The 71,705-nt window shown below is 46.7% G+C and overlaps 2 protein-coding genes across 2 annotated transcripts in view; one reads left to right on the plus strand and one right to left on the minus strand.

Moving 5' to 3' along the window:
* Window positions 1-13,594: 13,594 nt before the first annotated feature.
* NDUFA4L2 (NDUFA4 mitochondrial complex associated like 2) lies at window positions 13,595-47,175 on the plus strand. The gene is made up of 4 exons (XM_055003663.1): window positions 13,595-13,743; window positions 30,436-30,524; window positions 45,144-45,204; window positions 45,975-47,175. The coding sequence occupies exons 1-4, from the start codon at window positions 13,654-13,656 to the stop codon at window positions 46,029-46,031; spliced, it is 297 nt and encodes a 98-aa protein (XP_054859638.1). The 5' UTR covers window positions 13,595-13,653; the 3' UTR covers window positions 46,032-47,175.
* Window positions 47,176-65,030: 17,855 nt separating this feature from the next.
* SHMT2 (serine hydroxymethyltransferase 2) overlaps window positions 65,031-71,705 on the minus strand; it is a 19,063-nt gene continuing 12,388 nt past the window's right edge. The window contains exons 8-12 of the mRNA XM_055003715.1: window positions 71,071-71,236; window positions 70,069-70,168; window positions 69,370-69,525; window positions 67,920-68,027; window positions 65,031-65,683 (exon numbers count right to left, since the gene is read on the minus strand). Of these exons, the coding sequence (XP_054859690.1) occupies window positions 65,556-65,683; window positions 67,920-68,027; window positions 69,370-69,525; window positions 70,069-70,168; window positions 71,071-71,236 (658 nt within the window). The 3' untranslated portion in view covers window positions 65,031-65,555. The remainder of the gene's footprint in view (window positions 65,684-67,919; window positions 68,028-69,369; window positions 69,526-70,068; window positions 70,169-71,070; window positions 71,237-71,705) is intronic.

Genomic DNA, 71,705 nt, shown 5'->3' on the forward strand with positions numbered 1-71,705 from the left:
GTCCAATTTTGGAAACACTGGCACAGTCATATACAGAGCTGTTGAGTTTTTGACTTTTCCCCCCAATTTTATTTAACTTCATTTATACCCCACCTTTACTTCATTTATACCCTCAATGGAGACCCAAGGGGTCTCACATCATTCTCCTCTCCTCCACAATTTATCCCACAACAACCCTGTGAGGTAGGTTAGGCTGAGGGCCAAGCTACAAGTGATGAATGACACAGGTTGGACCACTTGTCAGCTTCCCTCAAGTTTTGATAGGAAATGTAGTTGTCCCAGTCTTGCAGCTTGGCTCTCCGACTGCTGCCCAATGGACTTTTCAACTGTCACTTGTCCAACATTCCGCCAAGCTGCCTACATTTCCCGCCAAAACTTGAGGGAAGCTGACAAGTGTCCAACCTGTGACATTCGTCACTTGTAGTTTGGCCCTGAGAGTGTGTGATTGGCCCAAGGTCACCCAGCAAGCTTCCATGGCAGAGTGAGGATCCTAGTCCAACCTTCTAACCACTATACACACTGGCTCTCTAGAACATAGGACATGTGTTGGCTACATTCCCAGAGCATATTCCAGAGCTCCTGGAGCAAGAGCATTATACTATGTAGCCAAGAGCACTAGGAATAAGCCAGTCCTACCTCAAGGAAAGGTGAGGTGATTACCTCAGGGGGTAGATTTGAGGTTCCAAAGGATACACACAGATCTGATCCATGAGATATTTGATAAATAAATGATTATGTGGGCCCCATAAACCTAATTAAAGGATTCCATGTTTGGGCCATTAGCAGAGTCTATCATTAGGTACAGGAAGCATGATTATAGGTTGTTGTGAGCTTGTTCTGCTGGCTAGTGTGTGTGCAAGAGAGAAAATAATAAATCATACACTTGGTTTATATTTTGAAAAGAAATAAGAGTTCTTTATTGCAGGAACTCTATACTCTGCTAGGAAAGGAGGAGAGACAGATCCTAACTACCTATGTAGTCTAAGGATGGGCATGGATGGCAGGGCAAGGCCTGCATCCATGCTGCCAAGATGGTGGGGGGAGCGGAGAAGGAGAGAGGCGTTGCCTGGAACAAAGCCAGAAAGAGAAGGGGAGAGAGGGAGGAAATCAGGAAGAGGAAATCCTGAGAATAGCAATCTGCATATCAAAGGGACAGTCAGAGCAGTAAACAATAGTAAAGAGTAAACAGAATGCCCTGACCTCTCTATCTTTCTAACTCTTTGGTTTGTCCCCCTCTGAGACCTAAGGCGAGAGACAGTGCTGGATCCTCCTCTTCCAACAATATTATCAACTGGTCAAAGATGCTTGAAAGGAACAGAAGCTGCATGTGAACATGGGAGAGACGCAAGAGCATGGCAAGGAAGGTGCCTAGCAAAGGCTGAGACATTTTGTCCTAGAATAACCTGTGGCCCAAACAGGAAAGCATCCATGCTGATGAACCGACGACAGTCCTTAGGGGGCGATGCTAAGAAAACTTGATTGGAGATTCCGGGTTGTAATCCCCGAGCAACAGTGCCCTTTCCTTCTTGGAGTCTCATGCAACTCTATAGTAAAGAGTCCAGCAGCACCTTTAAGACTAACCAACTTTAATGTAGCATAAGCTTTCGAGAGCCACAGCTCTCTTCATCAGATGCAAGTTGCTTCTGATGAAGAGAGCTGTGGTTCTCGAAAGCTTATGCTACAATAAAGTTGGTTAGTCTTAAAGGAGCTGCTGGACTCTACTATTTTGCAGCTACAGACTAACACGGTAAACTCCTCTGGATCTATGCAACTCTATGTTTTCAATGCAAATACGCCCAAAGCGCAAAGCATCAGAGCCAATTGCTCTTGTGCTGCTTCACCCCAACTTGAAGAAAGCAAAAACCAAATATCATCCCTCTCCTGAGCTCAGAAATCCAACTCCTTCCATGGCTGAGTTCATGGCCAAAGGATATCACAGCGGCTCCAAATATAGATGGCTTTGCCAGGGGATTAGATAGAGTCATGCCATGAGGACTGGAGAGAACCTCCACATCCAGAGGCAGTATATCTTTGAATAGAACTGCAAAGAGGCAACATCAAAGCAAGTCCTTGGCCTCTACACCCTGTTTGTTGGCCTTCCAGAGCAACTGGTTGCCCAGTATGTGAGACAGGATGCTGGACTAGATGGACCACTGGTCTGATCCAGCAAGGCTCATCGTACACTCTTATGAGTAAATGCGTCCCTTTCCACACATCCTTAAAGGAACAGTCCATGCACCAAACACTGCCGGCTTTTCCCCTTGACTCCAGATGTCTCCGTTTTCAAAACAGTAGCAGGCTGTTTGGCTTCCATTTTTTCAGCGTCTTTTCTGAGAATGCACTTTCCCGCGGTCTCAGAAAAGGTGCCCAAAAAACCAGAAGCCCAACAACCTGCTACCGTTTTGAAAACGGAGACATCTGGAATCAAGGGGGAAAGCCGGCAGCATTCGGTGAGTGGGCCGTCCCTTTAAGGACATGTGGAAAGGGCCCGCATCACAGAGGTAATGCAACGCCACGCACTTCATTTTGCACATGCTAGAAGTGTTGCTGTTTGTTTGGGTCAAATATATCACATGCACACACATTCAAACGAGGAGGATATTAATGTTTCCCACCCCCTCCTTCTAATCTCACCCCCCCCCCCATGTATATATTTTCACCCAGTCAATTAAGGACAAGCTCTGCGGCGCTTGAGAAAGTTATACAAGCCCCTGCAATCGCCAACTGCACCTGCCAGAGCTAAGATATATGCGCCTCATCCCCCCCCCCTCCCCGATATTGCCCATCATGTTTTTTCAAGTAAAAGGAAAGATTGCTCTGCACTCCGATGATTGCTAAACCCCAGTCTCCGCAGCGCGAGAGCCGCGCCGGGGGAAGAAAGGATGCAATTTGTCTTGGGGAGTGGCACTTGATCAATTCTATTTCAAAACTCTAATTATATCAACAAAGGGCTCTACACGGCGCCGCTGGCTGGGATTCAAGTTTTTGTTTATTTATTTCCATGCACATCCAAGAAGTTCTCCCCTTTGTCCTTTTTAGACTTGCTGGAAGAAATGAGGTCAGGTTTGAGGCGCATCAACACAGAGACGCATGGGGGAGAAAAGCAGAGGGAGAGATGAAGGGTTGGGATTGTAAATACAGAGGGGTGAAGCATGGGCAGGGCTGGAACAATGCAGGGGGAAAGCAGGCTGAGATTCAGAGGAAGAAGGGCTGGTGTGTGTGCGGGAGACAAGAAGGCTGGTCCGCTTGTGCACATTCAGTGCCCGATCAGCGCCAAGCAATTATTTGAACATAGGAATGTTCGACGTCACTGATCTATCTCTGCAGACTTTTGTGTGCGCTGTGCAGCAGGGTCAGTTCACATACTCAGCCGGGTCTGTTGTTCAGGATGGAATCAAGTGCAGACAAACCAAATTGTTTGCATGTGTGGAGAAATGCACTTCACTTGGGGCTAGATCACACTATGGGGAGTTTGGGGGCACGAAACCCCCACATCCGTTCCAAGAAGTTTCTCTGTCGGTACAAGGACGAGCTTTCAAACACCCCCATCCCACTGATGGCTCTCACAAGGACCCAAGACTTAAGGCTTGGTTATGCAAATGTTTCTGGCCAGCAGAGAACCAATCGAAGGGCCGTTTCATGCATTGGCAGGAATGGAGATAACAGAGACTTGGGGATACCACATGCTAGATTCTATCTCTTCCAGGAAAGGACAAAAAGAGAAGGATTGACCCAAGAGGAAGTGGGCAAACAGAGGAGTTAAATTCCCTGGTCATGATGGGAACAGGGTCCATTCGGGGTGATTTCATCTGAAGATAACTTGCCAGAAGGAATTCTCACATCTGGGTTCCATCTTGATGGCTGCCAATAGACAGAGGCTTAAGGTAATGGTTGACAGACTGAATGCCATAACTTTAGGAGTAAAGGCCCTGCTCTAGAATTATAGTAGCCACGGGTATGCTCAGCCCAGTTCTTGCTCTTCGACTGCAGACCAGCATGGATGAACTATAAGGATTGTGTCTCTGAAATCACACTGCTCATTCAGGAGGAGCCCTAAACTCAGCTGGAAAAGGAAGGAAAATATAGTTATTGAGAAGAGTGGGAAGCTAAGAAGAGAAGCCCATGCCAAGGGGATGGGTAGCAGCAAGCAGCAAGCTCAGATTTTAAGCAGGCTATGGATGACCTTGCCTGGCACGGTGCCTGGTATTATTCTCAGCTGCCCCTTGTCCACCTGTGACGGGCACATCACAGACGATCCTCAGGGCACCCCAGTGATAAAAACAGGCACCACACAGCTACTGGTTACCGCTGCGCTCTCCCCGTGCCTCCCACCCACCCCTCCCTCATCTCATTGTAAATACCCATTAGGAGATATTATCCGACCGCTACACAGAATATTAAAAAAACTAATTAGAGCGAAGTTTAAAGCCAAGCCGGGCCTCTGTTCCTTGCTCATATAATAGTTTAACAGCCCTCCTTTCAGGCACACATTCTGTCAATCTACAAATCTTTTGTTAAGAGTAAATGGATACAAATAGCTGTTTTCCATATGCACAGCAACATCTGTTACTGCCAGGAAAATTTGCATGGCTAAATGTAATTTGCGTATTATGTCATTTATCAAAAAAAAAACATGGTGGGGGAGGGAGAGGGAGACGGGTAGGGGAGAAGAAAAAGATACCAAGTGCTGATGAGGTTCGCTGAAAGGAGAAGAGGGCATCCTGAGCAAGAAGTCGGACTTAGCTCTTTTTCTCTCCCTCCCCACGCCAATAAAATACAGTAATAAAGGTGTCTACAGTGCAATCCTATGCAGAGTTACTCCAGTCTAAGCCCATTGAAATCAACGGGTTTAGATTGGAGTAACTCTGCTTAGGATTGCACTGAGAGCCAAACTAAACGTGATGAGTTACTAGAGTTCTACAAGTGTCTGCTTAGCTCAAGGTTTGATGGGAAGTGTAGGTCCCTGTAGCTTTTAGTTTAAGGTTTATAGATCGACAGGGAGGGAAGTGCAGGTGTGGGGCTCTTGACAGGTGTGCCCCTTCCCCTCCTCTGGGTGTGTGTGTGTGGGGGGGGGGGGTTCCAGGGCCCCTCTCTCCCCCCTTCCCCACACAGCAGACAGGGTGCCTGGCAGCTGCTAGCTGCTAGTGGGGCTTCGGGCGGGACTGGGCAAAGAGGTCAGAAGCCAGGGCGCCCTGAGCATCGCTGCATCTTCCCCCTCCCTCGCTTGCATGGCCCCCGCCTGAAACTGCATGGCCCAGAGCTGCATAGCCTGGTGTCCCTCTGTGGGGGCTGGGTGAGCAGGGGGTGGGGGAGATGCAGCGACACTCCGGGCACCCTGTCTGCTGACCTCTTCTCCCGGTCCCGCCCAAAGCCCCGCTAGCAGTGGCCAGGCACCCTGCCTGCTGTACGGAGTAACAGGGGGAAGAGAGGGGCCCTGAACCCCCCCACGCACCCAGCGGAGGGGAAGGGGAGCACCCTTCAGGAGTCCCACACCTGAGAAAGGGGAGAGATATGGGGTGAGTTCACACATGCACAATCAACACATAAGGTTAGCCATCCCAGGTTAAGCAGGATTAATCCACGTCTCTCTTCATCGGACTGGCATCTCCACAGATATTATTTCATTTAATCTAATGCGTGTTTTTTTCATTCCAGTCATCCTATAACAAGCTCAGATTGGTACACCTGGTTCTGACTTCTCCATTTTATCTTCACAACAACCCTATGAGGTAGGATACATGGAGAGAGCAACTGGCCTGAGGTCAGCCAGTGAGCTTCATGGAAGAATGGAACTTTGAACCTAGATTTTGAAAAATTCTTGTCCACTGCTCTGACTCTTGCGCAACACTGCCTTAACAAAGGCCAATCAATGATGTGGCTAGGTGGGTATTGAAAGGATAGGAGCTTCCCAGGGAGTACGTATAATGCAACCACTTGGCAATTGAAATGACCAAGGATAATTTTGCTATACCATTTATCAAAGCTCAGCACACACATGTCTTACTGTGTGGTCCAGTCCTATGTGGCTGTAGGTAAAGATAAAGGTAGTCCCCTGTGCAAGCACTGAGGGCCAAGCTACAAGTGACAAATGACACTTGAACAGCAAGTGGATTGAGTGGAGGGCAAGTGAACAGGGAGAAATACATTTGCCGTTCAAGTGTCATTCGTCACTTGTAGCTTGGCCCTCAGTCATTACTGACCCATAGGGGGAACATCGCATTACGATGTTTACTTGGCAGACTTGTTACAGGGTGGTTTGCCATTGCCTTCCTCAGGGCCAAGCTACAAGTGATGAACGACACTTGAACGGCAAGTGGATTGAATGGAGGGCAAGTGAACAGGGAGAAATACACTTGCTGTTCAAGTGTCATTCGTCACTTGTAGTTTGGCCCCTAGTCATCTACACTTCACCCCCAGGAAACTGGGTACTCATTTTACCGACCTCAGAAGGATAGAAGGCTGAGGGCCAAGCTACTTGAACAGCAAGTGTATTTCTCCCTGTTCACTTGCCCTCCACTCAATCCACTTGCTGTTCAAGTGTCATTCGTCACTTGTAGCTTGGCCCTAAGTCAACCTTGAGCCAGGTACCTGAACCCGGCTTCCGCCGGGATTGAACTCAGGTCGTGAGCAGAGCTTGGGCTGCAGTACTGCAGCTTACCACTCTGCGCCACGGGCTGTAGCACATGTGAAAAGACCACAGCCACATGGTTGAGTTCAGCCTTGGGAATAGAAGCAACTTTCCCAACAAATTCCATTCTGGATGGAGTAGGAAAGCTCTAGCCCAGGTAGTTGAAGGGAAGTCGCATCGCCTGCCCTACTGCAACAACTGCTGACTCTGTGCTCTTTTACACTTTACTCTCATCCTAAAGCTTGACAACAGAACCCAAAAAAATCCAGAGATTGCCCCAGGCAGTATGGTCTCTGCTCGAGGCAGAAAATTCATACGGTATTCTGCATCCGGAGGTGAAAATGTAGTACTAAACTAAATCGTTGACACTTTGCTGTCTTTTTTATGGAGCCCCCAAATTTACTACTTCACTTTGTCCAAGGAAAAGAGTCGGATCTGCAAGAGTATCTGCCCAAATTAGAATCTACCCTGTCTTCTGTCATCTATTAGAATGGTGATTCCCCAGTGTGGTGACAGTGGGCGTCAGGGCACCTGGCAACACTTTTTTGGCACCCACTTGCTTCTTTCCCAAAGCAAAGAGCTAATTCTGGCTTTCCTCCGCCTTGCTGGAGCTGGGGGCACTTTAGCAAAGCGCAGGAGGCATTGATGTTGTTTCTTACAAGGAGCACCCACTGAGAAACGGCTGTTTGTATCATAGGGGGATATTGAGAGTGGAACCAATATTTTACTATTGGCCCCAGAACCTCATGGCAGCCGTTTTGTGATTGGCTCAACCCCCAACAGCAACCGTTTTGTGGCGATCCTCGTTTTCATTTTTCAAAATTCGAAAAGTGTCCATAGCCTCCACAAGACTGGGGGACCCTCGACAGCCCTTTATTTCCAGAACTGGGAACACATCCCTAGCTATGTTCAAGCTCTATGTCCTTCTTCAGCAGGTAAGAGAATCCTGACTTCTCTTGGCATATTCCTTCTCTCCTTCTACCAAACCCAACCCTCCACGAGGACATTAACACCATTTTAAAGTTGTTTTAAAATGGCCACAAGGGCCCAACCAGCCAGTCTTGCCCAGCACGTGCCTTTTCAAGCTCTAAAACAGCCACCAGGGGGGTTATTTCATACTTTATACAGTGCGAGAGCCCTGACCTGGATAGCCCAGGTGAGCCTGATCTCGTCATATCTTAGGGCCAAGCTACACATGACGAATTACACTTGAACGACAAGTGGATTGAATGGAGGGCAAGTGAACAGGGAGAAATACACTTGCCGTTCAAGTGTCATTCGTCACGTGTAGCTTGGCCCTTAGAAGCTAAGCAGGGTCGGCTTTGGTTAGTAATTGGATGGGAGACCTCCAACAAAGACCAGGGTTGCAGAGGCAGGCAATGGCAAACCACCTCTGTTAATTTCTTGCCATGAAAACCCCAGCAGGGGTCGCCATAAGTCAACTATGGCTTGAGGGCGCTCACCACCAAATAGCACGAGAAGGGGAAAACAAGAGCACCTCAGCAGCATCCATGTGGCAATGATTTCTGGCAGCAACGGAGCACCCACATAGTAATTCGCACCATTTTCCTTGTCCTAGCCCCTCACAACCACCGTGTCCCCCACCCCAAACTCTGGAGAATTTTCTCAGCTTTTTTTTAAAAAAAAATGTATTTAACATATCGCTGCAGTGATAAGGCAATTGCCCGATTATAAATATAATTGACATCTCAGGGCCAAGCTACACATGACGAATGACACTTGAACGGCAAGTGTATTTCTCCCTGTTCACTTGCCCTCCACTCAATCCACTTGCCGTTCAAGTGTCATTCGTCATGTGTAGCTTGGCCCTTAGAGTTTGAAATCAGAAATTGACATAACACTGTAGCTTGGCCCTAGGACTTTGTAGGGAGGGTGAGAATGGTGGCTGCAGAGGACTTAGCCAAGCTACAAGTGACGAATGACACTTGCCTGGCAAGTTAACAGACTCACGTGTGTTCCTCTCTGTTCACGTGTATTCCTCTCTGTATTCCTCTCTGTGGGCCAAGCTACACATGACGAATGACACTTGAACAGCAAGTGTATTTCTCCCTGTTCACTTGCCCTCCACTCAATCCACTTGCCGTTCAAGTGTCATTCGTCATGTGTAGCTTGGCCCTTAGAGTTTGAAATCAGAAATTGACATAACACTGTAGCTTGGCCCTAGGACTTTGTAGGGAGGGTGAGAATGGTGGCTGCAGAGGACTTAGCCAAGCTACAAGTGACGAATGACACTTGCCTGGCAAGTTAACAGACTCACGTGTGTTCCTCTCTGTTCACGTGTATTCCTCTCTGTATTCCTCTCTGTGGGCCAAGCTACACATGACGAATGACACTTGAACAGCAAGTGTATTTCTCCCTGTTCACTTGCCCTCCACTCAATCCACTTGCCGTTCAAGTGTCATTCGTCATGTGTAGCTTGGCCCTTAGAGTTTGAAATCAGAAATTGACATAACACTGTAGCTTGGCCCTAGGACTTTGTAGGGAGGGTGAGAATGGTGGCTGCAGAGGACTTAGCCAAGCTACAAGTGACGAATGACACTTGCCTGGCAAGTTAACAGACTCACGTGTGTTCCTCTCTGTTCACGTGTATTCCTCTCTGTATTCCTCTCTGTGGGCCAAGCTACACATGACGAATGACACTTGAACAGCAAGTGTATTTCTCCCTGTTCACTTGCCCTCCACTCAATCCACTTGCCGTTCAAGTGTCATTCGTCATGTGTAGCTTGGCCCTTAGAGTTTGAAATCAGAAATTGACATAACACTGTAGCTTGGCCCTAGGACTTTGTAGGGAGGGTGAGAATGGTGGCTGCAGAGGACTTAGCCAAGCTACAAGTGACGAATGACACTTGCCTGGCAAGTTAACAGACTCACGTGTGTTCCTCTCTGTTCACGTGTATTCCTCTCTGTATTCCTCTCTGTGGGCCAAGCTACACATGACGAATGACACTTGAACAGCAAGTGTATTTCTCCCTGTTCACTTGCCCTCCACTCAATCCACTTGCCGTTCAAGTGTCATTCGTCATGTGTAGCTTGGCCCTGTGTGTTCCTCTCTGTTCACGTGTATTCCTCCCTGTTCACTTGCCATTCACTTGCGCTCCACTTGATCAAGTAGAGAGCAAGTGAATGGCAAGTGAACAGGGAGGAATTCACGGGAGTCTGTTCACTTGCCAGGCAAGTGTCATTCGTCACTGTAGCTTGGCCCTTAGGTAAGGAAAATGGCCCTGAAATGGAAAGGTCTTGCATAAATGTCTCTTTCCCAGCCACTCAGCATGCAAAGGTGCTTCAACTGATATCTTTCCCAAAAAATCATACCAAACCAGGACCGTTTCCAGACGGCTTACCTGCCTCTGGAACGTCGCGCCATCTTGCGGGGAAAACGTGAAATATCGTGTTTTCTCGCGCGAGTTTTGTGCGACGTCGTGCGACGTCGCGCAAAACTCGCATGAGAAAACGCAATATTTCGTGTTTTCCCCGCAAGATGGCGCGACATTCCGGAGGCAGGTAAGCCGTCTGGAAACGGCCCTGGAACAGCAGAGAAGGGTGTGGTACAAATGCTTCAAGAAACCCGCTCCAGTTTAGCCATGTAATCAGAGCAAAACCTTGCTGTGGAAGCTGCTAGTCCCTGTGACCACTAGGGAAAAGAATCCTGATTTTTCAGCCCACTGGTCTCACCTCTTGCCCCCAGTGCCCTCCCAGATTATGGAGTAGGAGCTTCACTGGGCTTGGCTTACCCACAGCTAAACCCCTTAGATTCTGCCATCTCTCTTTGCAGCGACAAGCCTGCCATTCATCAAGGAAGGGGTTTGTTTCCATCTACGCAGGAAAAGGGGGAGGAAATTCTATATAAGCAACACAGGCTGATGGCCCCATCAGTTATAAATGTCACCCCTGCCTGGTGTGAAATGTGGGGGCCCAGCAGCAAACATACCTGCGTTTTGTTTGTATGAAAAATAAATTGATTGCAGGCTGGCATATGGCGGAGACGTGCATTTTGTCGGCCTTGGCAAATATCCCCAGCTCAGCCCGGCAAGGGAGAAGGAAGGAGAAGGCAGTCACAGGAAAAGCATATGTAATGGAAGGCCATCCTGATAAAGTATCCTCATACTAGCATAATAGACGCAGGCAGGGCTTTTTGGGGTGGAAAGAGGCGGTGGAACTCAGTGGGTTGCCAGCACAGGGGGTAACGATGGTTGTTGTGGGTTTTCCGGGCTGTATTGCCGTGGTCTTGGCATTGTAGTTCCTGACGTTTCGCCAGCAGCTGTGGCTGGCATCTTCAGAGGTGTAGCACCAAAAGACAGAGATCTCTCAGTGTCTTTTGGTGCTACACCTCTGAAGATGCCAGCCACAGCTGCTGGCAAAACGTCAGGAACTACAATGCCAAGACCACGGCAATACAGCCCGGAAAACCCACAACAACCATCGTTCTCTGGCCGTGAAAGCCTTCGACAATACAGGGGGTAACTCTTGGCGGGAGGTGATGCCTCTGGTACCACATGCACGCACACAAAGTGTGCTCCCAGGACCAATGACATCACTTTGGGTCAGCTGGAACAAAGGGGGAGTTTTTAAAAGTTTAAATGGCCCTCGGCAAAAATGGTCACGTGGCTGGTGGCCCCGCCCCCTGATCTCCAGACAGAGGAGAGTTTAGATCGCCCTCTGAGATCTCCAGTGGCGCACAGAGCAATCTCAGCTCCCCTCTGTCTGGAGATCAGGGGGCCGAGCCACCAGCCATGTGACCATTTTCAAGAGGTTCCAGAACTCAGGGCCAAGCTACACATGACGAATGACACTTGAACGGCAAGTGGATTGAGTGGAGGGCAAGTGAACAGGGAGAAATACACTTGCCGCTCAAGTGTCATTCGTCATGTGTAGCTTGGCCCTCAGTTCCACCACGTTCCAGCTGAAAAAAAGCCCTGGAGACAGGACAAAGGAGCCAGCCAAGCTACACACGTTACACTATTCATGTAGCAAAGAACCCAGATCACAGAATGAACTCAGGGCGAAGCTACAAGTGACGAATGACACTTGAATGGCAATTGTATTTCTCCCTGTTCACTTGCACTCCACTCAATCCACTTGCCGTTCAAGTGTCATTCGTCACTTGTAGCTTGGCCCTCAGCTCGCCTTCCAAGAAAGTGCTCCTTCCCCTGTAGGAAAAACAAACAATACATGTTGAGAACTCTGCCAACAACTTGGAAAGGATTTTACAGGCTGGGTTTCCTAGTGATGCTCTCTTGCAGATGCATGGATCTGCTCAATGGAGGAGGTAACAATTGCTCCATGGTAAAGCACGCACTTTGCTTTTTTTTGTTTTATTTATATTTTATTAGTCGCTTTCCCCTCCAGTGAGGACTCAAAGCAGCTTCTAACTTAAAGCATCTCAGCTGGCACAGGTGCTACCAAATGCGCATCTTTTTCTGCCTAAGAGCTAAGTGCCAGTTTGATAGCCGGCTTCGATACAGGCTGTAGGAAGTGGTAAGGCTCCATGGCTCCAAACAAGCTTCATTGGCTGATTGCTGTAAATCCCAGAGCTGTTAAGTGGCACAGGTGCAACTAGAGACTGGCTTTCCTGGTCAATTGGCAGCCCCAACACTTTGTAAGGTGTTAGAGGCAGGACAGACCCAGGTAGGTTAAGAGGTATCCAGCAAGCTGCAAAGGAGGAGATTTGGCCTGTCTTGAATTTTACACACACACCATGTTTTCCACTGTGATTTTTTTCCTTTTTGGAATCCACACAACTTGAGTTCAAATGGCAAGAGTGGGACGTAAAAATCCCCAGCCCTAAGATCTCCTAAAAACCAAGTCGATCCCTCGAAATCTCTTTTCTGCCTCTCAGCTATCCCTCTGGCATCAAATAGTAGTTTGTTTATTTTCTGTCACACTGAGTAAGAACTTCGATCTGATCTTGACTCTTGTTGTAGCATAGTGCTTAAGTGGTTGGGCTGCGAATCAGCACTCGACTGGTTCGCATCCCAGTCTCTAGTTGCACTCCGCAAACCAGCACTCTGCTGGTTCGCATCCCACTCTTGCCATGAACTCAGCAAGTGGCCTTGGGTAAGCCACTCCTTTCTGCCCCAGCTCTCTAGCTGTATTGTGGGAATAATATTAACACAAGACCTTGTCCACCACTCTGAGCGGGGCGCTAATCTGTCTAGAAGAACCATATATAAGCACACTGTGTATTATTGTTGTTATTATTAATACCACCTCCTGACGAATGACACTTGAACGGCAAGTGGATTGAGTGGGACAGGGAGAAATACACTTGCTGTTCAAGTGTCATTCGTCACTTGTAGCTTGGCCCTGAGAAGAACCCCCAACTTGGGTCTGTTGCTCAGGGCCAAGCTACACATGACGAATGACACTTGAACGGCAAGTGGATTGAGTGGAGGGCAAGTGAACAGGGACAAATACACTTGCTGTTCAAGTGTCATTCGTCATGTGTAGCTTGGCCCTCAGAATAAGGACCCCCGCAATCAACTCGTGTGTTCCATCACGCGTGGCCCTGCGTCACCCACGTCTGCCTTTCAAAAGACAGTCCTTTGTTATAACTCTTTCATGGAACAAAATCCTTCCCGAATACACCAACCCCAAAGGAATATTCCAACCTCCAGGTGGTGGCTGGAGAGCTCCCGGAATGACAGCGGATCTCCAGGCCACAGAAATCAGTTCCCCGGGAGAAAATAGCCAATTTGAACGGTGGGGTGCATGGCATTATACATCGCTGAGATCCCCCCTCCCAACTCTGCCATCCCTCCCAAATTTCCAGGAATTTCCCACTCTGGAGCTGGCAACCCGCGCCCATCACTCCCCTAGTCAACAAACCAAACTTCTTGTCCTGGCTCTGAACCCCCTTCTCGACTTCTCCCGGGGGAGAAGAGAAGGTTTCCCCGCCTTCCCCGGGTCTGGAGGCGGGCGCAGCCGCTGCTGGGACTAACGGAGCGGGTCAGGCAACTTCGGGGCAGCCTGTTGCTCTAACGGGAGCCGAGCCGAGCAGCGAGAGCATGGGAGTCAACGCAGCCCAGCAGAGACCCGAGGCGAGGGGCGCATCGCTGCCGGTCCTGCTCTCCCAGATGGTCAAGAAGCGTCCCGGAGTGAGTCATCTTCTCCCTCCCCCCAAACTTCTGGGACCCCCCTCCCTGGCCACTTCTTAGTCCCTCCGACCCTCTTTTCCTTTCCAATATGGAGGGGATCTTCTCCCTACCTGCTACCTCCTCTCCCCTGTTTGGGCTTCTGCCTTTTAACAGCTGCAGGCAGCAAACCAACAGGTGCACACACCCCAGCAAAAAGGGGAGCTGCGACTTTCCCCTATACCTTTATGCTGAAAGGGGGAGGGGGGCTTCATCTGTTGATATCTATTGTGTGAGGTGCAGCTATTGAAGGCACCGGAGTTTGTGTCAGGGGGGAAGTGACAAGCGTTCCCCTCTCTACCCAACTTTCCCCACCCACCCCCAGTAGAATAATAGGGGGTGCACACCTAAGGGGAGGAGAATGGATCTTACAAGTTCTTCCCCTGCCTGGTCCTTATCTCATACTTCCCCCATTCTTTAGTGACCCTAAAGCCTCAAGTGGTTCCCATCCCTTATATTCCACAGGAGTAAGTCTGTAATCTATAAACTTTGCTATAGATAAATCTGTAAATCTATAAACCATCTGTAATCTATAAACTTTACTATAGATCCAGAGGAGTTAGCCATGTTAGTCTGTTGCTGCAAAATACTAAAGAGTCTAGTAGCACCTTTAAGACTAACCAACTTTATTGTAGCATAAGCTTTCAAGAAACACAGCTCTCTTCGTCAGATGCATCTGATGAAGACAGCTGTGGTTCTCGAAGGCTTATTATACAATAAAGTTGGTTAGGCTTAAAGGTGCTACTGGACTCTTTACTATTAAACTTTGCTAGCATGAGGGCCAAGCTACAAGTGATGAATGACACTTGAACGGCAAGTGGATTGAGTGGAGCGCAAGTGAACAGGGAGACATACACTTGCCGTTCAAGTGACATTCGTCACTTGTAGCTTCGCCCTCAGAGACAGTTCATTCCCTTATCTTCAGTTGTCCAGCATCTATTACATAGACCCGGTAGAGACATTGGAGGACATGTACAGCCCTACAATTTAACTATGAGAGGAAAGTGGTGTGTGTATGTATGTGGGGGGGGGGGCGGATCTGTTGCCTTTGATCCTTTGCTTGGAGGCTTTTGGGCAACATCTACATCTTAGGGTGAAGCTACAAGTGACGAATGACACTTGAACGGCAAGTGTATTTCTCCCTGTTCACTTGCCCTCCACTCAATCCACTTGCCGTTCAAGTGTCATTCGTCACTTGTAGCTTGGCCCTCAGTTGGCTGCTGTGAGAAAGAGGATGTTGGACTTAGGTGGACCTTTGGTCTGATCTTCTTATATTCTTACAGCCTAGACTTGTTTTCGCTGAAGTGATGAATTAGGAGGTAAACTCTACAGGGAGAGGGGGAGCAATTTGGGTTCTTTATTCCTAAGGAGGATCTGGAACTGATTCACACACGATGGTGAAAGTGTTTTAAGGCTATTTGTTTGCATGTGCAAATGCAGATAAAATAAAAGCAAAACTTGATGTATGAAAGGGGTGCAAGGGAGAAGATTCAATATCAAGTTGTCTCACTGCTGATCTGATCCAAACATTAGCCGTGTGTGCGTGCAAAGTTTTTATCTAAGGGCCAAGCTACAAGTGACGAATGACACTTGAACGGCAAGTGTATTTCTCCCTGTTCACTTGGGGCCAAGCTACACGTGACGAACGACACTTGAACGGCAAGTGGATTGAGTGGAGTGCAAGTGAACAGGGAGAAATACACTTGCCATTCAAGTGTCATTCGTCATATGTAGCTTGGCCCTTGCACTCCACTCAATCCACTTGCCGTTCAAGTGTCATTCGTCACTTGTAGCTTGGCCCTAAGTCTGCCCAAGTTCAAAGTCTAACAATGAGAGGAGCTGGGTGCCAAACCCAACATGGAACCTGGGTGACAGCGTCTATGTGCCCAGGGATGTGGGAACTCGTAGAGGCAAAGGAAAGGCACTCTGCGTATACTCAGAAGTTATTACACTTTTGTTGTGCCATGGCCGAACCCTGGAACCAAAAACAGTTCTGGACCAAAGAAATCACACCTGCATTATAAACTGCAGGAAGGCTAAAATGCCATCACAAATCAGCTTTCTGTCTCTGTCTTTCTGATTCTGCGTTGCAGACATACACACAATCCTATGTTAACGTGGTGCTTATTCAGATATAAGTATGAACTGCTTTTCATGGGTGTGCGCAGAGGGACACGATCTGAAATATGACTTGTGCATGCAAAGTCAGCCTTGGGACCAACTATATTCTGACATTTTCCTGAAAAGTCACTGCCGTTTGTCTCCCCCCCCCCCCCCCCGCCAAAGTCAGGGTAAACACACACACACACACACACAATGTACTTTAAGAACTTTTTCTGCCATGGACACTTAAAAACGCTGTAATAACTATAACTACAGAGATCATCAGTGTTCAAGAGAGGGATTTGTGAGCTTGGCATGCATGGCAATTATGCAATCCCATTAAATGTACAGCATCGATCACTTGGGCCAGTTACCCTCGACAGCATCGATCACTTGGGCCAGTTACCCTCGACAGCATCGATCACTTGGGCCAGTTACCCTCGACAAAACCTACCTCGCAGGGTTGTTGTGAGGATAAACTGGAGAAGGGAGAATGATGCTGGCATTGGGTTCCCATGCGGGGAGGAGGGTGTATAAATAAACAAATGTAGGCCTTTATCTACACTTCTTTTTACTTTTACCTTTAAGTTTTATGCTTTCTGAGAATGTGTCTTCTCTATCCTTGAGTCTTTCTACACAAGACGTCTTACACGTGGATGCTCAAGCGAATGACACTTGAACGGCAAGTGGATTGAGTGGAGGGCAAGTGAACAGGGAGAAATACACTTGCCGTTCAAGTGTCATTCGTCATGTGTAGCTTGGCCCATACTTTCTGTGTAGTCTTATATTCAAGTGTACTCTGTCTCCCTAGCAGTGCATGTGTATCCACAATGGGAAAACAAGTGTAAGATCTTTCACTTGAGCATACCCGTGTAAGATATTTTGTGTAGACAGACTGACAGTCTAGGTAAACATCCCATCCCAAAAAAACTCCATGCATCTCACAGCAAACTGGACACCCTTTGAGAGCTGAACTGTAGAGCACTCCTTCATTCTACGACCTCTCCTCTCTCGTTCTCACCCTGGCTGCATCCACATGGTAATGATGAGTCTGTTTTGTAGATCATTGCCACTGCAAATGCAGAAGCAAGCGTTCCTGGAAGCCATGGAGTACAGGGCAGAGTTGCCAATTGCCTGGAGAACAAATGCCCTGTCCCTTCAATAGAGGCTTAATGGGATGTCATCGACTTTTTTGTCATGAAAAACCTAAGCTGTCTATTTCCACTCATGAACTCTCTATTAAAGGGACAGAATCTTTTTCTCTATAATAGCAATAACAACAACAACATTTAATTTATATTCCGCCCTTCAAGACAACTTAATGCCCACTAATAACTGCTGTTATTATACAAAAGTATAACAACAACAACAACAACAACAACATTTGATTTATACACCACCCTTCAGGACAACTAAATGCCCTCTCAGAGTGGCTTACAAAGTATGCCATTATTATCCCCACAACAAAACACTCTGTGAGGGGGGTGGGGCTGAGAGAGCTCCGAGAGAGCTGTGAGTGACCAAAGGTCACCCAGCTGGCTTCAAGAGGAGGAGTGGGGAATCAAACTTGGCTCTCCAGATTAGAGTCCCGTGCTCTTAATCACTACACCAAACTGGCTTGCTGGGTGAACCTACCTCATGGAAGTTTGCTCCACACTTTCCTTCCTCATCCCCTTTCTAACACCATTTTTCTCTGCCCCTTGCACCACCAGAGGGCCACTTAAAAAATCAGTAGTTGTTAAATTGCTATAGGGTTATAACCTTATAGAGGGGTAGCCCACCCACTAGGCAAATGCCTAGGGCACCAGTGGTGGAGGAGCACCAGCCAAGCAGGCCTGCCCCCATCCCGCTTAGCTGGCTGCTTGCTTCAGGGACAAGAAAGGTGAATAGTGACTTTTTGCCTCCCTGTAGCTTAGCAGGGGATGAGGATGGCAAGCACCAATGCACCTTGCCTCACCTGTTCACTGGAGGAAACAGGAGAGCAAGCACTGCCTCCCTGGAGTGGGTGGTGGCAGTTTGGGAGCCCCAGCCTAAGGCACACAAACTGCTTCAACCAGCCTTGTAGAGCTATAGCAACTACAGGTTTTTCAAAAATCTGGCAAAAAACAGGGACGGTGACACCAGTAAAATGGCACCATTATGGGTGGGAGGTTCAAAGCAGGCCTTTCACCTCACTTGTTATCCGGCCCTTCTAAGGTGAGATGTCAGGAATCGAACCTGGGACCTTCTGCATGCAAAGCAGGTGCACCACAGCTCCTTCCAAACCCCTACCTTTTCCCACAAGGAACCTGTTTTCCATCCAAGGAACGTTGTTCATCCCGCTCCTTAATTGTACCTTGGTGGGATACGAAGTCTGCTGCGCTTTTGTTTTTTAGGCGTATGCTTTTAAGTGCTTTGTTTATTTTTTTGATGGCCAAAACTTTAACACTTCTCCTCCCCACATGTATAATTAATGCTCAGCAGTTTGTTCCCTAACCCTAGATGTCCACAGCCGGTGCTGCACACAATTGGCAAGAGAAGAGATTTGATGTGTGTTATTTACCTTGTTATATCTGATGCCTCTGAGGGGTTTTTCCCCGACAATCTAGGAATAAATCAACACACAGCAGGTTTTTCAACCCTCCCCTCCCGTCCTCTCTTCTCCAAATCTGAAAGCCAGCTGAAGTTTTTCCCTTTTTTGTGATCTGACTGGTCTCCACCCTGCAACTTAAAAAATCCCAGTGACAGAATGGAAAACTTACACACACCCATCCCATCTCCAAAAGTCATTGTCTCGCTTTCCATCAAAAATTCATGACTGGGATTTTGTTTACAAATATGAATAAACCCTGATAAATTATATATGCCTGTGAGACCTTGATATAAATACAAGCTCCCCTCTCACAGGTTAAGGAAGGAGAGAGGGAGACAGCCTTATTTGAGAGGGGTTCTCACACACTCACACTGACATGACACTGATTTAATTCCCCACGGAGAGTCCTGTTTAAACACTTAAAACCAGACTCTCTTCAAAGAAGAATGCTGGTTTTTACCTGCCCTAGATCTACATATTGTCTCAGTTGACATTATCGATGAACTTTTTAAAAAATCCACACAACAGTCATGCTCTTTTCCCTACAAATCTCGGGCACTTATTTAGATATTTACAATCTGCTTTTCTCCCCAAATTCAGACACAAAGCCACTTAGAATATCAATCCCCCCCTCCTCCATTTTAACATCACAACTAGAGATGGGCATGAAGCGAAATACGAACCAAAATTAAGCACGAACCAGGCTGGTTTGTGGTTCGCGAACCACGGTTCATCAGATTCCATTTCCGACGAACTGCCACGAACTTTTAGGCTGGTTCATTTGGTTTGTTTTTTGGTTTGTCACTGCAGGCAGCCTGGTGCCAATCAATCAGTTTCCTAGGCAACAGGAGATGGACTTCCTGCAGACCTTCTGCTGACCCAGAAGTGATGATTCTCTGACCTGGATGTGACGTTTTCACGAACCAAATGAACTGATTCATGAACCAGGGGCAGGTTCGTGAAATTTGATGAACCACGAACCACATGGTTCGGTTTTTTCCCAGTTCGTGCCCATCTCTAATCACAACACCACCCCTGTGAGGTAGGTTAGGCTGAGAGTGACAGGGAATGGCCTAAGGTCATCCAGTGAGCTTCCATGGATTAGCCTACCAACAATCCAACTGCTTCTGTCCTTATAGCCATGGCTGGATGTGTTTTGCAATGACACATCGTTGTGCATATGTATCAGGTGCAGAATTCAATATCCTCTTTTTCTATTCAGCTGAATGAAGCAATAAACTGTACTGAAATCCCCTCCCATTATATTAAAAAGCAAGTTGGGAACATAATGCATCGGGGGGGGGGGAGTTAAATGGCAACATATCAAAGAAGCTATCAAAACAGCAGTGGGTGTGTGCACACACATACATCTGCACATTTCCCAGAGGCAGAGCCCTGACTGCCCTCCAGAGCGCTTTGCTCCCCTAATTAACAGAAACAAAATAAATTGTGCAAAAGATGAAATATATGCATTATTTTGCATATTTTATACCACTTCCAGAATTCATGTTCCCTGAATGTAGAATTTCTACTGGACCGAAAAAGAGAGTGCACGATAAACACAGTTTAAGATGGGTAACCGCATTAGTCTGTAATAGAAGGACATTTGAGCCCAGTAACACCTTAAAGACCAACACATTTTTCTAGGGTTTAAGCTTTCATGAGTCAAAGCTCAGGTATCCCACAAAAGCTTATAGTGGTGGGGGAAAGTGCAATCAAGTCACAGCTGGCTTACGGTAACCGTGCTGGGGTTTTCATGGCAAGAGACTAACAGAGGTGGCTTGCCATTCCTTGCCTCTGTATAGCAACCATGGCCATCTTTGAAGGTCTCCCACCCAATTACTAACCAAGAATGACGATGCTTAGCTTCTGAGGGCCAAGCTACACATGACGAATGACACTTGAACAGCAAATGGATTGAGTGGAGGGCAAGTGAACAGGGAGAAATACACTTGCTGTTCAAGTGTCATTCGTAATGTGTAGCTTGGCCCTGAGATCTGATACCTTAGGGGAAAAAATGGCTGCTAAGATGCTGCTAGGCTCAAATTTTGTTCCATGGTAAACATGGCATATTCAGATACAACTTCTGATGATGATAGATAGATAGATAGATAGATAGATAGATAGATAGATAGATAGATAGATAGATAGATAGATAGATAGATAGATAGATAGATAGATAGATAGATAAAGCAAATCCACACACCCTTGGAGCGTCCCGGAGTTGCGCTAAATGTTCGCTAAACACTCAGAAGTATAGCGTCCTTCTAGCGCAATTTCTGAAATCGCACTAGAAAGACGCTATACTTCTGGGTGTTTAGCGAACATTTAGTGCAACGCCGGGACGCGCCAAGGGCATGTAGATTTGCCCATAGATAGATAGATAGATAGATAGATAGATAGATAGATAGATAGATAGATAGATAGATAGATAGATAGATAGATAGATAGATAGATAGATAGATAGATAGATAGATAGATAGATAGATAGATTATTGTATATGGCCATAGGCCTTCACAATCCAAAACCTTTCATTAAAAAGACAAAAAAATCCTGAATACAAATATAATTACATGCCTATAAATAAAATTACAATAAATGCATTTTACCTGAAATGTAAAAATAAACAACATTAAAACCAAACGGTTTCTAGCAGCTTACAAGACAACAATCTGTACCAGGTGTTTACTCTCCTAGTTGCCACATTTGCCCTTATTTTCCTAGCGGCCAGGGCGTAGAGTGCCATCCTATTCGAAATAAAAGGGTCTGTGTCTGAAAGTATAAAATTTAGTTTATCGAAGTCAGACAGAAGATGGAGACCAGATAAAATATTCGCCAGAAATTTTCCCCTTGGTTCCTGGTATAAAGGACAGTTTAAAACATAGTGTGGTAAGTCCTCAGTTGAGGTTCCACACATACATATACGCTGATTGATGGGGGTTTTTTGGAATCGCCTGAGTAGCATCTCTGGGCCAAGCTACAAGTGACGAATGACACTTGAACAGCAAGTGTATTTCTCCCTGTTCACTTGCCCTCCACTCAATCCACTTGCCGTTCAAGTGTCATTCGTCACTTGTAGCTTGGCCCTCAGTTGGCATAGACTGGAAGCGTCTTAGCATCACCACAGCAATCTGCCATCCCTCTGGCATCTTCGGTTTAGACTTTTCTTCCACAGACAGAAGCACCATGCCCCATGCTCCTGACGTTTCAGACACATGCCCTCCCACATTTTGCAGCTGAAAACTGGGAATGTTCTTGTATCCATGTCCAAGCTCAATGCTCACGAACGAAGGATCCCTGCTTGAGCATGCACACATATAATCACATATATCGACTGATGCTCATTGCCAAAGGTGCTTCTCTACCTGCCCTATGGAGATTCATTTATTCTGCAATAGTCTCTCCTACATTGGTTTGTGTAAAAGTTGTGTTAGTAAACTGACCATAATAGGTTGCAATTTTTTAAAAAAAAAACATAAGAATGCTTGCTACAATCTAAATAGCTGCTGCTGAATCAGTCGTATTCAGGAATACTCCCTTGGCCGATTCCAGACGGCCCCCCGCCTCGCGAAACGTCACGCGTCATCGCGCGTCGTCGCGCAGAAAACGCGAAATATCGCGTTTTCTCGCGCGAGTTTTGCGCGATGCCGTCGATGCCGACTAGTTGGACAAGTAGCTCTGGGGAGCTCAGAAGGGAAGTGTGTGCAATCTGATACACATGCGCACATGCTAACAGAATTTGCAAAAGTCTCTCCCCCCCCCCGCAATGCCAAACAGGAACCTTTCTTTACCATGGACAGGTGCCAAAGAAAATAGACCAACTCCACATCTAATGCATCTGACGAAGAAAGCTGTGGTTCTCGAAAGAGTGACGATGCATCTGTCGAAGAGAGCTGTGGCTCTCGAAAGCTTATGCTACAATAAAGTTGGTTCGTCTTAAAGGTGCTACTGGCCTCTTTGCTATTTTGCTACTGCAGACTAATACGGCTAACTCCTCTGGAAAAAAAAATAGAGACGGCTCTTGAAAAACCGGGATTGCATGGAAATGGTTAACGGTGAAAGTCAAACCAGGCTTGCCTCAGAGTTACGTTCAAATGGGGGTGGCATTGGCTGCCGAAGGTATTCCTGACACACCATCCATTATCCACGATCAGCTGATGTTCGAGCTGGCCATGAAGATCAGCGTTTTCACCTCACAACAGCTTCTCCTGCTGCTGTTCGGTTGCGCTTCCCAGGGTGCCCAACTGCCTCGGCCTGTGATTAACGCCAACTCCACATCTAATGCCAGCTGAGCAAAAAAAAAATGCTTGCAACTCCAGGACTCTGCTGGTAGGACAAAAATGGGGCAGAAACAGGCAGTTCTGGCAGAGTAGGGTCGCCATCCTCCAGGTAGTGGCTGGAGATCTCCCAGAATTACAACTGGACTGCAGGCCACAGAGATCAGTTCACCTGGAGAAAATAGCTACTTTGGGAGGTGGACTGTATGGAGTTATGCCATGCCAAGGTCCTTTCCCTCCCCAAACCCCACTTTCTCCAGGTTTCACCATCCAGATCTCCAGGAATTTCCAAAGTTGGAGCTGGCAACCCTATGGCAGAGAGAGGTTAGCAAGGAGCAGGCAGAAGTGGGTCCTGGTGGCTGAGAAGCATCCTCGTTCTCAGAACAGCAAAGGCAAAAGGCATTCCCACCACCGAATTTGGCCTGGGAGCTGTAACATGTATAGAAAAATGTCTCTCTGGCCAGAGAAAGCTCTCGCTCCTATAGCAGTCATATGTCTCATCAGCATCTGTCATTATTCAGACGTTTTCATAAGTAGCCCATCCTCTTCCGTCTAAAATAATTAACTTAATGGTTATTCGCACATCTTCCTTCTCGCTGCTCTTCCTTTTCTCCCAAACCACTTCTCCTTCATTTTTTTTTTAAAAGCAACATTCAATTGTGTGTAAATAACATTTTCATGGATCTACGTCTACAACCATTAAGCCCTGTTTTTTCATTTGTTTGTTTTAAGGATCTAGAAAGTCAATGTTTTGACTTAATTTACTTAGTAGAGGTTTACAGGATGGATCAAATAAAAGAAATAAAAAGGTTAAAAAAAAAGAAATGGGAAAGAGAGCAGACAGGTGAGATTGTAGAGTTTCTTCAGCACCATGAAGCAAAAACTTGACCCTCCAAAAATAAAGTGAGAGCTATAAAGAGAGAGCTGTGATCACGCTCAGCTGAGGGCCAAGCTACAAGTGACAAATGACACTTGAACAGCAAGTGGATTGAGTGGGGGGCAAGTGAACAGGGAGAAATACACTTGCCGTTCAAGTGTCATTCGTCACTTGTAGCTTGGCCCACAGTCTACATGATTTGGGGGGGAAAGACTTTCCAAAAAGCTCTAATCTGGAGAACCGGGTTTGATTCCCCATTTGTCCGCTTGAAGCCAGCTGAGTGACCTTGGGTCAGTCACAGCTCTCTCAGAGCTCTCTCAGCCCCACCCACCTCACAGGGTGATTGTTGTTGTGGGGATAATAATGGCATACTTTGGGCCAAGCTACACATGACGAATGACACTTGAACGGCAAGTGGATTGAGTGGAGGGCAAGTGAACAGGGAGAAATACACTTGCTGTTCAAGTGTCATTCGTCATGTGTAGCTTGGCCCTTTGTAAACTGCTCTGAGTGGGTGTTAAGTTGTCCTGAAGAGCAGTATATAAATCAAATATTATGATGTTATTATTTGGCAACTCTAGAAATGTTCTCTGCATTCTGGAAATCATAATTCTGGGAGATTTCCAACCTCCCCTGGAGGTTGGCAACCCTAAAGGATCCTATCAGTCACCCTAAGCTCCTTAGAAGAAGGGTGAGATAAACATGTGACAGAGAAAAGTACTCTATCCCTCAGATACCCTCTGTGGCAGGCTCCCTGAAGAGAGGCCTAACCTTCGCTGCAAAGAAAATGGAACCATTTTTCTATGGCCCCACTGCTTTTCCCAGTCAGCTACAGGTTGGACTCCCTGTGGCTAGCACTAGACAGCAGTACTCACATATATTATACTGTTTCCCTTAATAATCCTATTTACCAGGTCAACCTACCAAGAGGACATGGGACACTCTGTGGTACCTAAAAAACGCTAGTTATGAGGCACCTTAGAGAGCTTCCGTGGTGACAAAAGCCGCCAATACAGAGAGAGGTAAAACGCAACAGCCCTCAGTTTTGCTTATACAACAGTTTGAGGTACTTTCAGCAACTTCAAAAGATTAATGGAGGGAGAGAGAGAGCACGTTCACTTGACTACTGGCGAAGAAGAAAGAGGTTTGGGAGCCCTGCCAGTTCCCTCTTCCTCTATATTCTGTCTGGTTCACCTCCCCGCTATAAAGCCATCGCAACTTCCTTCCAGGTAGCAGCCAAATTTGTATGTTTATCCCCAGTGACTAGCCCATCCTCAGATGTTTCCCCGGTATTAATAACCCAAAAGGTACCAGCAGCAGATGGTGAAAGACGTCTGTAATCCCCAACTCTCCACAGAGGTGCCAGAAGTCCCTAGGACTGTGGCGTCATTCTTTATTACCCGGTGCATTTTCGGCAAGCAGCCACTGCCAGGTCTACCTGGCACGAGGCCGGCGCGCAGTGCAAAAAAGAAAATCATTATTTTCCAACAACTCTAACCTCTTGAATCACACCCAGCATCTGCTGAACGTTGCAGAAGCCAGCCGAGAAGAAGTGAGGGAAGACAGCGCCTGAAACTGAGCATGCTGAGATGTCGAGAGAGGGGCGGAGGAGAGGGGATGTTGTATGATTGGGGGGGGCAATGAGGGGCAAATGATGCCAGATTCCTGACTTTTCTCTCCTGATAATTGGGAAGAAATCAAACCTGTGTAATAGGGGCCAGGGGCAGGGGTTTACCCACCAAGGTAAGCAAATTGCGAGCCTACCCCTGGACATTTCAAGTCAGGAAAATGTGAGGGGCGGAACCCCTTCTCTACATGCACCGGACACAAAGCAACTAAGGTTGCCAAACTTCAAGTAGAGGCTCCAAGAATTGCAATTGATCTCCGGATGACAGAGGTCTGTTCTCCTGGAAAAAATGGCTGCTTTGAAGGTCAGGTTCTATGGTGTTATACCCTGATGAAAAATAATAAAGAGTCCAGTAGCACCTTTAAGACTAAACCAACTTTATTGTCACATCTCTGGCCAGTTTCTTCATACCCTCCATGCATCTGACGAAGAGAGCTGTGGTTCTCGAAAGCTTATGCTACAATAAAGCTGGTTAGTCTTAAAGGTGCAACTGGACTCTTTGCTATTTTGCGACCACAAACTAACACGGCTAACTGGATCTATACCCTGATGAGATACTTCCACCACCACCCTCCCCCCCATGCCCTCCCCCCAAATCTACAGGAATCTCCCAGTCCGGGGTAGGCAACCTAGCAGCAACTGAGGGCCAAGCTACACATGACGAATGACACTTGAATGGCAAGTGGATTGAGTGGAGGGCAAGTGAACAGGGAGAAATACACTTGCTGTTCAAGTGTCATTCGTCACTTGTAGCTTGGCCCTCAGACTCACGTGTATTCCTCCCTGTTCACTTGCCATTCACTTGCGCTCCACTTGATCAAGTGGAGAGCAAGTGAATGGCAAGTGAACAGGGAGGAATACACGCGAGTCTGTTCACTTGCCAGGCAAGTGTCATTCCTCACTTGTAGCTTGGCTCTCAGCCTTCCATCCTTCCGAGGTCGGTAAAATGAGTACCCAGTTTCCTGGGGGTAAAGTGTAGATGACTGGGGAAGGCAATGGCAAACCAACCCGTAAAAAGTTTGCCAAGAAACTGTTATGATGTGACGTCCCCCCCGTGGGTCAGTAATGACTCGGTGCTTGCACAGGGGACTACCTTTACCTTTTACAGGGCCATGGGGGCAGAGTGAAAACCTTTCTCTCAAGCCACCCTCAAATGGCTCTTCAGTTTTTAATTTGCCCTACAGGAGAAACCCACAGGCATCATATGGGTTGTAGGCTTCCTCCCACAGAGCAAAAGGAAGCTCCAGGAAGCATAAGTGAGATCTGTAAAATGGCATATGGAGGAAAACATTAACCCCACACCTGTCCAAAATCCCTGATATATGTACATCCAGTAGCTGCTATTTACTCTTGAAATACCACATCAGAGACCTGATCAGAGATCTCCCCTTGCCCTCTCTATTCTGATGCTCACCTATTAATACGATATCCATTAAGAACATCACAGGCACCAGCCAATCAGCCCTGTGCGCAGACCACTTCTTCCGCCAACTTGTTTTGTCCAAGCTCAGCCTCTAGCAAGGAAAATGGTACCCTTGATATGAACATAGTGAGGGTGCTTCTAAACCAACCTTACTGTTCTAAAAATGCTTCATCGGTTTTCACCCCTTGGCTCCGGAGGAGCTCAGCTAATTTGTCTCCCATAGCGAGGCAGTCCCATTTCTCTCTCTCTCCACGGAACCCGAGAGAGCTTTCAGTACGTAGGCCCCTCGCTCTGTCAAGGACCAGAGAGCAACATACACAAGCACCTAATCTTTTTCCCCATCACTAAACCCACATTTGTGTGAGTGATCAGTTATCCCACCCCCAGTTTCACTCTGTGTTTTGCTTCACTTTTATGGCAATCATTGAGATTATACAACACCTGGCTGTTTAGTTTCCTGGAGGGCAGGAGGTGGACAGAGAGGTTCATTATGCTCCAAATATCTAGGTGGGTACAGGAGGCCAGCGCAATTTGGGAAAGGTCAAACGGCTGTTGTATCCTTTCGGATTGAGGCTTTGCGCCTCCAACCTCCTGGGGATTCACATAGCGGGCTGGGAAGGAAATTACCTTGGAATTGGATACAAAAGCTGTTGGCGTTCAGGGCAGCTTTGTTAAATAGGGATGGTAGCTGTGGCCCAGAAGCCAAGCAAACACAAGCAGTCTGGTGTGCGCGTGTGTTGCAAGGAGCTGGGAGGGGAGCAAAGAAAACAGCCTCAGAACTCATTTGGTAGGCTGTATACTCAGTGCGGTACATCATGTTATTCATTACAAGGTGGGACATAAGTGATCGTCTTTAAGACTTCGTCACCCTTGCTGTACACACTTGTTTCTTTAGCCCCCTCCCCTGCTTCTGGTCAAACTGGTTTTGTGTGTTTTTAAAACAGCAAAAATGATCTGAAAAATCTGTTTATCAAAGAGTGTAGAGGGGTAAATAAGTGCGGTATAGAGGCTGGAGCATTAGATTAGGCTCAGAGAGACCCCACTCTGCCATGAAACCTACTGGGTGACTTTGCATCAAGCACTCCCATTCTCTCAACCTAATCCACCTTGCAGGGTTGTTGTACAGAGAAAACTTGTGGGCTTCTTGGAGAGCCAGTTTGGTGTAGCGGTTAAGAGTGGCAGGACTCTAATCTGGAGAGCCAGGTTTGATTCCCCGCTCCTCCGCTTGAAGCCAGCTGGGTGACCTTGGGTCAGTCACAGCTCTCTCAGAGCTCTCTCAGAGCTCTCTCAGCCTCACCCACCTCACGGGGTTGTTGTGGGGATAATAATAACACACTTTGTAAACCGCTCTGAGTGGGCATTAAGTTGTCCTGAAGGGTGATATATAAGCACAAGGTTATATCATCATCATCATTATCATCATCATCATCTTGCCAGCCAGTACTGGAAACAGAATGCTGAAGTAGATGGATTAAAGTTGTAGAACTCACCATGCAGGTAACAGAAAGCCACATTTGCAATTACCATCAATCAAAAGAGTCACATTTACTTCTTTCTTTAGCATAAGGCCTTCACTTCAGGGTGGTTCTGAGCGTTTTCATTCCTCTGGCAGAGTAGCTGTCTCAGGATGGGAAGCAAATGCCAACCACGCAATCCCCATTTGTCAAGGGAACTGGCCGCTTTCATGAAACATAGGGTGTCACGTTAGGGAATGGTGCTTAGAAGAGCCATAGATGTCTTGTCGAAGAGCGGAACTACAAGTGACAAAAGGCACAGGTTGGACACTTGTCAGCTTCCCTCAAGTTTTGGCGGGAAATGTAGGCAGCTTGGCGGAATGTTGGACAAGTGACAGTTGAAAAGTCCGTTGGGCAGCAGTCGGAGAGCCAAGCTGCGAGACCAGGACGCCTACATTTCCCATCAAAACTTGAGGGAAGCTGACAAGTGTCCAACCTGTGCCTTTTGTCACTTGTAGTTCCGCTCAAAGAGTCCAGTTGGCAGGCACCTGAGCCGCTGAGTATCACTGGTCTGTTCCAGCTGAGTTCTTATTGTTCCAAGAAAATTAGACAGCAGCGGTAGGTATGAAGACGCAGAGTGGTTGCAGTGGCTGGGACAGGATCCAGGCAGGTTTGCATGAATTCTGCACATTAAAAAAAAAAAAATCAAAATTCCACAATCTATATAAATTATGCAAATTAAAGGGTTTCACATAAAAAGAGCCCTGTGGCGCAGAGCGGTAAGCTGCAGCACTGCAGCCTAAGCTCTGCTCATGACCTGAGTTTGATTCCGGCAGAAGCCGGGTTCAAATATCCAGCTCAAGGTTGACTCAGCCTTCCATCCTTCTGAGGTCAGTAAAATGAGTACTCAGTTTCCTGGGGGTAAAATGTAGATAACTAGGGAAGGCAATGGTAAATCACCCCGTAACAAAAGTCTGCCAAGAAAACATCGTGATGCGACATCTCCCCATGGGTCAGTAATGACTCAGTGCTTGCACCTTTACCTTTTACGTACTTGATTCTGCTGTTGCAACTCATGGGAAAGAAGGGCAAGGAAATCTGCAGAATTCTTGAGCCCCGTTTCCTTACTTCATGTTCTATCTTCTGAGCTGGATATAAGGGCTGGTGGATCTTCATTCACATTTCTATCTGAGCTTTGACTCACAAAAATGTACACCCTGGAAAATTTTGTTGGCCTTTAAGATGCTACTTGGACTCAAATTTGGTTTTTAGCCTTCATATTAGCTTCTATGACTTCCACATGCATTGGCCTAAGGTCGATGCCTTCTTTTAAAAAATGAAAGCTGAAGTTCTCAGAAAGGTGATTCCCCCCCCCCTTCCAGCACTCAGTTCTGTACTTGTGCAGATCTGCAGGATATACACAGCTCTAAACAAGACACCTCAAACACAAAGCCACCTTCTCGTTTCCCGGCTTAATTAACTTTTCATTCGAGCTGGATCAAAGTCGCGAACACAGTTTAGAATCTCTGCTGCCCGCATTAGCATGCGTCAAATCCACCCATGTACCACAACGCTTGCTGATGACAAGTACAGCAGGTGGGCTAAAGGATGGTAAAGAAGAATCGTCACTTTGAGTTAAACGATATTCCGATATTCGGTGTGCACACCTTAAGAGGAAGAGAGGTGGGAGGGGAAGTGTGAAGTTTGGCTTAAAAGGGGGGAACAAAGGACAATGCAATATGAATAGAGGAGGCAAGGGTGAGTAAGTGGATGGATACAAAAAAATCAATCAAGCGGGGAATGCAGAGAGGAGCATGGAAGGGTAGTGAGTTGCAAGAAATAATGGCTTTGATTAAGTAAACAAAAATGCTCAAGTCCTCGTCTCCCAAGTCTAGAGCTAATGGAAACCTCTCCATCAGATATTTCTCTGTTGACAAAAATCCCCATAGGGTCCCACAGGTGGAAGGAGAAAAAATGTGTTCCCTTTCGACTGCCCCTGGATACCCCTCTCCTCGTGTCCCGGTTCCAACGTGCAACATCAAAAGGGTCTCCCTTCCCCACCTCTATTCTGTAAAGCGGGGAGTGGCGAACGATTTCTCATCCCCAGATCCAATTCCTCCCCGAGACACGGTCATTTTTCTCCCCCTCTTTTAATTCAGTCACTCAAACTGACAGAAACACTGTGTATGGGAGCTGGGCCACACAATTCCTGTGCCATGTTTTCTCTGTAAATCTCCCGATGTGTCAGGGCTTCCTTTCGCTCTCCAGTCCTCCTGATAAATATTCATTTCATTGAAGGGTTTTTCATCTCTCTCTTTGCAGCTTATCCCCCTCATTGGTTTAATCGGGCTTGGGCTGAGTAGCGCTGCCTTCTATGTTTTGAGACTGGCCCTCTGCAGTCCGGACGTGAGGTACGTACCTTGAGGATGGTTACGGGCTGCTAAACGAAAGCGAAGGTGCGCCTTTGAGAATTTGAGTTCCACCCTTTATATCATCACAGACCTTTGGGACACTTATCACAATAAGATAAATATGGCAGGCGCATTGATAAAAGATGCTGCTGCTGGGGAAGATTTGCCCAACTGAGGTGCACAGGAAGGACACAGGATCTGTCAAAACAACAGTAAAGCGAGCAAAATGATGAAGGGATTGCTAAAAACATTAAGACAAACAATAAGCATTTCTTCAAATATGTCAGGAGCAGAAAACCGGCTAGGGAGGCAGTTGGGCCGTTGGATAACACAAAGGAATTAAAGGATTGCTCAAGGAAGATGTAGAGGGGAGTAGCAGGGAAACTGAATGAATCCTTTGTGTCCATTTTCACTGTGGGAAATGTGGGGCACGTACCCTTGGTGGAACCCTAATTTGGGGAAAGTGTGCCTGAAGAATTGGGTCAAATTGAGGTAATGAACGATAAAAATTCTAGGTCTCATACATAAAATAAATAATAAATGCAAACTAATAAATATCCAGGGGCAGATAGTCCTGAGGGCTTTTAAGGAACTCAAATATGAAATTGTTGATCTACTAACCCATATATGTAATTTGTCACTAAAATCAGTCCATATCAGAGTATGGACTGAAACCCGGTACTAGGAGGTAACATCAGGGCCGATTCCCGACGGCCCTCCCCATCCCGAAACATCGTGCATAAGCTTTTGAGAACCACAGCTCTCTTCGTCAGATGCATCTGACGAAGAGAGCTGTGGTTCTCGAAAGCTTATGCTCTCTTCGTCAGATGCATCTGACGAAGAGAGCTGTGGTTCTCGAAAGCTTATGCTACAATAAAGTGGGTTAGTCTTAAAGGTGCTACTGGACTCTTTCCTGGTCACAGCATCAGGTGACCACCAGCTTGTGCGAATGGGCCACTACAGAGTCATTCCCACTGGCAGAACTTTTAAATCATCTTACATCGCTTCAAATGCAGTGGTTTTTCAGCAGAATCGATCCGTACATTCAGCTGCTAGCCATCAGGGATACAGAAATCAAAGTTTCAGTGACGCATCTCCCAGTGCCACCTTTCCAGCACAACAGGAGAGGGGGGTACTGTCTTATGGTGGGACAGAAGAGTCTGCCCACACTGACATCGTTGCACAACGTCACAGAACACATCAAATGCATCACACCGCCACCTGCTCCAATCTGCTGTTTGGCTTCTGTGATTCAGTTGCATGCTGGCGCATAGCCAGTGTGGGACCAGCCTATGGATTTTCAGCTTGTACACATACAAAAATGCCCAGAGAGAGGATGGAGTGAGAAATACAGTCGGGTAGATGGTTATTTCTTCCTTTCTCTCCCGTTATCCCTACCTGCCTTCCAATCACCAGGCCACTGTGCCTCTGGCAAAGACCGCATGAGTCACTCTTTGAAGATGCCTAATGCTTTTATAATATCTATTTGCTCCTGCTAAAGCGATCATTGATTCAATTTGACACCAGCTGCCCAGGGCATTTAGCACAACAATTATCAGCTCTAGAGCCCCTTTTCCTTGGAGTGAGCCACACGCAGAGCCAGAACAGACCATCTGGTGGTGTTCTTCGGTCCTCTTAACTGGAATTGGCAAAACTGGTTTTCATAGGCCCACAAGTGAAAGGTTCTCCATACCCCCCCCTCCCCGGTTCTGTTTTGCCCTTTGACAGATAAAGCCTAGAGAAATTAAAAATAAACGCTTTCCCTTACCATGGCTTTCCCAAGGAACCCGTGGCGCAGAGTGATAAGCTGCAGTACTGCAGCCCGAGCTCTGCTCACGACCTGAGTTCGATCCTGGCGGAAGCCGGGTTCAGGCAGCTGGCTCAAGGTTGACTCAGGGCCAAGCTACACATGACGAATGACACTTGAACGGCAAGTGGATTGAGTGGAGGGCAAGTGAACAGGGAGAAATACACTTGCCGTTCAAGTGTCATTCGTCATGTGTAGCTTGGCCCTCAGCCTTCCATCCTTCTGAGGTTGGTAAAATGAGTCCCCAGTTTCCTGGGGGTAAAGTGTAGATGACTGGGGAAGGCAATGGCAAACCACCCTGGAACAAAAAAAAAAGTCTGCCAAGAAAATGTCGTGATGTGACATCCCCCCATGGGTCAGTAATGACTCGGTGCTTGCACAGGGGACTACCTTTACCTTTACCTACCAGGGCATCACCATGGACAACCTAAAAACACTATAAATTTGGAGACAGGAGTTTCCAAGGCAAAGGCTATCCTTGCCAGGCAGTACCCCTCAGGGCCAAGCTACACATGACGAATGACACTTGAACGGCAAGTGGATTGAGTGGAGGGCAAGTGAACAGGGAGAAATACACTTGCTGTTCAAGTGTCATTCGTCATGTGTAGCTTGGCCCTCATTTAATATATTTAATATAATAAAATACACCCTAGGTGTGTACATTAGCAGGGAAGATGGGGCAGAGGTCCTCGAATCCCAGGCCCAGACACTGCCCATTGCTGGCACTGGCTATGACAGGAACCGAAACTAAAGGCGATGTGGGGATGAGGACATCCAGATTTTGCCTCCACCACAGCTAGCATCTCCATTTACCAGAGCCCAATTCCCACATGGACTGTTTTGCCTCCCGCTTCCTGTCAAGGGCCAAAGTGTTAGAGGAGCAGGAAGGAGCGAAGGAACGCGTGTGAGAGAGTTTCTCATGGGAACTTTTCCAGCCTTGATCTGCAGTACAATTTTCCTGGCTTAACTTCCCTCCCATCCTCATCACAGGCTGTTCTTCTTCTGGCTATCTACCCCCCCCCCCAAAAAAAAGTTAGAGATGCTCAACATTTCCAGAACAGACCCACAGAGAAGATGTCCTGTATCCCTTGAAAACGTAGTGCCACAGTCTGATGTGGTTTAGTGCCACGGTCTGGCTTAGTGCCGTAGTGTGAAGACTATGCCCGCAACGTGACTGCAGTTCAGGCACATACCCTTTCCAATCTTTTATCTGCTATATTTGTGGCACGAGGCCAAGTTACTTCACTGTCACCACATTTATTAATGTGACAGGATATTTTTCTTCAGTCCCATTGCCAGCCCTGTTTGTTCCCTATGATCTAAAGCTACAGACATGTTTTGTGCATTTTTAGCTAGCACGGAACCAGCGGTTAGAGTACTAGACCAGGATCTGGAAAACCCGGGTTCGAATCCTCACTTCGTCATGGAAGATGGCTTTGGGACCTTGTGCCAGTATACACTCTCTGGGCCAAGCTACAAGTGACGAATGACACTTGAATGGCAAGTGGATTGAGTGGAGGGCAAGTGAACAGGGATAAATACACTTGCCGTTCAAGTGTCATTCATCATGTGTAGCTTGGCCCTCAGTCTGTTAAGAGCATTTGTGCCAGAGACAGAGGGCCAAGCTACACATGATGAATGACACTTGAACGGCAAGTGGATTGAGTGGAGGGCAAGTGAACAGGGAGAAATACACTTGCCGTTCAAGTGTCATTCATCACCTGTAGCTTGGCCCTCAGTCTAACCCACCTCACAGGGTTGCTGTAAGAATAAAATGGAGAAGGGAGGAGTGTTCTAAGCTAACTTTGGGTCCCCACTGGGGACAAAAGGGAGAGAGGGAAGAGATTTTCTTTGGGACCCACAACCCTAGCTGTGAAACTTCTCATTTTCGGCAGCAGTGCATGAAGACAATGCAATTTCTCAATCAATTAAAATGTATCCAGCCTCTGACCCAATTCCTGTGGCCTTGCCCAGGAGGAAGAAGAGGGGTCACAGCTCTAGGGAAATGCAGTAGGCTGCAGAGCCTGGGGCCAACCCCCATCGCTGACACACACTCTGTGGCATAATGCCGATTATAATGGCATAATGTTTCCAATCTTTAACAGACAGGTAACCAGGAAGCAATGATTATGCTCTCACGCCCCCCACTGCAATGAGAGAAGAAACTTACCTGGCCCATCCAGGCACACACCTGGGGCAGAAATGGCAAAATAAGACCCCATAGTTAGGAATTTTGGTTTGATGCATCGGCACAGGATAAGGGACTGTCACTAACTGGTTTTTCCTTTGGTGTCACTGCTTCATGGACGGTTTTGGTAAGCCAGGAAGCTGCAGGTTAGCATTTGACAACTCAGCCCTCTATGAAAATGGAAGAATAATGAGAACTCTTCATTTGAGCCAATTTGGTGTAGTGGTTAAGAGCGCACGACTCTAATCCGGAGACCAGGGTTCGATTCCCCGTTCCTCCACTTGAAGCCAGTTGGATGACCTTGAGTCAGTCACAGCTTCTCAGAGCTTTCTCAGCCCCACCCACCTCACAGGGTGATTGTTGTGGGGATAATAACATACTTTGTAAACTGCTCTGACTGGGCATTAAGTTGTCCTGAAGGTTGGAATATAAATCGAATGTTGTTATTTTGTTGTGAGGATGGTGAACTGTAAGACAAATTGCTGAGGGACCCAGGCTTAGATTCCCTTGCTAGGAGTTTGCTAGGTGACTTTGGGGGCAGTCATACTCTCTCTCAACCTAACCTGTCTCAGGGCCAAGCTACAAGTGACGAATGACACTTGAACGGCAAGTGTATTTCTCCCTGTTCACTTGCCCTCCACTCAATCCACTTGCCGTTCAAGTGTCATGCGTCACTTGTAGCTTGGCCCTGAGTTTTCCGCAAGCCTCTGAAACGCACAACAGAGGCTTGTGGAAAACTCAACAGCTCTGCTCCTTTCTTTCTTTGATGCTCAAAGCAAGTGTCTTGATCCAACACCTCCTTAAACAACAGATATCCTGGGACCATACCTGTCATTTCTCTCCCCACACATCCTGGTTTTACTGGTGGAGGACAACAGTAACAGGATCAATGGAGGAGCCAGCATGGTGGTAAATGGATGCTGCATAATACAAATAAACAGTGCACTAAATGTGGACTAAAAAATTAGAGAAAGCACTAGAAAACTGTATAATAACATACCAGAAATCACAGAGCTGGAGAACAAGGCAGTGAAACCAGGTGTTACATAGTCAGGTTGGGTGACATTTAACGGGGACCAAAACAGAAGGGAACTTCTGTCCTGTATCTTTTAAAAGTTGTGTAGAAGATGCACGTTTGAAGGTGTGACTTGTAATCTCGGAGAGAGGAGGAAAATGGCGCCTCCTGAAACATCTTCTGCTACACAACTCTTAGAGGAACAACGGCCTCTCCTTCTCTGTATCTGGTCACAGCAGGAGAAAATACCTGAATGAGGGCCAAGCTACACATGACGAATGACACTTGAACGGCAAGTGGATTGAGTGGAGCGCAAGCGAACAGGGAGAAACACACTTGCTGTTCAAGTGTCATTCGTCACTTGTAGCTTCGCCCTGAGAGAACCAACGTGGAGGGAAACAGGAGAGGGACAGAACACACTGAATTATATGATCCTGGTCACGAGAATAACAGGGCCTGGTAGCCTGTGAAGCCATACCTCAAGTAATGAAGGAGCACAGGCTACGATCCTACAGAGGGGCAAAGTAAACTTTAGGACATGGTTGAGTTGTTTAAAGTCTGGAAACTTCTAGGCTAAAAGGCTTTTCTCCATTCTCCATTCTCTTTTTTCATATGAAAATGAAAAACTTTTTTAAAAGGGCTGATAGACTAAAGTAGGGTGGTCAGATTTTACTTATACATTGATGGTGACAGGCAAATTAGATAGATACATGTGAAAACAGACACTGAGGGCCAAGCTACACATGACGAATGACACTTGAACGGCAAGTGTATTTCTCCCTGTTCACTTGCCCTCCACTCAATCCACTTGCCGTTCAAGTGTCATTCGTCATGTGTAGCTTGGCCCTCAGATCACCAAGAGAGAGGCACGAGCACCTGTGGTGAGGGGCAAATGTGACATCTCCAAGGGACCCACGTGCAGAGTTCATTTCCTGCTCCTGGATCCTCTGCTACAAGCAGCTGGAGTCCTAATATGGCTGTAGGCCTGGCGGTCTCCCCGGCAGCCAGTTGTCATAGCTACAGGAGTTCACAGAAGTCTCACAGGTTGGTGTTTTTTTTTTTAAGTGTTAATTTTGAAGGCTTAATTCCATCTCTTTGGTTTCGCACATGGAGCTTGTTCTTACTATGCAGCAACACAAGTATTGCAGCCGTAGCCAGACTTCAAGTAAGAAAGCAGGATTTGAGGTTAGGAAAACTATTCGGAGAGCTGAAACCAATTTGTTCCAAAACAAAAAGTCTCCTCCTCTGAGAATTTTTATGCAAAATAAGTCACTTGGAGATTCAGCGATTCTTCCAGTACTTGCTGGATGTTCAGGGAGTATTTGATAGATGTAGCTGTTTATATCTGCTTTCAGTGTTTGGCATTTCACAGGCAATATTTTGGGTAATATTTGTTAGCTGATGTGCAATGGTATTTCCTATTTGACGAGGTCCAATAATGTTTGATTACGGCTGACATACAGTAGTTTCTGCTAGGTGATATCTTTTTTTAGTTTTTTGATGTGATCTGATGGTGATATGCAATCATATCTGACGGTTCACAGCTGATGAAAATTCCCGTTTGACACCTGCCAAAATCGTCTCCAGCCCCCAAATTCTGAAATGCAATTTTACATTCAAAATATGGATTTCAGGCTAGAAATGTCAGTTGCAAATGTAAGTAGCTCTAATCCTTAAATCAAGCTTTGCTCCTCCAGAGGAATACAAGGCAGTGAAAAGCGTGTTTCATGTAAGTATCCCGAAGTCTGGTCTTCCCAGATTGATTTAGTCACTAGGAGATTCTCCTCTTTCCCCCACTCTTATGTTGCTGCTGACTAGAGATGGGCACGAACCGAAAAAACCCCAAACCATGTGGTCTGTGGTTCGTCAAATTTCACGAACCACGAACTTTCACAAACCTACCCCTGGTTTGCGAACTGGTTCGTTAGGTTCGTGAAAACGTCACATCTAGGTCAGAAAATGATCACTTCCGGGTCAGCAGAAGTTCACTTCCAGGTCAGCAGAAGGTCTGCAGGAAGTCCATCCCCTGTTGCCTAGGAAACTGATTGATTGGCACCCGGCTCTCTGCAGTGACGAACCAAAAAACGAACCAAATGAACCAAACAAACCAGCCTAAAAGTTCATGGCAGTTTGTCAGAAATGGGATCTGATGAACTGCGGTTTGCGAACCACGAACCGGCCTGGTTCATGCTTAATTTTGGTTCGTATTTTGGTTCGTGCCTATCTCTACTGCTGACCTGACTTCCCTTCCCTGCCCATTCCCATACATTAATCCTCTATTAAAGAGATAGGACATTTTCCCCAGGCTGTTGCCAACCTTGAGCCAACAGGGACAACAGCCTTCAAACAGGTAGAAAGTGTAGCTCTCCACACCTCTCTACAGCCAGCATGCATTCTTCCTACCACAGCCTTGCATTAAACCTAAGATTAAACCTAAGGGAGAATGAGAAGGCTTAGTGCATAGCCTCTATAGAGCAGTCCTACATGTCTCTCCGTTTGCATTGTAGAATGATATTCAAGGGACAGCCTTCTCCAAAATGAACATACCCGGACACAGATGTCATCTGGTGAGCCTCTGCTTTGTTGTGTGACATGACGGGGACTTAATGTGGCACCACTAAGACTATGGAGTGCCCTCTTTCATGAATCTCAGTTGACCCTTTTCTGGTGACTTTTGAAAAGGCTGTTTAAACACATTTACTTTGCCAAACTTGCTGTGTGTTTGAAGGTTGCTCTCCGGTTGTAGGGGTGGGGTGGGGGGAATCCTGTCCGTTTAACAGAGGCATGATGTACAGAAATGGGCAGCAAAATCAAAAAGAGTCCAGTAGCACCTTTAAGACTAACCAATTTTACTGTAGCATAAGCTTTTGAGAATCAAGTTCTCTTCATCAGATGCATGGTACAGAAACTGGTCAAATACCAGGCTAACACGGCTAACTTCTCTGCAGAAATGGGCAGGTGAAGCTTTTCATGGCAAGGAGGTAAGTTCCAGCACCCAGTAAATAACATCCCATTGAGCCTCTACAAAAGGGACAGGGCATTTTTCCTCCAGGCTGTTGGCAACCTTGTGTAGGCACCATGAGTTTTAATTCTGATCTCAAGTCACTGCTTTCAGTCTGCTGTTTTTATCCTCTTTTGCATTAATGTGTTATATATTGTACGCTGCAGGGGCCCAGGTGGGGTTTACTAGTGCCGATAGGCATGCTTGAGGTGTTTTAATAAATAAATAAGTAAAAGCCAGTTGCTCTTTACAAAAAGTAGGGGAAATGAAATGGCAATATAAACAGCACTATGGCAAGACTGTACAGCACTATTTAGACTAGGGTTGCCAGTTCCAAGTTGGGAAATTCCTGGAGATTTGGGGGGTGGAGCCTGAAGAGGGTGGGGTTTGGGGAGGGGCCTCAGTGAGGTATAATTCCATAGAGTTCGCCATTCAAAGCAGCCATTTTCTCCAGGTAAACTGATCTCTGTGGCCTGGAGACCAGTTGTAATTCCGGGAGATCTCCAGCCACTACCTGGAGGCTGGCAACCCTAATTTAGACAGAGCCATGGGAGTCTTCCAGGTCGTTTGGAGATGATAGTTGTTCACTACAGATGACCTGAGCAGGGCAAATGACAAAACTGACCTCACCACATATCAAATAGCTGGCCACAGAATTGGAAATTTAAATCAAAGTAAGATACTCAAAGAATATAGAGAGCAGATGAGGTACAACGGTTGGAGGGAAGAATCCGGCCTAGAGAGACTAGTTGTTGCTCATCCATGAAGCTGCCTCCATGTCCTGGGGGCCAGTCGCTCTGTCTCTCAGCCTTACCTACCTCAAAAGGCTGGCACGAAGACAAAATGAGCTAATCTCCTCTGAGGTCCCTGCTTCACAACACCAGTGTTTTCAAAGTCTAGATGTTGGAGACAAGTTTCTCTTCCCTGAAATGTTTCGCTGGTTCCTTCAGGAGCAGAGAGAGTCCTATGCCTGGCAACTGCAGACACAATAATTTCCCCCTTGCCTGACTTTTCAACTATAATACATTTTAAATGATGTTTTAGGCTCGGCATTGACCTGAAAAGAGTTAACACAGCCCCATTATAAGAGGCCAGGCCTGCAAGCTGACAGTCAGCTTTCCATTCCCTGTCAGGCCTCAATATCACGTCAGCCGTTATCCTGGATATTCATTTAAATGGAAAGATGCAGGTTATTTCCCCAGGGCAGCTCACCACGATCTGTGGCCATTGCCTGACAGGTAAATATGCATTAAAATGCCACTCTTGAAGTGTATAAGTTACCCTGTTTATAAACAGCCCCTGTTACCCTAATATGTGAGCACCCGGAAAAATTCTTTACCATATTTACCCTCATGCTTACACCACACATACAGTTCTAATCCCTTTATCTCCCCTGTCTGAACGGAAAACTGAGGCCTAAGAAAAGTGAGTATGTGTGTGACATATGCACGCCATACATCATATGTACATTTGCCAGCAAAACCACTTTTTATCAGATAACCAGTATGCAGGGCTTTTTTTCAGCTGGAATGTGGTGGAACGGAGTTCTGGAACCTCTTGAAGATGGTCACATGGCTGGTGGCCCCGCCCCCTGATCTCCAGACAGAGGGGAGTTTAGATTGCCCTCCGCGCAGAGGGCAATCTAAATTTGCCTCTGTCTGGAGATCAGGGTGCGGGGCCACCAGCCATGTGACCATTTTCTCCCAGGGCAACCCACTGAGTTCCACCACCTCTTTTCCCAGAAAAAAAGCCCTGCCAGTATGGGCCTCTAAAAAGCTAATAATATCCATGTTCTGCCAGGCTTCATTCTTGGCCCACCAGATTCATGCCTAGCTTTATCCCTGAGACTCTACCCTTCCCTCCCCGAGATATTATCCTGACTCCATTTCCAGCCTTCCAGAATCTGTCTCGGCTACACTTCTAACTTACTAAGATCAACCAGCCTTGGTTATGTCTTCTATAGAGGTTGCCAACTCTGGTTTATGAAATTCCCAAAGATTAGAGGGGACATGCCTAGGGAGCATGGAGTTTGGGGAGAGAGCTCAGTAGGTATATGATGCCATGGAGTCTAACCACTCCCCCCCCCACTCCAAAAAATACCATTTCCTCCAGGGAAACTGATTCGGGAGATCTAGACTACAGCACTCGAAAAAAGGTGTGGGGTTTTGTTTTTTGCTTGCTTTTTCTGATGACTGGAAGTTTCTATCAATGCTGATTCAGAGGCCCTGCATTTTCTTCACTAAGCCAGAAAGCTCAGGGGACATAAATTGTGTACCTTTGAAGAATCACACATACACTCTTGTCTAGCCCTTATTGTCTCTGATTGGCAATAGCATGTCCACACTGCAAACTTAGATCTGTTTATTTTAGGAATTGTACTATGCTGAGAGGTGAAGAATTGGCTGCTAGTAAATGTAAATCCCCTTCTTGCACAAAGCCACAGTTCCCAAGGTTCCCTGAAAAGGGACTGTAGTTTTTAAACCAGTTTAAATTCATAGTTTCTAACCAGGCTATGTAATACTGATGGTATCACAAAAGAAATCAAACTGTTCCAGTCTCTGAAGGCTTAGAAAATCTTGGAAAGGCAGAATTTCCAAATTATCATTTCCCTCCCCCCAGCCTCAATTCCTCTTCAACATTTTTATCAAAGGTAAAAAGATAGAGTGAATATTTAACTAATTAGCAGATGACACAAAATTGAGAAAGATAGCTAGCACCTTAGAAGTCAAATAAAATTCAAAATGACCTTGATAGATTGGGAACCTTGGCTGAAACTAATTAGAGATGGGCACGAACCGGAAAAAAAAAACACTGTGCAGTTCGTGGTTCGTCACATTTCATGAACCACGAACTTTCATGAACCTGCCCTGGTTCGTGAACTGGTTCATTTGGTTCGTGAAAACGTTGCATCCAGGTCAGCAAATTGTCACTTCCGGGCCAGCAGAATGTCACTTCCAGGCCAGCAGAAGGCCATTTCCGGGTCAGCAGAGGATCTGCAGGAAGTCCATCCCCTGTTGCCTAGGAAACTGATTGATCGGCACCAGGCTGTCTGCAGTGACAAACCAAAAAATGAACCAAACGAACCAGCCTAAAGTTTGTGGCGGTTCATCAGAAATGGGCTCTGATGAACAGCCGGTTTGCGAAATACGAACCAGCCTGGTTTGTCACAAACTTTGGTTCGTATTTCGGTTTGTGCCCATCTATAAAACTAATAGAATGAAGTTCAGTTGAGACCAATGCCAAGTGCTGCATTTAGGAAAAAAGAATACAATACACAGATATAGGAAGAGGGATATCTGGCTTGGCAGTAGCCCATATAAAAAGAATCTTTGCATTGCAGTCCGTCACAAGCTGAATGTGATTCAGCACTGCAGTGTGATGGAGCTGCAAAAAGAGCAAAAGCGATTTCAGGTTGCATTAATAGAAGCATATTATCCAAGTCACTAAAAGTAATAGTTCCATTCTACTCTGCACTAGTCAGACCTTATCAGGAGCACTAGTTGTGGTTGCCACAGTTTAAGAAAGGTGTAACAAAGACAGCCGAGAGACTAGAAGACAGGGCCTGTGAGGTAGGGCTGAAGAAAATGGGTATGTTTCGCTTGAAGAAAAATCTGAGGAAAGACAACTGTGCTTTTTAAACACCTGAGGGATTGTCACATGGAAGTAGGTAAAGACAACTTCTCAGGTCCTTAAAGACAAGACTAGATGAATGGCTGTAACTTCCGGGCAGGTAGGTTTTAGCTGAACCTGAAGAGAAACTTCTTCAAGGTAAGAGCTATTTATCAATAGAACCTGTTTTCTAGGTGGATGATGGCTTCTTCTTCAGGAAGTTTTCAAACAGAGGATGGACATCTATGTGTCATACTCCAGCTCTGAAGTTCCTGAATTTAGCAGGGAGCTGCCCTATAAGCTACTTCCAACTCTAGGATTCTTTGCGAGACCCAATTTATATTCTCAATCTGACGCTGATTCAACATCCTCAAGGGTTAAGGGTTTTCACAAAATCACAGTGTAAAAGTCTGGCATTTCCCAACACAGGTTATATGATTACCTCAATATTCAGTAAAAGTCATTTTTAATAATCCCTCATAGCAGAATAACAAACAAATTTTGAAGGAGTTAAATTCTGATGATCAAATTTGCACAAAATGGTGATTTAGCACTAGAAAATATTCACAACTGCAGAGCCACAGATTTCTCACCAAATATACATGGTACAGAGCCCCTTGTGGAGTTCAAATTACAGCTGAGCGTTTGATGGTTGAAGTAGGGGTGCAATTTTCTGGGGTTTGGTGGATGGTACTATTGCAGCAGCTTTTATGATGGAGCAACCTCCTTCCCACGGTAGCAGACTAAGATTTCAACTTAGGGCCAAGCTACACATGACGAATGACACTTGAATGGCAAGTGGATTGAGTGGAGGGCAAGTGAATAGGGAGAAATACACTTGCCGTTCATGTCATTCGTCATGTGTAGCTTGGCCCTGAGTTCTTGTTTGGGTTTAATACTTTTACACAGGGCTTTTTTTTTCTGAGAAAAGAGGTGGTGGAACTCAGTGGTGGAACTCAGGACAGCACAATGACGTCACTTTGGGTCAGCTGGAACAAGAGGGAGTTTTTTAAAGTTTAAATCGCCCTTAGCAAAAATGGTCACGTGGCCAGTGGCCCCACCCCCTGATCTCCAGATAGAGGGGAGTTTAGAGTGGCGCGGAGGGCAATCTCAACTCCCCTCTGTCTGGAGATCAGGGGGCGGGGCCACCGGCCATGTGACCATTTTCAAGAGGTGCCGGAACTCCGTTCCACCGTGTTCCCGCTGAAAAAAAGCCCTGCTTTTACATGTCAACAGGCAGTTTTGGGATCCAAAAAACCCCCCCTCTTCACATTGATTATATGGTTAGTGTAGTAGACAGAGGAGGATTGTAACAAGACTTGGCAGTTTGTGGCTTACAACCATCATCTTGTTAGCACATTGCATTATTTGCTAAGGAACTAGAGTCAGCAGCTAAATAGAAAACACTCTGATGTGACTGCAGACTGGATGGGGGTAGGGGAGATGAGAGCTGGTTCACACATGACAGGAGGCAAACATGAATAGGTGCACACATGTGCCAGAACTCTGGCACGCATGCACATCTTTGGTGTATGTATCTTTCAAATCACATTGTCATGGATATAGCTAAAACTATAGGGGAACAGTTGCTGGATATGACCAAGGACGTCATAAGACGATACCTTTGTACACAGACCCAGAGGAGTTAGCCGTGTTAGTCTGCAGTAGCAAAATAGCAAAGAGTCCAGTAGCTTTAAGACTAACCAACTTTATTGTAGCATAAGCTTTCGAGAGCCACAGCTCTCTTCATCAGATCTGACGAAGAGAGCTGTGGTTCTCGAAAGTTTATGCGACAATAAAGTTGGTTAGTCTTAAAGGTGCTACTGGACTCTTTTGCACACAGGACCAGGGGTAGTTAAGCCCCATAACTAGACATGCCACAAAAGATGTCTAGAGGCCTAGAATAGAACAACCTTGGAAAGGAGCATGAAACAATGGAATAACACAGTTATGGCTTCGTGTAGATTAGAAGAGCCATTTAACTTGTATCACTATAAATAATGAACTAAAGCCCTGGTTGCCAGATCCCCTTACCCTCCCAGGGGGAGGAGGGGGGACCTGGCAGTCACCTACCTTTTTCTCCGATGTGGCGTGATGACATCACTTCTTTAAAAATCAGCCCATTTGGAGTCCAAATCAGCCTGGTGCGAAGCATGGGAGCGCTCCCAGGGCCTGCACAATGTCGACACTCTCAGGGGTGTGCTCCCAGAGAGACATGTTGATCATGCTGGCCACAGATGCTCACAGATTTGTGAGCACTAGTCGGGTTAGAATGGATAAAAGGAAGTACTTCTTCACCCAAAGAGTGATTAACACATGGAATTCACTGCCTCAGGAGGTGGTGGCAGCTTCAAGCATAGGCAGCTTCAAGAGGGGATTGGATAAACATATGGAGCAGAGGTCCATCAGTGGCTATTAGCCACAAGGTATAGATGGAACTCTCTGTCTAGGGCAGTGATGCTCAGTATTCTTGGCGTTTGGGGGGGGGGGCAATCAGTGGGAGGGCTTCTGGTGTCCCTTCCCCACTGGCAGACCTCTTGAGGATCCCTGGGTTTTTGGCCACTGTGTGACACAGAGTGTTGGACTGGATGGGCCATTGGCCTGATCCAGTGTGGCTTATGTTCTTATGCTCTCACGCTTTGTGTGGGGCTAATTCTGACCCATTTGGAGCCTAAATTGGCCCCAGTGAAACATGGGTAGAGTGGGATTTGGGTACAAGAGGGACCTCAGAAGGGTACAATGCCATAGAATCCTCCCTCCAAGGCAGCCATTTTCTTCAGGGGAACTGATCTCTGTGGTCTGGAGATCAGATGTAATTCTGGGAGATTTCGAGTCCTGGAGGTCGGCAACCCTATTAGTGATATAATACTAATGGGAGTGAGGGAGAATAAATCCAGTTATGCTACGGGATGGAAGGCGCTGATGCGGGTAACTCAGTGGCCCATCCTGTTTTAATACTTTTTATACATATGTTGCTATACTTTTTTTTTAAATTTCAGCTGGGACAGGAAGAACAATCCAGAACCATGGAACAAACTAAGCCCCAATGACCAGTACAAGGTACGTGAGGGAGTCCGTCCATATGTGAGTGAAACGCCAACTCAAAATCAAGGCAAAAAAGCATGACAGCAACATTAAATTCAACAGTTAATACTAGAAATGTGACAATACCACCTGCGGGGAGGTATTAAAATATTTAAATATTTATAACCCCCCTCCCTTTTCACTTGTGGCAGTGGTTGGGCTGCAAATCAGTGTTCTGCTGGTTCGAATCCCACTCCTGCCATGAGCTCAGCGGGTGCCCTTGGATAAGCCACTCCTCTCAGCCCCAGCTCCCCAGCTGTATAGTGGAGATAATAATAACACTGACATTGTTCACCATTCTGAGTGGGGCACTAATCTGTCCTGTTATTGCTATTGCTATTAATTCTAAATTAAAACCATAAAAACTTATTAACCCACTCTTCCCAAAGAAAATACCTACAGCTCAAACCCTATCAAAAGACCTCATAAAAAGAAAAAAGAAGAAAAATCCCCACATACAAAATTCTAAGGACAGTGGCCTCCTCAGGGAAATGTGAACACGTTCTGGTAGATGCCAGGCAGGCAACTGTAAAAAAAAAAAAGGGGGGGGGGGTAATCAGAAAATAACAAGTAGCAGCCTATAATTGGCATGTAGGAACATACGGGGAGAAACGGTCCTTCAGAATAGCTTTGGAGGCATCTTTGGAGGGTATTTTAAAGGAGGACACCCATTTCTTCACACCCCTGCAGTTTTAGTGCAAGAGTGAAGGCAAACAGGCATTCATCAAGAACTCTTTCTTCCACAGTTCTTGGCCGTCTCCACAGACTACAAGTCCCTGAAGAAGGACCGACCAGACTTCTGAGTGCACCTTGACAGAGTCACCCACCGTCAAGCCACGTTCAGGGAAGGACTGCCTGCCTCTCTGCTACATGGCCACATCTTCTTCTCCCTTGCTGAGCCTATAAACGCTTCCCACTTGTACCTGCCAAGCTGAAGCAGCTTGTTCCTTCCTGCTTGCCTATGTGTGGGCCAAGCTACAAGTGACGAATGACACTTGAACGGCAAGTGTATTTCTCCCTGTTCACTTGCCCTCCACTCAATCCACTTGCTGTTCAAGTGTCATCCGTCACTTGTAGCTTGGCCCTCTGATGCACTGGTGCCATGCCAAGGATCGCCAGTAAGATAGCTAAAGCCTCTCCAACAGAAGCAAAGGAAAACATGATCTATGAAATGCCCCTGGGTATTGCAGTAACAAACCATTCATTAAAAGCAATGGGGGGAGGGTGAGAACAAGAGGAGGGAAGAGACCGTGTTCCCTTTGGGTCCGATGGAGGCTTCTCGGTTCAGTATTTTCCAGCCCCTTTCCTGTAACTATCCCTGACCCCCATTTGCTACATTTCCTGTCTCCCACGCTCAGATTTACCGTTCCCACAGAGAAAGCACAGCTCCAGAAGATTCTAGAGAGGGTAATGCTGACTGAAACACGCGCCACCTCTAAGAGAAACAAATCAAGGTCTGCAGCCTGGGTGAAGAAGGAATTATGCAACATGATTTACAGAAAAAAAAAATTCGCCTGAGCAATTTGAGTTCCCTTTGCAGTAGGTGATGTTGGCATGTGTACATATAGGCAATGCTACTGTTTACTTATGAGTCTTTTAATATTATTATATTGGCACCTGAATAGCACACGTAGTTGTGTACATTCCATTTATTCTGGAGACTGCTGTGTGTGTTTGCACACACAGATTGCGGGTTCTAAATGTTGTACAAATATAGAAATGTATACCTCTGTTCTAAGGATACCCAGCTGAGGAGCATCCATGCAGCTGGATATATGCGCGCACATGGTGCATAAAGGGATCACACATGCAGGAAGTTTTGTTTGATCCCCAACCAGTGAGGCAAACACAGACCGGTCTGTTGTGCCAGGGCTCAACCTTGCAGTCAGGGCTTTTTTTCTGGGAAAAGAGCTGGCGGAACTCAGTGGGTTGCCCTCAGACAAAATGGTCACATGGCCAGTGGGCCCACCCCCTAATCTCCAGACAGAGGGGAGTTTAGATTGCCCGCCGTGTCCCTCCAGCAGTGCGGAGGGCAATCTCAACTCCCCTCTGTCTGGAGATCAGGGGGCGGGGCCACCAGCCATGTGACCATTTTCAAGAGGTTCCGGAACTCCGTTCCACCATGTTCCATCTGAAAAAAAGCCCTGCTTGCAGTACATGAAATAATAGTAAGGAAGACGATTTCTTAGCAGCTGTATAATGCTTTCTTGTCACTCCTAAATGACCGCAAGGACTTGGAAGAAGCACTTCCAGGGCAGAGAGAAAAATTTCACTTCCTCATCCTTGTTACAAATTAAATCTTGGCTGTCACTTGTGTATGCTTTGTGTCACCAATGCACATAGTATCTTTATAATTATGTGTGCTGTACACATGTGCAAATAACGTGCATATGGCCAGGCTTCTTTTTTACACATGCGTGCATGCAAATACATAGCTGGGGTATAAAGGCTCAGAGATCTCCATTCTTACTCGTGTCTGAAGAAGGGAGCTCTGACTCTTGAAAGCTTCCACCCTGAAAATCTTGTCAGTCTCTAAGGTGACACTGGACTCAAATCCTGCTGTTCTACTGCAGACCGACACGGCTACCCACCTAAAACACAAATACATGCAAGAGTGACTGATAAGTAACATATGTGCATCTTTTAAATGAAACTACCTATTATGGGCCTCTCTACATTACATTTCTCTATAGATCCTCTCAATCTGGTATTGCAAGTAGAGATGAGCATGAACCAGAAAAAAAAAGAAACCGTGCGGTTCGTGGTTCATCATATTTCACAAACCACGAACTTTCACGAACCTGCCCCAGTTCATGAACCGGTTCGTTTGGTTCATGAAAACGTCACATCCAGGTCAGCAAATCGTCACTTCCGGGCCAGCAAATCGTCACTTCCGGGCCAGCAGAAAGTTTGCAGGAAGTCCATCCCCTGTTGCCTAGGAAAATGATTGATCTGTGCTAGGCCCTCTGCAGTGACGAACCAAAAAACCGAACCAAACGAACCAGCCTAAAGTTCGTGGTGGTTCATCAGAAATGGGCTCTGACGAACCGCCGCTTCACGAACCATGAACCAGTGTGGTTCATCACAAACTTTGGTTCGTATTTTGTTTTGTGCCCATCTCTAATTTGATGTTTCCTGCTGGGAACTTAATCTCAGGCACATGAGGTTTCAGTTCGCATCAGGCTGAAGCCCCCTCTCCCTATGTGATGTTTTCCTGACTTGAAACACCTCCAGGCATTGCTACATACCCCATTGTGGGCTGCTCATGTGCTGAAGGAGGAGGCCATGCGTCAGTATAGTAGAGCACTCGAGAACCACTGCCAGTCTGTGTAGACAATACTGACCTTGATGGACCAGTGGTCTGATTTGGTATAAAGCAGCTCCACGCATGTCTCCAGCATCTTATATTGTACAAACTCTAGCCCCATTCATGTTACGGTGAACACACCTATAACCTACTTGTAAATTTGTACATCTGTTCATAAGAAAGAGCCAACATGCATTCATTTGACCAAAGAACCCGGGAACAGGTACCTAGAAAAGTGATAGACTACACATTCAATTGCACATGTGCTGACTGTACAATGAGATTTAACACAAATACAAAGAACAAAGTGTACACTGCACGTGGATTGTATGTGCACCCAAAGTAACTTGTGAATGGGGCTTCTGTCTTATGGGACTTTTCACCTGACCCTTAGCAGCAGGTAGGATCCTTTGAATGCCAACTGTGGAAACTGTCTCCACAGTGTAGCGAGTGTACAGAACGTCTTCCCTTCCAATAGCATTTGCAATGCTCCTGACAGTTCCCTGCCCAGTGGCATGTCCTTCTGTCTCGTTCTCACATCTGGCCTGTGTTCATATTTGCTCTTCGAGCCAAACCAAACACGCTAGCTTGAGAGAGAGGATTGCCTATGTGTGCTTCTTTCCCAAGGACTCGCAAGTAATTTGAAAGAGGGATTACTGCTCATGGTCTGTCTCAGGGGACTGTATTGTTTTGAAAAACCACCGAATCTCATTGGCCTGAAGGGTTCTGTGGAACAGAAGGAACAAGGGCGCACTGTGGGTGAACACAGACACATCCTAAGTGTGGTTGGAGGAGATATCCTCTGCCTTAAAAATGAATGCGTTAGAGTGCACTAGACGTCAGCTTGCAACAGTTTTTACTGTGTTTTAGAATGTTTTGTCTTCAGACTACGGGGAAGCAAAACATCTGTCAACCCCCCTGCAGTGCTCCTTAAAATATTCCCTTTTCAGTCCTAGGAACTTCTGGAGACCAAAGTCATGCTCTTAATGTGCTTGTTTTGTATTTGAAGTTCAGGTTTCTGCTTTTGGGGGCCTGTGAGCTGCTGTAGCATAATGGTTAAGTGGTCGGGCTGCAAATCAGCACTCTGCTGGTTTGAATCCCACCACTGCCATGAGCTCAGCAGGTAGCCTTGGGTGAGCCACTCCTTTGAGCCCCAGCTCTCCAATTGTAAAAAGGTAAAGGTAGTCCCCTGTGCAAGCACCGAGTCATTACTGACCCATGGGGGGACGTCGCATTATGACATTTTCTTGGTAGACTTTTTGTTACAGGATGGTTTGCCATTGCCTTCCCCAGTCATCTACACTTTACCCCAAGGAAACTGGTTACTCTTTTTACCGACCTTGGAAGGATGGAAGGCTGAGTCAACCTTGAGCCAGTTACCTGAACCTGGCTTCTGCCAGGATCGAACTCAGGTCGTAAGCAGAGCTTGGGCTGCAGTACTGCAGCTTACCACTCTGCGCCATGGGGCTCTTCTCCCCAGCTGTATTATGGGGATAATATTAACACAAGTTCTTGGTCACTGCTCAGAGTGGGGCACTAATCTATGTAGAAGAGCAATATAGAAGCACAACTGCTCCTGCTGTCTGAGAAGTGTGTACGTCTATATCTGCAAGGCCTCCGCTGAATGGCTGCAGCTCTCCAGGGTCTCAGGCACAGGTCTTTCACATCACCTATCACCTTACCCTTCTAACTGGAGATGCCAGGAATTGAACCGGCGACCTAGCTTTTGCATGCCAAGCAAAGCCTCTCTCACTGCACTACAGCCTCTCCCCGGCCACAACCTGTGAACTCCATCATAGTCATACATGATTCACGTGTTCCCCTTTCTTCCCACGTGTACTACTCCTATCCAGGGATTAGGACTGCAGTGCATAAGGAACTTTCCACCCCCCAACCACTCTTATCCTGAACATAAACCATCTGGGGAAGGAAATAATTGGCCTTTCGCAGAAGTCCATGCGGCTATGTGGGTTTTTTGCAACAGATCTAATATATCTTCCACCGCCATCACCATTTCTGTTTGAGATAATTGAGCAAAAGACAGACACTGGGGAGGGGGGGGACCTTTTCCGTGGTCCTGATTAGGGATGTGCGTTTCGGCATTCAGAATGCCGAAAGAATGCCGAAACAAAAGTGTTTCGGCTTCTTTCGGGGAATGCCGAAACGTTTCGGGGAATGCCGAAACGTTTCGGGTAGCCGAAAGAAAAAAGCCGAAACGTTTCGGGATTCTTTCGGCTTTCCTATGGGAAAATGCCTCCGTCTTCCAGGACGCCTGGAGGAGGCATTTTCCCACCGAATAAGCCCAAAATTGGTGGGGACCTTCCTCTAACCCTTCTCTAACAACCACCCAAGTTTCAGACAGATTGGACTTTGGGGGGCCATGTTATGGCCCCCCAAAGCAGGTCCCCCATCCTCCCATAAGAAAGCGAAGGAGCAGCATATTGTTAGCATGCTGCTGCTGATCTTTCTTCATTATTTCCTATGGGGAAAAAATGAAGAGGCAGGCTTCCTTTGCCAGGGGTGGCATTTTGCATGCAAAATGCCCCCTTACCCTCAGGGGCCCTTCTCCCACCCCTCCTCCCACCCCCCACCAAGGCTCAGCCTGCTCCCACTTGGGGGGGCATTTCATGGCCTCCCCAAGTAGGTGCTCTGCTCTCATCTCTACCACTGACAGCTGGGGGAGGCTTGTGTTGCCAGGGGTGGCATTTTGCATGCAAAATGCCCCCCAGCCCTCTGGGGCCCTTCTCCCACCCTTCCTCCCACCCCCCACCAAGGCTCAGACTGCTCCCACTTGGGGGGGCCATTTCATGGCATCCCCAAGTAGGTCCTCTCAGCCCCTAAAGTCCACCCCTTACAGCCCCACACAAACCCAATTCCCCCCCAGCTGCCACACACAGACCCAAATCCCCACATTAGCCCCTCACAGACCCAAATCCACCCCCACCTGCCCCACACCCATAACCCCAGGAACAGGCTGGCAAAGGCCAGCCCTCTCCCTTTGTTCCCTATGCTGGGAACTTCTAAACTCTCTTTCCCTGGGCAATTCTGCACAGCCCAGGGGTGCCACAATGGTGGGCACACTTCTGAGTGCCAGCTGGTCCCTGTGAAAGAGCACCTGAACCACAGACACCCTCCCTCAAATTCCCCCACCACCTACAGAGATGGCTGGCCAGCCAGCCCCATTGGAACCAACTGCCCAACAAAGAATAAAACAAGCACAACACAAAATAAAGTTTTAAAAAAATTATTTTCTCCCTTCCAAAGTACAAGTAGGCAAAGCATTATGACACATTACACCAGCAGTCCCCCACACAGAAAAATTAAAACAAAACTCACTTAACATCAGAGAATCACAAAGCATGATTCCTGTCAAAAACACTTTATTTCTTGAACAGCTTTAGGTTACACAGCAGGGGGGAACACCAAAGGGCATGGCAGCACTATCTTACACAAAAATAACACAACTCACTTAACATCAGAGAATCACAAAAACACAATTCCTGTCAAAAACACTTTATTTCTTGAACAGCTTTAGGTTACACAGCAGGGGGGAACACCAAAGGGCATGGCAGCACTATCTTACACAAAAATAACACAACTCACTTAACATCAGAGAATCACAAAAGCACAATTCCTGTCAAAAACACTTTATTTCTTGAACAGCTTTAGGCTACACAGCAGGGGGGGGGACACCAAAGGGCATGGAAGCAGTATCTTACACAAAAATAACACAACTCACTTCACATTAAAGAATCACCCCAAAAAATAGCTGTCAAAAGCACTTTATTTCTGTAACTGCTTTAGGTTACACAGTAGGAAGGCACCGCAGAGCAGGAAAGCAGGGTACTACGCAAAAATGACACAACTCACTTCACATCAGAGAATCACACAAACACAATTGCTGTCAAAAACGGTGAAGTGTGTTGTATTATTTTTTGTAGTACATTGCTATCATGCCCTGTTGTGCCCTCCTACTGTGTAACCTAAAGCTGTTCAAGAAATAAAGTGTTTTTGCCAGGAATTGTGTTTTTGTGATTCTCTGATGTTAAGTGAGTTGTGTTATTTTTGTGTAAGATAGTGCTGCCATGCCCTTTGGTGTTCCCCCCTGCTGTGTAACCTAAAGCTGTTCAAGAAATAAAGTGTTTTTGACAGGAATTGTGTTTTGTGATTCTCTGATGTTAAGTGAGTTGTGTTATTTTTGTGTAAGATAGTGCTGCCATGCCCTTTGGTGTTCCCCCCTGCTGTGTAACCTAAAGCTGTTCAAGAAATAAAGTGTTTTTGACAGGAATCATGCTTTGTGATTCTCTGATGTTAAGTGAGTTGTGTTATTTTTGTGTAAGATAGTGCTGCCATGCCCTTTGGTGTTCCCCCCTGCTGTGTAACCTAAAGCTGTTCAAGAAATAAAGTGTTTTTGACAGGTATCATGCTTTGTGATTCTCTGATGTTAAGTGAGTTTTGTTTTAATTTTTCTGTGTGGGGGACTGTTGGTGTAATGTGTCATAATGCTTTGCCTACTTGTACTTTGGAAGGGAGAAAAAAAATTTAAAACTTTATTTTGTGTTGTTCTTGTTTTATTCTTTGTTGTGCAGTTGGTTCCCATCATAGGGAACAATGGGGCTGGCTGGCCAGCCATCTCTGTAGGTGGTGGGGGAATTTGAGGGAGGGTGTCTGTGGTTCAGGTGCTCTTTCACAGGGACCAGCTGGCACTCAGAAGTGTGCCCACCATTGTGGCACCCCTGGGCTGTGCAGAATTGCCCAGGGAAAGAGAGTTTAGAAGTTCCCAGCATAGGGAACAAAGGGAGAGGGCTGGCCTTTGCCAGCCTGTTCCTGGGGTTATGGGTGTAGGGCAGGTGGGGGTGGATTTGGGTCTGTGAGGGGCTAATGTGGGGATTTGGGTCTGTGTGTGGCAGCTGGGGGGGAATTGGGTTTGTGTGGGGCTGTAAGGGGTGGACTTTAGGGGCTGAGAGGACCTACTTGGGGATGCCATGAAATGGCCCCCCCAAGTGGGAGCAGTCTGAGCCTTGGTGGGGGGGTAGGAGGAAGGGTGGGAGAAGGGCCCCAGAGGGCTGGGGGGCATTTTGCATGCAAAATGCCACCCCTGGCAATACAAGCCTCCCCCAGCTGTCAGTGGTAGAGATGAGAGCAGAGCACCTACTTGGGGAGGCCATGAAATGCCCCCCCAAGTGGGAGCAGGCTGAGCCTTGGTGGGGGGTGGGAGGAGGGGTGGGAGAAGGGCCCCAGAGGGTTGGGGGGCATTTTGCATGCAAAATGCCACCCCTGGCAACACAAGCCTCCCCCAGCTGTCAGTGGTAGAGATTAGAGCACCTACTTGGGGAGGCCATGAAATGCCCCCCCCCAAGTGGGAGCAGGCTGAGCCTTGGTGGGGGGTGGGAGGAGGGGTGGGAGAAGGGCCCCTGAGGGCTGGGGGGCATTTTGCATGCAAAATGCCACCCCTGGCAAAGGAAGCCTGCCTCTTCATTTTTTCCCCATAGGAAATAATGAAGAAAGATCAGCAGCAGCATGCTAACAATATGCTGCTCCTTCGCTTTCTTATGGGAGGATGGGGGGACCTGCTTTGGGGGGCCATAACATGGCCCCCCAAAGCCCAATCTGTCTGAAACTTGGGTGGTTGTTAGAGAAGGGTTAGAGGAAGGTCCCCACCAATTTTGGGCTTATTTGGTGGGAAAATGCCTCCTCCAGGCGTCCTGGAAGACGGAGGCATTTTCCCATAGAAAAAAGCCGAAAGAATGCCGAAATAATGCCGAAAGAATCCCGAAAGTCGAAAGCCGAAAGAGATTCTTGTTTCGGCTTTCGGCTTTAACGATAGAGAATCTTCTTTCGGCTTTCTACTTTCGGCTATAGCCGAAAATTTTTGGCTTGCACACCCCTAGTCCTGATTTCGAATAAAGAGAGGAGTAGACACAGGTACTCCAACTTGTGAAAATCAACCTTAAACAGAACTGACAAGATCCCTGATTCTGCAGTTTTCAGTCCCCTTCCAAACCCATTCAGCCACTCACCCATTTAATACCAAACAGGCAGTCTGTGACTAGTAAGGGAAACCTTGTGGTTTGCCTTTACCCCACTGGAAACCTTCTACTGCGATGCTTATCTGTTCTGCCAAGAAGATGTCGCCACTGCCCAAATGGAAGCAATAGAAGGTGGAAGCCACCAAAGCTGTTCTGTTCGGAAAACTGCTTTGATCCAATTTGCAGCCCCCCCCCCCCAGTGGATGCTTTCGAGGAAAAACCAGAACAGCTGGTGGTCAGTTCACAAATCTCCTTGCTTCACACCTGTTCAAGAAAGTCCTTGTTCTTGGGGAGACTCAAGGCTGATAGCTTACAAGTAAACTGACCTGTTGACCCCAGATATGTGGGGTTAATCTAAGCTGGGTTACCTTTTTAGCGTTACCAGCACAATTTACAGCGAAGCTCAAGGACTTCTATGTGTAGTTCCCAGTGTTGCCAAGCCCACCCTAATAGTATGAGAGTTCCAGGTTCAAATCCCGTTCTGGTTCACTGGGAGATCGTGGGCCAGTCACAGGCGCTCAGCTTAACCCACCTCACAGGGTTGCTGTGAGGATAAAATGGAGAAGGGGGTAAGCTATTTTGGGTCCTCGTTGGGCAGGAAAGTGAAGTGTAAATTAAAAAAATAAAATGGATCTTCTCACTCCGTTGCTGACAGTCTCCACCTCCTGCAGTGAAAAGAAAGATTTCTCGTTTTGTCCCACAGCGGCAGAGAGAAGCGTGGGACAGAATGGAGCCGTTTCACCAATATGGGACCACTGAAGAAACAAGGGGTTATTGATCATATTTATGCCCAGCATTTCTCCCATTATGAAATTCAAGCTCGCATACATCTGGTTCATAGGTGGTTTCCTCTCCAACCACTAACCACCACCAGGTTGTAAGCTGGTATCCAGGGGTCATTTTGTAGAAAAAGAGCTGGAGGGACTCATTAGCATAACTCATTAGCATATGCCACACCCCTTGTGATCACCGGAAGTGTGTCATTGGCATAACTGATTTGCATATGCCACACCCCCTGGCATCACCTATCCTGGCTGTTTTGGACCCAATCCTGGCCATTCAGGACCGAAATTGGACCCCAAATGGCAAAAAGCGGCTGAAAATGGCTGAAAAGGGGCCCCAAATGGTCACGATCGGGCCGCTGCTGAGCAGGAGAGTGATCCAGCACCCGTCAGAGGCCCGATCCGGGCCGTTTCGGCCCCAATCCAGGCCGAAGCGGGCCCAAAAGGGCTGAGAGTCAGGTGGGCATGGCCACCTGACATGTGACCTCATTGGGGAACTGCTGGAACTGTGTTCCTGCGCGTTCCCCCTCAAAATTAGCCCTGCTGATATCCCTAATCTTTACTGGACTGGGAACCATACATACAGAGTGAGTATGTGTCTGCATCTACCTGGCCATAAGATTAGTCTGTAGAATAAAGAAGTACGGCAATGGTATCTCCTACCCACTGGAAATAGCTGCCAACTTGCTTCACCTCACTTGGCCATTTCATCTTGCCTCTGAAAGTTGTGGGGAAAGAGCAGAAAACACCACAGCCGTCCATATTCTGCACAGGGGAGCAACCACCTGTTGTCTGCCCCCCCAAATCTTCAGCTTTGAGACGGAGATTGCTGTTCTGCTAGAGCTGTGGAGAGAAATGCAACACTCACTATTATTAGTGACCGCCCCCTCGCTTCACTCCCCCCCCCCAAACAAAGCCACACAGGCCGGAGGCAAAATCCAATCGCGTTGAACAAATCCAATTTGCAGTAGCAGCTAATAGAGTTTGTTGCTGGTTTAAGGGATGGCGGCGTCAGAAACGCTCTGAAAAGCATCCAGTCCCCAGGCCAAGCGGAGGGAGAGCGGGGGAGAAAGGGAGAGAAGAAAAGTGGGATGCTGAACCGTCCCCACACACAGGCCTAGCCAAACCTGGCCTGGCCTCACCTTTGGCCTCCATCAACAGCGCTGCTCCAAGGACACAGAGACTAGGATATTTTGCAACACCTGGTATGACGAACACTTCCTAGTGGTCTCTCTAGCACAGTTGCCATGGAGGTAAGGTGAAGGGTAGCAGAATTTCACATTACTTGGTTCCACTTGAACTTATTAAGCTGCCTTCTACGGAGTCAGGCCATAGGTCTACCAAGATCAGTACTGTCTTCTTTCACTGGCAGCAGCTGTCCAGGGGATAGGGTTTCCAGGACCAAGTTGGGAAATTCCTGGAGATTTTGAGGGTGGAGCCTGGAGAGGGTGGGGTTTGAGGAGGGGAGGGGCCTCGGAATAGTATAATACCACGGTGTCCACCCTCCAAAATGGAGGGAAACTGGCTTTCCGTTGTAGCCTGCTGAGTTCTAATGCCCTCTTTCTCCCACACCCCATCTGTGGGAACAAGCTGGAATCTCACTTTGCCCCACAGCAAATGGGAAAATGGGAGAGCAAAGAGACCAGGGGAAGGCAACGCTGCAGCAGCCACATCCCTCTTTCGCTGCTGTGACACTGTTAAAGAGTCAAGAGCAGTTTCTAGGGCATAACCTTGCAACTCCATCAGAGCCACAATTCTACACTGTTGGAAAGATTCTCTTGACTCTGAAATCTTCCTTCTCCTTTAGCATGCTTGCAGTCAGTTTCACTTGAACGGATAAACGGTGCTCTATCACGCATTAAGATAAACATTGTTAAGAGCTACTTATCCTGGATCGATATTGCAAACACTTTACCAAGTTCACACATTATTATTTTTTTTAAAGTGCATCTTTGCAAAGCCATGAGTGGTTCTGACTAAAGCAGAGCTCATTGCAATACTTCAGCTTCCCTGCAAGTTCGGCTAAGCATTTGACAAGCCTTGCAACGGCTTAGCTTCAAATCAGTTAAGACTGGTTATTTTCAGGGCAGGCATTGATATACTTGCAAGCCTTAAAGCTCGGCAGTCTAAAACACATTGGCTTTTACTTTCTTTACTGCAATGCATTCAACAACTGGTGTGGGGTGATGTCAGCAGACATGACTGGCCAGGTTATCCTAGTGCTACCAGCTGCTTCCACACAAGAGCAGGAAAACTCATTTCCATTGCGGAAGCTGGAGTGAGCAGGACTTCAGTGTCTATAATATCAGGACAAGAGGCTTTTTACCACCACTGAACTATCAACCAGTTGCACAAGGGAAAGGAGTTGCATACGCATCAGAGATGCCCAGAGAGGGCAAAGCACATGATACAGTACGCCTTGCTGATGCTAAGCAGGTCTGAGTTTGCCCTGTGCCTATATGTAGGATACACACAAGCCCACATAGACACCCATCTGGCATAGGCAGCCTTGAGTTGCACAACAGCAGAACAGAGGGAAATCAAAGCAATAAAAATAAAAATAAACATGTATCCCCACATTGCCTCCTGGTCTTCACCATATCATCTCTTTACTATTTTGCTCTTAACATACTATCCTTCTGGGAGCATTCTATGGGCCAAGCTACACATGACGAAAGACACTTGAACGGCAAGTGGATTGAGTGGAGGGCAAGTGAACAGGGAGAAATACACTTGCCGTTCAAGTGTCATTTGTCACTTGTAGCTTGGCCCTCAGTCCATTGTGGGGGAGGTTTTGGGACAGTTTCCAAAGGGATATTTTTGTGCATACCTGGGAAGTCTTCTGGCTCTGTAGAGACACACCAGCCCGGTCTCTGGCTTGCCCTGGTTTGCAATTCTTATGATCAGCACACGAAGTAGCCATCTTACGGTTATAGATTAGGGCACGATCCACCCTTTCCCGGGTTAGGGAAGTAACCTAGCACCGCTGCTGGACCTTGGTTTTAAAAAGCCTTTTCTAAAAGTTAGAAGAAATAAGCAAATAAAATCTATATTCATCAGGCAATCAGAAAGGGTGGGAAAGAGCGGCGGGGGAGTAAGCGATAAGCAGAGTGAAAGCAGCAAAGCAAACCAGGACACCCCGGTTGTGAAGAGGGCTCAAGGCAAGTGTGCTTCAAAGAATAAAACTCAAAAGGCTTTTACATTTCTGGGATACCATACAGAAGATGTATCGCCAAAAGGCTGGAGTCAAAACCGTAGAGTAGAAAAAAGAGAGCCCCGCGTTTGATCAGGTACACATTTAAGGTTGCTTAGGGGAAGGAGAAATAAAAATAGGATGCCTGAAAGGGCAAGGAGGAAGATTCAAAGGCTTCGCTCCTCAAAGGACCCACATAAAGTCTTCACTTTGCAACACAAACATCTGCAATTGTTTGCAGGAACATCTGCAGCTAGCCCGACAGAGGGCGCTGTAAGTTGGGAAAAGCCCAGGTTCAAATCTTGCCTCTGCCTGAACTCAGCAGCGGAGCTTAAGGAAACTTCTCTCTGCATTATGGGTAATTGTAACAGAGATCTGCCATACTACCAGTATGGCTACCTATCAGTTACCGTACTCAGTTCAGGGTATTATTACATACAAAGCTCTTCACGGCCTTGGTCCGGCATACCTACAGAACTGCCTCCCCCCCTATGTTCCTCTGTGGCAGCTTCGCTCATCTGAACAAGGTCTCCTGCAGGTGCCAGCCTGCACATAGGCAAAATCAACAGCAGCCCGTATAGACGGGCTTTCTCCGTGGTGGCCCCTACCCTGTGGAACAGACTGTACGAGGACGGAGGCCAGGAGAGCCCCTGCTCTCCTAGCTTTCCACAAACGATGCAAAACCAAATTATTCAAAAAGCCTTTTGTATTGTAGGGGGGGGCGGGGTCTCAGTTGCTCTGCTAATGAGTTAGAGACCATAGACTTCACCCCTACGTTGCCTTACGAATTATCTGTTGCTTTAAATATGTGCTTCTGTGTCAGCCCTAGAATTGCTTCTGTTTCAGCATTTCTTCAGCTCTGTCTTGCTAGAATTGCTTATGTTCTGTTTCCGCATTTCTTCAACTCTGTATTAGATTCTTGCTAATGTTATGTCTTTGTAAACTTGTGTAAACTGTACCCTATGACACAGTTTATGAAATTGTCCTCGATACTGACCGTACTCATCTCACACTGTGTAATCTGCCTTGAGCCTTAGTGAGAAAGGCAGACTATAAATGACATAAATAAAAATAAAATACATACACGGAGGCTGTACGGTTTACGTTGAACAAATGTATGCAAAGTGCTTACGACGCTCTAAAAGCGCTATGCAAATGCTAAGTGTTATTGTCCCTTAAAAAGCTGGAGAAAAATATTCTTTGAATTATGGGCATACTTAACAGAGGTTTTACCAGCCCCTTGTGATAATCAAACGCCCATGCAAAGCAACAGCTGGGCAATTAACTCCATGTCATTTGGGATGTGCTGTGACTCAGGGGCAGAGTCTCTGCTTTGCATGCAGAAGGTGCTAAGTTCAGTCCCTGGCAAATCCAGGTAAAAGGAGCGGGTAGCAGGAAGCCTGAAAGACCTGAGATGTTGGTGAGCTGATGCCAGTCTAAGTAGATGGCAATTGATCTTTGCAGACTACAGGTCTGACTTGTAATAAGGCAGCTTCATATGAATACAGTATTGGGGAAGGCCCATGGCTCAGTGGTAGAGGATCTGCCGGACATGCAGAAATGTCCCGGATCCAATCCCCAGCATCTTCAGTTAAGGATCAGGTGGCCTTTTCTTGGGACCCTGGAGAGCTATCTCCAAGAGTGCACGTTGACTTTGATAGATCAATGGTATACTCAGTATAAACAGCTTCTCTGTGTGTGCCTGTTTTCCCGCACTAAGCTAGGAAAAGGCTATTTTCCCAAAGAGTAAATTAATAGTCCCCACTCCTTTATGCATTCTATTAACGATGGGCACAAACCGGAAAAAAACGAACCGTGCGGTTCATGGTTTGTCGCATTTCACGAACCACGAACTTTCACGAACCTGCCCCGGTTCACGAACCAGTTCGTTTGGTTTGTGAAAACGTCACATCCAGGTCAGCAAATCATCACTTTCGGGTCAGCAGAAAGTCAGAAGTCCTCTTCTGGGTCAGCAAAAGGTCTGCACGACGTCCATCCCGTTGCCTAGGAAACTGATTGATCAACACCAGGCTGTCTGCAGTGACAAACCAAAAACCAAACCAAATGAACCAGCCTAAAGTTTGTGACGGTTCGACAGAAATGGGCTCTGAAAAACTGCTGGTTTTCGAACCACAAACCGGTCCAGTTCGTCGTGAACTTTGGTTCCTATTTTGGTTCGTGCCCATCTCTACATTCTATCAGATCCTCCAGTTGTAATTCAGTGTCAAACTAACGCTGGTCAAATGCAATGCCAAGCCTGCCTCTACAGGGGGCGCACACAGTTGCACTCAACCTAAGAACTGCCTTGATGGCTTGGATCAAGATCTATCTAAAATAGCATTTTCTTTTCAACAATGGCCAGGCAGATGGCATTGAACTGTACCAAGCCCAAGACTGATTGCTTCTTCCCCTGCTTTGTCTGTATCATTGGGTATTCAGAGATATGCCACCCTTGTACAAGGAGGTCCATTTGACTATCCTGGAAAACTGCCGTTGATAGACTCATGCTCCAGGAGTTAGAAGATTCTGAATCACTAAGAATTGTTCAACGTAATTCGCACTGATCAGTCCTTTGCATAGGGTTTTTATTTTTTGCAGTTATGGTTTTTTTCCTGCACAAAATTCCAGGCCTGCTCTGGAGGGCTTATTGAGTTAGGAAGGCTCCATATGAGCATTACAGTGTATTGCTGAAATGGGCTGCTCTTCTTCCAAAGAACCACATGAACAAAGTAGGCTGAACTTGCAACGAGATGATAGCAAGTCAATTACCCAACAGTTCAGTTAATGACCTGTTTGCCAGTCGTGATCAAGCAGCCGATTTTTTGATAGGCTGTTGGCCAACCCATTCATAGTTCGGCTCATGATGACTTGTTCGCCAGTCGTGATCAAGCAGCCAATTTTTCGATAGGCTGTTGGCCAACCCATTCATAGTTTGGCTCATGACCTGTTTGCCAGTCGTGATCAAGCAGCCGATTTTTGATAGATTGTTGGCCAACCCATTCATGGCTGTCAGACAAGTTGCTTCAACATATAGCTTCCTAACTGTATAGTACAATCCGATCAACTTTTCACACATGCACAACCTTGCATAGCCCAGGGGCATTCTCTTTCCCCCCATCATTGCTGCACCACTGCTCTGCTCAGCCTACATTTGTTTAAATAGAGTTAAATCAATCACAAATCATAGAAATGTCATAAATAAAGGTGGATCGGCAGCATTTTTGCACATGCAGAGTTTTGCAAAAAAAATAATGCTAACCGGTTGGGCTGGCATTCAAGTCATCCAGTGCTGAATGGAATGATCAGCTCACATCTGATCGCCACAGGTGAATACATCATGCTCCACTGTTGAACACATCCTTCAAAAAAATGTGCAGCCTACCTAGTAGCAACAAAACAACCCCACAGCGGCTTTCCCCTGTAAAAGGAGGCAAGACACTAGCCAGGGCATCATAAACCCATCTTCCAGCCCTATCTTAAAACAAGCTCAACACTATGTGCTGGGAAGCACCTTGCAAAGATAAAATTAAGACCCAAGCGCACCAGCAAAGCCAGCCATAGCAGCAGAGAGAAACAGAACAGCTGGAAGTTAAAGCTGGAACAATTTAAATGAAAAGTAAGGCACCAATTGTCACCAGCGAGAGCAATTAATCATGACGACATGCAGCTTTCTAGTGAATTATGGACTCCCTCCATAAAAGCCAGATACAAATGAGTGGGTTGATTTAGTGATAACGAGAGGGAATTCCCAGCTGTGGAAGAGGGAAAAGAGAAGAAAGACTACACGACCTCAAGTGGACACTTAACTGGTAACTGTAATATTCTCAAAGCTGGGGGGAGATACACAATGGAAGGGTTAGGGTTGAGAAACTTCCAGCCACATGGCTGTAGATACCTTATTTTAGCCTTTGATAAAGTTTTTAAGAGTTTGCAAAATCTTCAACCAATGACTTCCTCAAGGGGGGAAATGTATAATGGAGAAACAAGACCTTAGAAAGTTACTAGAAGCAAGTTGTTCTTTACACCTCTCTGAGAACATGCCTTTCCCCACAAACACTGTCACCTAACCTGCTGTCCCGAGCTGCCTGCCTGCAGGAAACGGAGGTGGCCCAACCGAGCAGGCTCCAGCCTAAAAACAGACTCCGTTATCGATAACAAAGGAAATGAGCCCCGTACAGTACACATAGCCACTACCTGCACTTATCTGATTATATGCATGCATGTACCACGTGTGTACACGTGCTTCTATGCTGTGACCCACAATGGCACAATGCAGTTTACATAGAGAACCGTAAATGCACCCAAGGAGAAGCCCGTAGATTCGGAGAGGGGGAAATCCTCTCTCGCACAGAAAGTCGACCTCATGGAAAGCTGTTGTCTAGAATAGCCTTCCTACCCCCCAATACAATTGAGAGCAGTATGAAAAAGTAAGCAAAATGCTTCGTCCTGGAGCCTTTTTAAAATAAAATAAAATGTCCCGGTTAAACATGCTGCTTTGACAGAAGTATAACCGCCTGCTCCGTTCTTATCGCCCTTCAACGCCTGTGAAGCTCCGAGGCGACAGATCCTTGCACAAAAGTCAACAGCAGGAGGTATTTCTGCAGGAGCAAGCCTTCTGCGCTGCTCAAAAGAGCCTAACGCGCCGTACATCTCACCCCACCAAGAATCATCCACAGTTAAATCGTACGGGCCCATAGGAAATCATGTTAGGGGAGGAGGAATTCCACAGGAATGAAGGGGAAATGCAGAATGTAGTACCCGGCACCAGCTTCCTGGAGACCTTATGGGTTGGATCGAAGAGAATTCCCTTCTGAGAAACAGGTAAAAATTGTCCCCTCCTCCTCTGGTGCAAGCTGCTAGGCAATTTCATCTGAGGTTCTCTCTGTTGTTGTTGTTGTTGTTGTTTGCAAAGCTTTGCCAACACTCTGAAAAGATTTTCAGGCCTGAGGGCCAAGCTACAAGTGATGAATGACACTTGAACGGAAAGTGTATTTCTCCCTGTTCACTTGCCCTCCACTTGCCGTTCAAGTGTCATTCGTCACTTGTAGCTTGGCCCTAAGAGCCAGCTGCTTGGGGGAAGACAGGGAAAGATCCACCCCGCCAACTCCTTCCATGAACTTTTCTACTGCATCGATTCCAATGTGCCCATTTTTTAAAAAGTAAGTTTCTAGCCCTTATGGATGCAAAGATCAGAATGAAAATAGCCGCACATTCTGAAATCTCAAAAGCCTGAAAGATACCCGAATAAGCTACCTGGTGGTTGCGAGCAGAGTTGCAATGCCCTCTGTACCTTTTTATCCCTCTGCAAATCCAGAAAAAGTTGCGCAAAATAAAAATGATGAAATTATTCAAAAGGCTAAAGCAAAATGTGTGCAATTTGAATAATGTATACAAACTGCAACACTGGCGCTTTTCTGTAGCACTTACTATGCGCAGCCCTGCATTGTGAAGAAATCTTACAGTCCTCCCTTTGTGAGTGCTTGCTCAGAAGACGTTCGCTTTTTAAAAGAGAGCAAGTTCTACCCAACGCCCATTAGATTTACCACAGCGGACTTACAACCACTTAGCAAGCCGGTTAAACCTATTGTCTGTCAGGTAGCAAGTACTCTGATCAGAAATACTGAGAACCTGTATCGATGAAAGTGCAAAATTATTCTCACTACTTGGAAAGACAATATAGATGATCGACTTATCAAGCGATCGATCACACGATCGCTGGGATGTAACTTTCTGGTATTTGATCATTTGCATTCACCTACAGAGAGAAAGAGGTACTCATGATTTAAAGAGAATGACTTGCGTCGAAGATCATTTTTTTGCAAGATTGAAAAAATCACAGTAAATTGAATTTCTGTGGAAGAGTCTTGTAAATGTCCCCCCAAACTATGATCTGTATACCATGGAAAGTTTGTGACATAACCACATTACTCCAAGATTTGCATTGTCGGTACCTTTTGTGAACATTCACAAGACTCAGAGGAGTTAGCCGTGTTAGTCTGTAGTAGCAAAATCAAAAAGAGTCCAGTAGCACCTTTAAGACTAACCAATTTTATTGCAGCATAAGCTTTCGAGAATCAAGTTCTCTTCGTCAGATGCATGATCTAAACTGGGCAGATACAGAAGAGGAGGGGAGATAGGGGAGAGAAGGAGACATATATCCACTTCTGATATATGTCTCCTTCTTTCCCCTATCTCCCCTCCTCTTCTGTATTTGCCCAGTTTGTATCATGCATCTGACGAAGAGAACTTGATTCTCGAAAGCTTATGCTACAATAAAATTGGTTAGTCTTAAAGGTGCTACTGGACTCTTTTTGATTCACAAGACTATTTCTGCAAAATTTCAGATGAAGTTAAATTGTGTGGTTGTGTGGTCCTGGCACAGAGAAGGAAGGAAAGAAGAAAGGAAGGAAGGAAGGAAGGAAGGAAGGAAATGTCCCTATCCTATGACCATTAATGACAACAAAGAAGATAAAGCACTCTGAGACTCTAACTGAAATATCTGTTTGTGCAAATGTATGGTTCTTTAGATATACAAACTCAAATACAGGGGTTGCAGTCCTAATGAAATAGATGTGGATCCTGGTTATGTGCATGCCGGCATCTGCATATTTATGCTTTAGTCATGAATACACGTACACTCGCTGGCATGCCAGTTTACCAAGAGAGAATCTCAAAAAAATATCTTGGCCTTGATTCAGTCGCGGTTCAGAGGCGATTGTGGGAGCTGTTTAATTTTCACAGTCCATCTTGTCTAATGGATGGCACAAAGCACTACAAACGTATTGTGAGTCAGAGACTAGTCTCGCTGTAAACAAAAGGAGGTCGGCTGTTGTAGTCACTATAAAATGAGCACAGGGGAGAGGAAAACGGGGGCCAAAGGAGATGGCTCTTCTGGAAAAAAAGGCCCCCGCTGGCTGGCTACATCTCAGAGGCAAGGGGCACAGGGACTCCCGGCATTTGGCCTCTTGCAAGCCTTGCTCTGGGCATGACAGCCAGTCTCTGGTTGGGCATAACTTTCAACGCTCCTCAAAGCCAGGCATGGGGAAGGCACGGGCGAAGGTCTCGACACGTTGCCGGAGGTCTGCCAGGCTCCTCTTTGTCTCGGGGTCAGTTAGCAAGAAAGATTTGAAGTCTTGGAGCTTGGCTGTGGAGAAAAAAGAGGGAGGAGAGAGGGTAAATTCAGGGTGCTATACATGGAAAATGAGGCCTGAAGGTATCCCTGGAGAATGCACTCCATTCAGAATTGGGCATAACCCCTCGATTCTGTTCCTAGGACTTCCACTACAATATTCTAATGGTGTTGGTCTATTATGCCTTTAGATAATAGACCAATAGCTGAATTTTGGGGGAAATGGAAGGATTTTTTTGACTACTTAGGCCAAAACTAAGATTAATTAAGGTAACTCAGGATAGAGATAAGAGGATAAAACACAGGGAAATGACTAATCAAAATAGTTGAGATTAAAGTTTGTGTAAGTAACCAAGGAGAGGGAAAGAGCGCTATTACACAATTAAGTTCTGTTATTAAAAATTCTGAGCCTATTTTTCTATTAGACTAAACCTATTTAAAATGTAGCACTTGTTTAAGCTGTAAACTAGTCTCAAATGTATTGTTTGTATAAGTCTGAATAAGTCTCAAACTAATTTCAAATGTAGTTTGTAAAAGTTTCGATAAATGCACTTTCTATTGTTGTATCTTTTCTTTTAAAATAAAATTTCTCTATATAAAAAACCCCAATATTCTAATGGCATTTTCCTCTCTGCCCCAAATATTGTTTATTCATTGGATGGTTTGTTTATTTTAGTAGACGCAGGGCTTTTTTTTCGGGGAAAAGAGGTGGTGGAACTCAGTGGGTTGCCAGCACAGGGGGCAACTCCTGGCGGGAGGTGGTGCCCCTGGTACCACATGCGCACGCGCCAAGTGCACGCACGCTTCCAGAACCGTGCAATGACATCACTTTGGGTCAGCTGGAACAAGGCGAGGATTTTTTAAAAATTTTAATTGCCCTCAGTGAAAATGGTCACATGGCTGGTGGCCCCGCCCCCTGATCTCCAGACAGAGGGGAGGTGCCATGCGTGGACGGTGATCTAAACTCCCCTCTGTCTGGAGATCAGGGGGCGGGGCCACCAGCCATGTGACCACTTTCAAGAGGTACCGGAACTCTGTTCCACCGCGTTCCAGCTGAAAAAAAGCCCTGAGTAGATTCACAATCCAGGACGGCTCTTGCTTTTGTCATTTTAACCTACATACATTGCTACTTTCTAACGCAGATGGCTCTCGTTAACAAAAATCCACAGTGCTTTGACACAACGGGATGTCTTTTCCAGGGCAGTCTCCGCAAGCCATGTGTGCACCAAATCTGTGGCTCTTCTGAAGGTTTGTCTAAAAAAGTGAAGCTGATGTGCACCCAAACCTTTCCCACCGCAACATGCATGTCTAAAAGGAGTGGTCTTGAAAAAGGAATGGAGAACTTCACTGTAATACTGGAATCAGCTTCCTATTCTATTCTCAGCACAGGAGCTGGAGACAAAAAAAATCTACAAAACCTGCAGGCTACTCAACACTGTATTCCTATCTATGTCCTCCAGGCAGAGTTGCCACCTTCTTTGGGGGAAAAAAAAAGCTTTGCTAGTTAACAGCGCCTTGACAAGAAAGTGATGTTTTTAAGGAGATATTGGGTGGGGGAAACAATCTTTGCCTGCTAAATGTCTGTGTCTATTGTGGTTGTTAAAAACACAGGAGCAGGGCGAGAAAAAGGGAGAGGCAATCCCATCTGCAGAAAATGCTTTCTATCACTGGGTTGAATGAAAGAATTCCAGCAGACGGCAATGAACACAAAATCCTGTCCAATAGATGGCACACTAGGGGACCACACTGTGCAATGGCTGCCATACTCCACTGGTTGCAACAGAGCTTAGGGCTGTTTGCTTCGAAGCAGCAAGTTCTCAGCCTGGAACGCCTCTAAACTCTGTGAAAAGGGCCCAAATCTGGTTTAGAGCACTGTGCCGCAGGGCTTTAGGGGCCCAAATCTGGTTTAGAGCATTCCTCCCGCCAATTTTCCAACCTGAAATGGTGCCGCGGGAGCTGTTATTTAGCCATAAATGCCGGGTGTCATTTTAGGTAGGAAATACGGTGTGGGAGAAGGTAGGTGCCTCTCCTCCCTGCTGCAAGATGGTAGTCCCAGTTTGGGCCCCCACAGCCCAGTTTAAAGGAGTTCCTGGCTGGCAAATCACTGTTTCAAAATGGCAGGCACCTTCATGGATGCCCGCATCATCTAGTCTGGCCCTTAGCCAACACACACAGCAGGCGACCCGTTGCCAATGACTACCAGCAGCAACATTTTAAGCTTTCCACACTACCCAAAACACCAGGGACTTACCGGTTTTCTTTTTGACGTCCAGCCCAATCTGGATTCCTTCATCCATGAATTCCACCACTTTCTGGAAATCAGCTTCCCGGAAACATCGGGAGGTAAGCGCAGGTGCCCCTGTGGGGGAATGGAAGAGAACTGCGTAAGGAACCTGCTCTTGTTCTTTTAAAGACCAACCAAGGGAATGAGCAGCCCTGAAAATGCTACAACCCTCCCTTCTCCTTCCTCCAGGCTAATATCACCGAACAGCTGCCCACACAGGGATCATCAAGAGCGGCCATCCTCTGCCAAACGAATGGGCTTCTGAGCTTTGTGTGTCACATCAAGGAACGTTTGCCTTGTATGTTGAGGATGTGAAGTAGTTCCAAGATAACTCAGGCAAGGGTAGAAAAGAGACATGGATTTGACTAGACCATCAATAGCATGAACTGGAGCACGAGAGGCGTGGCACACATACCCTTACTGGGCACTCTGTCTCTACAGCCAGCCTTTTAAGAAAGCAGGGAATATCCCACCAAGATAAAGGTTTTCAAGGGAACTCAGTGAAGACTGAAGATGCTCTCCTTCTTTGGAGGCTTTTTAAGCAGAGGCTAGATGGCCATTTGACAGCAATACTGATTCTGCAAATCTAGGCAGAGGGAGGGCAGGAAGGGTTACATCAGTGCTTAGTTCTTGCGACCCCTTCTTACATGCCCAGGGTAATGCCAATTGCCACTTTGGGGTCAGGAAGCAATTTTCCCCAGGACAGTTTGGCGAGGGATCCTGACGGTGTTTTGCCATCTTCTGGGCATGGCGCAGGGATCACTGGGGAAGTGGGGGAGGGGGTAGTTGTGAATTTCTTCCACCGTGCAGGGGGTTGGACTAGATGACCCTGGAGGTTTGCTGGGTAATCTTGGGCCAAGCGACTCTGAGCCAAGCTACAAGTGATGCCTGACACAGGTTGGACGCTTGTCAGCTTCCCTCAAGTTTTGATGGGAAATGTAGGCATCCTGGTCTTGCAGCTGTAATGGAGAGCCAAGCTGTAAAACCAGGATGCCTACATTTCCCATCAAAACTTGAGGGAAGCTGACAAGTGTCCAACCTGTGTCAGGCGTCACTTGTAGCCTGGCTCTCTCTCTCTCTCAGCCTAACCAACTGCATAGGGGTCTCATGAAGGTAAAATGAGGAAGGTAGAACCATGTACATCATTCCGAATTCAATGGAGGAAAGGCAGGACAAAAATGGGACTCAACAGGCAGATTTTGCGTAACATATACTGTGCACCTACCTTCTAGTCTCTTTACCTTTCCCCTTTTCCTTTCCTAGCAACTCTAAAGCCTCTAAAAATCCAGGAAGTAAGAGACAAGAGCCCGGATTTCCTTGGGCCAACTTGTTTATTTTAGTGCCAATTACAAACAGCGCCTCTAAACACCCGCCCACCTCAGTTGTGTCTTTTGCTCTTAAACTTCTGGGATCTTACCAAGCCGTAACCCGCCGGGTGTTAATGCACTCTTGTCTCCAGGGCACGTGTTCTTGTTCGCTGTTATGGACACCAGTTCCAGCACCCGCTCGGCCCGGGCCCCGTCGATGCCTTTTGGCCGCAGATCCACAAGAACCAAGTGGTTGTCCGTGCCCCCTAAGCCGGAGACAGGAACAGATTTTTATTGCCTGCAGCCTTCTCTACTTACAGCCACCTTCGCAATACCCTCTAGGAGTGCAAATCCAACCACTAGAACAGTGATGCAATTACTGACGGTACAACTAGAATCGCCTGTACTATGTGTGTTAAGCTACAAGTCTTCCCAGCCAGGCATTCCCTTCCTGATGTCCTTTCCCCCAATTTGGTGTAGCGGTTAAGAGCAGCAGGGCTCTAATCTGGAGAGCCAGGTTTGATTCCCCACTCTTTCGCTTGAAGCCAGCTGGGTGACCTTAGGTCAGTCACAGCTCTCTCAGAGCTCTCTCAGCCCCACCCAGCTCGCAATGGCCCAGCTCAGGAGAAAGCGACTTCACACGTCCATAAGGCTAAAACACAGCTATAAAGAATCAAACACTGCAGATTTGGCCGGGCTGTACATTTCAGGCAGCAGCTGGTGTGGTTCGGCCCAGCTAAAGCTGCACAGTATGACTCTCTCCGTTTGGTGCCTTCCAGCTCAAAGGTGACACACAACCCGCACTCTACCTGAGACCAGAGTGTATCCTCGTTGCAGCAGAGCTTCTGCCATGGCTTTAGCATTCTTCAGTACCTGCTGGCAATACTCCCGGAACATGGGTGAGCTGGCCTGCAACAAAAGAAGGGTAGGCGACAAAACAAAACAAAAATCAGCAACGCAACCTTTAAAGCAACATAATTTATGACATTCCATCACATCGCGGAGAGGCACAACCGTCACTCAATTCACTCAACCGCTGTCAAAATTCATCCGATGATTATATCCTTTTCCTGCAGTCGTTCTAAAGGTGGTCGTTCTAAAAGAAAAACGACTCAACCGATCTGTCAAAGAATGATCAAGCCGGCGTGATGTAGCGGTTAGAATATGGGACTCAGGTCTGAGAGACGCGGGTTCGAATCCCCATTCTGCCAGGGAAGCTCGCTGGCTGATCTTGTCCCACTCACACACTCTCAGCCTAACCTACATCACAGGGTTGTTGTGAAGATAAACTGGAGGAGAGGAGAAGCTGCTCTGAGTTCCCATTGAGAAGAGCAGGAATTTGAACCCAGATCCTAGTCCAACACACAGACCTCTAACACCATGCTGGCTTCTTGCTTTTATGGGGCATTTGACCGTAAATGTGGTCAAATAATTCCAACTGACCTGTGTCCCAAATCCGACTGGGCCCACTATACAGCAAGCAAACTTGGGCTGGCAGCCTTTGTGGGATCGAGGAAGGCAGAATTAAGATCCAAAACGGCAGGCAATACAGAACCGGGTCCAGAAAACCAAGCAACATGGCAAGGGACAGGCAGAGCACATGATGAAGTGCAACGCTCCCAGCTTCTTCCAGCTTCCCATTGCAGGGGCTGCTGGAAGTTTGAGAGAAAGGGGCCAAAGGGATCAGGCTAAACATTCCAGGAAAGCAAAGGAACGGCTCTGGATGCGCACGTATCTCAAATCTAAGCGCTTTCCCTCCCATGGAAAAAGACACAGCCTGCCTACACACACACACACACACACTTCCTTACCTGTTTCAGGGCCACAGCAACAGCAGCAATAGCATGGTTGTGAGGCCCACCCTGCAGTGATGGGAACACAGCAAAGTTGATCCTCTCCTCCAGGTTGTAGGGGATCTCCTTCCCCGTCTTCTTGTCCACAGAACGGACCCCTTTGCGGTAGAAGATCAGCCCAGACCTGCAGAGGAAAAGGCGGTGAAAGGGGGTCAAAATTCAGGAGCCATCAGTTCACCCTTGACAGCCTCAGGGATCCATTTTTTTTCCAGTTCAGGGTCTTGACATTCCTAAATCAAATTGCACCTAAACAAAGCCCTACCAACAGGGCTGGGCATGTGCCACGATTCTGCAGATCAAAGAAGCCACAGTGGAAAGAACCACACGACTTTATTGTAGCAAGCTTTCGAGAACCACAGCTCTCTTCGTCAGATGCCTCTGACGAAGAGAGCTGTGGTTCTTGAAAGCTTATGCTGCAATAAAGTGGGTTAGTTTTAAAGGTGCTACTGGACTCTTTACTATTTTCACAGTGATATAGAGGACCTTCACATCCTCCAAGCAGCTATGGAGCATTGAGTGAGGAACCTCCAACTCTCTTCTCATGTCCATTCAACCCTATGCAACACCCAGACTCCTATGTAAACCTTGGCTCC

The sequence above is a fragment of the Eublepharis macularius genome, chromosome 19 (genome assembly GCF_028583425.1).
Source record: "Eublepharis macularius isolate TG4126 chromosome 19, MPM_Emac_v1.0, whole genome shotgun sequence".
In the NCBI taxonomy this organism is placed as follows: Eukaryota; Metazoa; Chordata; class Lepidosauria; order Squamata; family Eublepharidae; genus Eublepharis; species Eublepharis macularius.

What these genes read in the sequence shown, in the direction of transcription:
- NDUFA4L2 (XM_055003663.1), top strand. Translation starts at nt 13,654, where the DNA reads ATGGGAGTCAACGCAGCCCAGCAGAGACCCGAGGCGAGGGGCGCATCG. An exon ending in CTCTGCAGTCCGGACGTGAG is followed by an intron (nt 30,525 to 45,143) that starts GTACGTACCTTG and finishes TTTAAATTTCAG; the next exon opens with CTGGGACAGGAAGAACAATC. An exon ending in GCCCCAATGACCAGTACAAG is followed by an intron (nt 45,205 to 45,974) that starts GTACGTGAGGGA and finishes TTTCTTCCACAG; the next exon opens with TTCTTGGCCGTCTCCACAGA.